We start from the raw sequence: 72,089 nt of genomic DNA on the forward strand, positions 1-72,089 counted from the left end.
AATTTTAACACACCGTCTCTTTTATCTATTTCTTTCATAATCCAATATTTATTTCCCTCTCTTTATTTTGCTTTCTGTACATGCTTTAATATTGAATTAAATATTCTAACTTACATTTCCTGGTTTAGACTCAGCGTGTCTCAGTAAGGATCTATCAATATGATTGGTTAAGGCAATAAACAGTTTCGTGCCCTGTTCACACATGTCCCAGTTCCCCTGTGGAGGGCACTGCACTGAGGTGGCTTTCTATGTTCCAGTGTAATAAACAACTAATGCATTAGAACATAAGAACATAAGAAATAGGATCAGGAGTAGACCATTCAGCCCCTCAAGCCTGCTCCGCCATTCAATAAGATCATGGGTTTCGATTTCCATATTCTCTTATGTTTCAATTTCCACATTCCCATCTAATCTGGATAATCTTTAATCCCCTTGCCTAACAAGAATCTATCTACCTCTGCCTTAAAAATATTCAATGACCCCGCCTCCACTGCCTTCTGAGGCAGAGAATTCCAAAGTCGCACAACACTCTGAGAGAAAATATTTCTCCTCATCAAAGTCCTAAAAGGGTGAACCATAATTTTAAAACAGTGCCCCCCCCTAGTTCTGGACTCACCCACAAGAGGAAACATCCTTTCAACATCCACCTTGTCAAGGCCGTTCAGGATCTTGTATACTTCAATCAAATCACCCTTCACTCTTCTAAGCTCCAGTGGAAACAAGCCCAGTCTGTCCAACCTTTCCTCATAAGACAACCCACTCATTCCAGATATCAATCTAGTAAACCTCCTCTGAACCACCTCCAATGTATTTACATCCTTCCTTAAATATGGAGACCAAAACTGCACACAGTATTCAGGTGCGGTCTCACCAATGCCCTGTATAACTGAAGCATAACATCCTTACTTTTATGTTTAATCCCTCTCGTAATAAAGGATAGCATTCCATTAGCCTTCTTAATCACGTGCTGTACCTGCAGACTAACTTTTTGTGATTCATATACTAGAACACCTAAATCCCTCTGCATCCCAGAATCTCCATTTGAGTAATATTCTGCTTTTTTGTTCTTACTGTGAAAGTGAATAACTTCACATTTTTGCACATTAAACTCCATTTGCCAGATCTTTGCCCACTCACTCAACCTATCTATATCCATCTGTAACCTCCTCATGTCCTCATCACAACATACGGAGGAGGAGAAATTTCTGCTCTCAGGGAATAATCAATCTGTGTAATTCTTTACTGCAGAGGGCTGTAAAGCTGGGTCATTAAGTATATTCAAGGCTGAGATAGACAGATTTTTAATCAGTACCTATCTTTGTGTCATCTGCAAATTTAGATACCATGTCTTCACTCCCCTCATCTAAGTCATTGATATAAATCGTAAAAAGTTGAGGCCTCAGTACAGACCCCTGTGGGATGCCACGTGTTGCATTCTGCCAATCAGAAAAAGACCCATTTATGCATACTCTCTGCTTTCTGCCAGTCAGCCAGTCTTCTATCCATGCTAATATGTTATCTACTATGCCATGCACTTTTATTTTCCATAATAATCTTATCAAATGCCTTCTGGAAATCCAAGTACAGTGTGTCTACAGGCTCCCCTTTATCCATTACACATGTTACTCCTTCAAATAAAAACTCCAATAAATTGGTTAAAGATGACTTTCCTTTCACAAAACCATGCTGACTCTTCTCTTTTACCTTGAGCTCTTTGAAGTGCCCAGCTGTAACTTCCTTAATGATTGATTCTAATAACTTCCCCATGACAGACGGCAAGCTAACAGGCCTATAGTTTCCTGTTTTCTGCCTCTCTCCCTTCTTGAATAAAGGAGTTATATTTGCTACTTTTCAAGTTGATGGAAACTTTCCAGAATCTAGCGAATTTTGGAAAATGAACACCAGCTCATCAACTACCTCATTAGCCATTTTTAAGACCCTAGGATGTAGTCCATCGGGACCCAGAGACTTGTCAGCCCACAGCTCCATCAATTTGCTCAGTACCATTTCCCTAGTGATTTAAATTTCACCATGTTCCTTTCTCCTGTTCACCTCTTGATTTGCACCTATTATTGAAATGTTTTTTGTATTCTCTCTAGTGAACACAGAAGTAAAATATTTGTTAATTTCTTCTGCCATTTCCTTATTATCTAATATTAACTCTCCACTGTCATTCTCTAGCGGACCAACGCTCACTTTACTTACTCTTCTCCTTTTTAAGTATCTGTAGAAACTCCTGCTATCCAATTTTACATTTCTAGCTAGCTTCCTCTCGCACTCTAATTTATTTCTATTGATTGATTAAACCTTTTAGTCATTCTCTGCCATTCTTTATATTCTGTCAAATCATCTGTCCTGCCACTCATCTTTGCAGAGTTGTATGCTTTTTCCTTAAGTTTGATGCTTTCCTTAACACCTCTTGTTAACCACTGATGGTGGGTCTTCCCCTTACAATTTTTTTTAATAGTAGGAATGTACTTATTCTGAATACTGTGAAATACCCCCTTAAATATCTGCCACTGCTTCTCGATTGATCTTTCCCCTGGCCTAGTTTTCCAGTTCACTTCAGCTAGCTCAGCTTTCATCCCCACATAGTTGCCCTTATTTAAGTTTAAGATATTTGACTTAGACCCACTCTTCCCCTTTCAAACTGGATGTAAAATTCAATCATATTGTGGTTGCTGCTACCTAGGGGTGCCTTTATTCTGAGGTCATTAATTAACCCTGTCACATTATATAATACCACTCTGATATATCCTGCTCTCTGATTGGTTCCAGGACGTGCTGCTCTAAGAAAGCATGCTCTTGAAAGCATTCTAAGAACTCCTCATCCAGGCTACGACTGCCAATCTAATTCTTCCAGTTTACATGTAGTTTAAAATCACCCTTGATTATTGCTGTCCCTTTATCATAAGCACACAATATCTTCTCTTGAATACTTTGTCCTACATGGTGGCTCCTCCCACTAATGACTCTCCCCACTGCCACCACCCCCCCGCCACTATTCCTCATTTCCACCCAAACCGATTCTATATCCTAATCTCCTGAACCATCTCTAACACCAATGCCCTCTTTGATTAACAGTGCTACTTCCCTACCTTTACATACCTTCCTATTCTTCTTATAAAGACCTGAATATGGAAGTTTGACCCTCCCAGTGTATTAAGTTAGTTTCTCTTTGATAGGATATAATGCAGATGTCTCGATTTCATTGTGCTTGGGAGAATCTAACCCTAACAACAAACTCTATGATTCCTTTCTTCCTCATGTACTTATCCATTTAAATGTACCTATGCTATTCACCTCAATGATTCCTTGTGGTACTGAATTCCATATTCTGTTATGCAGAAAGACGGGAGAAACTGGGGTTGTTCTCCTTGGAGCAGAGAAGGTTTAAGAGGAAATTTAATAACTGTGACATGTTATAATAGACTGAATTAGGAGAGACAATTTTTGGTGGCCAGTGGTTCCAGAGCCGGTGGACATAGTTTGAAGATAATGGGTGAAAGAACCAAAGGGGAGGTGAGAAGAATTTTTATGCCATGAGTTGTGTTAACCTAGAATGCACTGCTGGAAAGAATAATGGAAGCAGATTCAATCATCAATTTCAAAAGGGAATTGGATATAAACTTTAAAAGGAAAATTTTGTAAAACTATGGGGGTGGAAGGGGGGAAGCTGTGGGACTAATGGAATAACCCTTTTAAAGAGCCAGCACAGGCTGAATGGGTCGAGTGGCCTTGTTCTATGCTGTATGGTTCTAAGTTTCAATAATTTTACACCATCAAACGCTAGAGAGATAAAAACAGAATACGCTGAAAGTGTGCAGCAGGTATGTGAATAAGAACTAGGTTCTCAGTGCTGTATCGCAATCCTTTCAACTTTAAAGGCTGCCACCTGCTTTCAGGTGCATTCTGTATGTTTGCAGCCTGTTCTGTATTAGTGAATTTGTTTTTCCTTTTAAAGGAAGAGATATAATTTATTATGAGATCCTAAGCTGTTGTTATGTCATAATGGCACTCTGGGCAGTAAACAGTTAAAGAGCTTGTCTCGCTCTCTCTCTTTCTCTCGTCCCTTCCCCCTCCCTCCATCTCTGCAGCCACACAGCGTGAGCTGACGGCGGGGAGGAAAAGGTTTTCTTTGGCTCCAATTCCCTGTCGAACATCCCGAGATCGAGGATGTTGGAACCAGAGAGGGTGGGGTCCTTGAGAATGGACATGTTTCGCTTTACCTCTGTGAGCGAGAGTATCCAAACCATCCTTTGAGTGATTTCCTCTAGGTATAAACACTATTTTGTAGATGGAAAACATTTCACAGCAAAGAAATTAGCAAATTAAATAATATATATAAACAATTGCAGGACGTTGGAGCCGAACCGAGGTGTTTTTGGTGGGTTTAACACGATTGGAGGGCGAGAAGAGGGTTTCAGCACCCTGGACAGAGGACGGAGGAGCGAGGAGAGTTTCAGCACCCTGGACAGCGATGGCTTGGCCGTGTATTAGCCGGGCGTGTTGCATCGCTCGCTTCTGGAACCAGCTAGACAAGGCTGACATTGCCGTGCCTCTGGTTTTCACTAAATATTCCGAGGTCACCGATGGGGCTACTCCCCACCATCAATTCCGAGCCCCGGGCATCGACACACAGCCTTCCGGGGGCGACCAGGATTCTGTTGCCAAGACGACAGAGGTACCATTTCTAAATTATTTTTTTTTGAAATATATATATATAATAAAAATGCAATCTTTAATGAGTTAATGTCGTTATACTCTGTACTGCAATTGGTGTCCCTGCTTAGGTCCTTGCAGGGCTAAAGTCAGCATCTGAATTTACATGGGATTAATTCCCGACTCAGAGTGTGTGCTCCAGCTCTCTGTGTAACGCTTGGCAACACAATATATGGTCCCTGAGAATATCCTTCATCTGATAGTCTGCTCCTCCATCTCCACGGGCATATAGTCTCCAGTCAGCAGATGTGGTTCCCCTTCTAACTGCTCTCCACCCCTCCCTGCTCCCTCCCTTGTCGCGTCCTTTCAAGTACTTCCTCGCTGTTTATTCCACCCTAGCGTTCCTTACATTCTGGCTATGCGACCCCGTGTTCCCTCTTCCTGTCCATAAAAATAGCTTTTCAATATTCATTAAATGCAAACCTTGCAGTTAATAGAGGAGGGTCGTCACTCCGAAACTGAATTAAAAACTGGACCAATGTAAACAAATTATATATAAAGAGAAATGGATAGATTGATAAAAATAATTAATTCTAGAAATTTTGTCCACCTTTTTCAACTACATAGACATCAATAAATTAATTTGGTGCTAATTAATTTCAAAATAAGTTAAAAATGAAGCTTGACTAAAATCCTCCTTTAAAGCTGATTTACACGTTTAATCATCTTAATTGAATTTACGTGTGATTGTAGCACGTTACTGTCTGGTACAAATATTAGAGATTCTGTCGTCTGCTTTTTCTTCCGAAATTGTTCTCAATAATCCAATGACTTTGCAGAGTGCCCACCCTATACGAAAAAGGAGTCCGCAGGCACACAAATAGACAGAATAAGCACACACCCTGTTACTGTTCCAACATTGCTGACGCCCTCCGCCTTGACCTCTCACATCCAATATGCCAGTTAGGTTGGGAATACTTTAGTGTACGAAGCCCATTGACACCCCATTCTATTTCAGATCAAGATCTCACATCCCTTGTTTGACTAAGACCCTCTCAAACTGCGTCATACCACCTGATGTGCAGCGCCTCTATGCAGAGCCATTATAGAGTCTGGTAACACGGGAAAGCTTTCAATAGCACTGCAGTGAAGGCAGCTAGAATCTGATTCAGATACACCCTTTTTTATTGGCATTCAGACAATCCTAATGGAGTAATTTGATCTTTATTTATTGAAACAGCAAGTAGTAAAATACAGCATTAGAAAAAAAACTTGCCCTCAGCATTATCATTTGGATTGCAGTCAGGGTTGGCAATCTCCAATCTGCATCCCTTGCACCAGAAAAAAACCCTCCAAAAACCTGTAAATTATAGTTTTTTGCTGTAAATCAATAGTTGTCAGCTGTGGCTCAGTGGGTATCACTCTCACTTCTGAGTCAGAAGGTTTGAGTCTAATTCCAACAACTTCAGCACAAAAATCTAAGCTGACACTCCAGTTCAGCACAAAGGGAGGGCTGCACTGTTGGAGGTGTTGTCTTTCAGATGAAATGTTTAACTGAGGCTTTGCCTGCCCTCTCAGTTGGACATAAACGATCTGGTGACACTACTTTGAAGACGAGCAGGAAAATTCTTCTAGTAACCTGACCAATATTTACACTCAACCAACATCACTAAGACAAGTGATCTGATCACTATTACATTGCTGTTTGTGGAAGGTTACTGTGCACAAATCGTCTGCAAACTTGCCAAGGCTCCTTCGACAGTGTCTTCCAGACTCATAACCTCTACCACCTAGAGGACAAGGACATTGGATGCATGGGAAGACCAGCACCTGCCAGTTCCCATCCAAGCCACACAGCATCCAGACTTAGAACTATATTGCTATTCCTTTACTGTCACTGCGTCAAAATCCTGGAACTCCCTCCCTAGCACCACATGGACTGCAGCAGTTCAAGAAGGCAGCTCACCACTGCTTTCTGAAGGGCAATTAGGGATGGATAACAAATGTTGGCCTAGCCAGCGATGCCCACTTCCCACGAATGTATCTTTTTAAAAATTTCTATATTACAACATGACTATATTTCAAAAGTGCTTCATTGGCTGTAAAGTGATTTGGAATGTCCTGAGGTTGTGAAAGACACTAAGTCTTTTTTCTAAAAAGCTTAGAACAATATTAGAATTATAGGTAAAATCAGGCAAAGTCAGCATGGTTTCATCAAGGGGAGGTCATGCCTGACAAATCTGTTAGAGTTCTTTGAGGAGGTAACGAGTAGCTTAGACAAAGGAAAGCCAATGGATGTTATCTACTTGGACTTCCAGAAGGCCTTTGACAAGGTGCTGCACAGGAGGCTGCTCAGTAAGATAAGAGCCCATGGTGTTAGAGGCAAGGTACTAGCATGGATAGAAGATTGGCTGTCTGGCAGGAGGCAGAGAGTGGGAATAAGGGGGTCCTTCTCAGGATGGCGGCCGGTGACTAGTGGAGTTCGGCAGGGGTCAGTGTTGGGACCACAACTTTTCACTTTATACGTTAATGATCTAGATGAAGGAACTGAGGGCATCCTGGCTAAGTTTGCAGATGATACAAAGATAGGTGGAGGAACAGGTAGTATTGAGGAGGTGGGGAGGCTGTAGAAGGATTTGGACAGGTTAGGAGAATGGGCAAAGAAGTGGCAGATGGAATACAACGTGGGGAAGTGTGAGGTCATGCATTTTGGTAGGAAGAATAGAGGCATAGACTATTTTCTAAATGGGGAGAGAATTCAGAAATCTGGAGTGCAAAGGGACTTGGGAGTCCTAGTCCAGGATTCTCTTAAGGTTAACTTGCAGGTTGAGTTGGTAGTTAGGAAGGCAAATGCAATGTTGGCACTTATTTCGAGAGGACTAGAATATACAAGCAGGGATGTGCTGCTGAGGCTTTATAAGGCTCTGGTCAGACCACATTTAGAATATTCTGTGCAATTTTGGGCCCTGTATCTCAGGAAGGATGTTCTGGCCCTGGAGAGGGTCCAGAGGAGGTTCACGAGAACGATCCCAGGAATGAAAGGCTTAACATATGAGGAACATTTGAGGACTCTGGGTCTATACTCGATGGAGTTTAGAAGGATGAGGGGGGATTTGATTGAAACTTACAGAATACTGAAAGGCCTGGATAGAGTGGACGTGGGGAAGATGTTTCCATTAGTAGGAGAGACTAGGACCCGAGGGCACAGCCTCAGAGTAAAGGGAAGTCCTTTTAGAACAGAGATGAGGAGGAACTTCTTTAGCCAGAGACTAGTGAATCTATGGAATTCAGTGCCACAGAAGTCTGTGGAGGCCAGGTCTTTGAGCGTATTTAAGACAGAGATAGATAGGTTCTAGATTGGTAGGGGGATCAAAGGTTACAAGGAGAAGGTGGGAGAATGGGGTTGAGAAACTTATCAGTCATGATTGAATGGCGGAGCAAACCTGATGGGCTGAATGGCCTAATTTCTGCTCCTATGTCTTATGGTTATGGTCTTAGGTTGTTTTGGAGAGGGAGTGAGCCTAAACCTGGGAAGTTTTGGTGCATTGTAGGTTTCTTACTGTTTGTGGGAACAATTTCAGTTAATGAATATAGGGAGAATTTCTAGAAAAGAAATACAATACTGAACTGGAATTAAAAGACTTGCATTTATATAGCACCTTTCATAACTACAAAATGCCCCTGAGAGCTTTAGAGCCAAATAAACAGATCTGAAGTGTCATTGTTGTAATGTAGGAAATGCGGAAGCTCCCAGAAACAGCGATGTGATAATGACCAGATATTCTATTTTTGTGGTGTTGATTGAGAAATAAATATTGGCCAGGATACCAGGGAAATAAATATTGACCAGGATACCAGGAAGAACTCCCCTACTATTCTTTAAAATAGCACCATGGAATCTTTAACATCCATCTGAGGGGGCAGCTGGTACCTTGGTTTAATGTCTCATCCAAAAGATAGCACCTCCAACAACTCCCTTAGTACTGCACTTCAGTATCAGCTTAGAGAATTGGGCTTAAGCCCTGGAGCAAGACTTGAGCCCATAACCTTTTGACTCAGAAACATGCCAACTGAGCCATGGCCAGCACATCTGCTGGAGGGGTGGAGTCTAAATTACTTGGATGGTTTTTCAAAAGCATGCATCATACACTGGCATGGACGCTTTGAGGTAGGGAATTCTAGCCCTGCTTTAATGCTACACTGCCATCAGATTCAGCCATTTCATTATGGACATAGGGGAAGGAAGCAGCAATTTGAAAGCTGGCCATGGGACCAAACCAGCACCACCAATCCATTCTCAAACAATGCGGAGGCTTCCTGAGCTCAGATACTTCCCAGACGCACCCAGAGCACAGGTTCTGCTGACACAACCACGCTGCTGTGCTCTCTGCGGTGACACTGTTCTATTTATTCTAACTTACGTTTTGAAATGTCAGCATTCTGCTTCCTTGCTGCCCTTTAGGAAAACAACCCAGACGATTCAAGGTTTCAGGAACCTAAGTTATGAAAAAAACATGAAGATAAGACTTGTCGTGCCAAAAAAAAAAGACTTTGGGTGGAATTCCATGGCCCCATTGCAGTGAGCTGTAATGCGGCGAGCCATTCAAAAGTCCATTGACTTCGGAGGTAACATAAACTCCTGCCGGCATAAAAGTCCGGCCTTTATGGGAAACCAGCTGACGTTCTCAAGGCTTTGGAGAAAGAAACCTCCATTTGTGAAGCACCTTTCATAACCTCAGGATGTCCCAAAGTGCTTTCCCATCAGTAAAGTGTTCTTTCAGGTATAGTCACTGTGGTAATATAAGAAGTGTAGCAGCCAATTTGAAAACAGTAAGATCCCACAAGCAGCAATGAAATAATGGCCAGATCATTGGTTTTTGTGACGTTGGTTGGAGATGAAATATTGGCCAGGACATCGAGGAGAACTCCCCTTCTCCTCTTCAAAATAGTGCCATGGGGTCTTTAACATTCGCCTGAGAAGGCATACAGGACTTTTGTTCAACATCTCATCCACAGTACATCACTTCCAATAGTGCAGCACTTCCTCAGTACAGCGCTGGGAACGTCAGTGGAGGTTTTGTGCTCGAGTCTCAGTCATTGGATTCACACCTACAACCATCTGACTCAGAGACAAGAGCACTTCCCACTGATCTTCAGCTGATACGTGAAATGGGAATTGCCAAAGTTGCCACAATGGCAATGGTGTGATAGAAAGCTTCAGTTGCTGAATGTGGGGAACAAAACCATTAATTCATTCTATGCTCAGTCATTCTGTACCCAGACACTGTGCCCAGTCATTCTATTCCCAGACATTCTGCACCCAGTCATTCTATTCCCAGACATTCTGTACCCATTCATTCCGTACCCATTCATTCTGTACCCAGACATTCTGTACCTAGATATTCTGTACCCAGATATTCTGTACCTAGATATTCTGTACCCAGATATTCTGTACCCAGATATTCTGTACCCAGACATTCTGTACCCATTCATTCTGTACCCAGACATTCTGTACCCATTCATTCTGTACCCAGACATTCTGTACCTAGATATTCTGTACCCAGATATTCTGTACCCAGACATTCTGTGCCATGACACGAGCTGCATTCGCTTCCCTCATCTGTACCCAACATAGGTAAACAAACTGGTTGTGGTACAAATCCCACAGGAGCTGAGGCTGTATTTGGAAGATCTATTTTGATCAATGGACTAAGCCCATCCTCCGACTGGTTTGATGGGATTCCTGCTAGATCAGAAAACTTGATCCCATGCTTTCTGGCCAATCAAAGTGCTCAGATAGGTTTCAGGGCATTGGTTTCAGGAATTGGCTCAGAGCTGGTGAATCCTGCTCCTCATTTGCCTGGCTCCATTTTCTATTAGCTGCCCAAGCCAAATTGCCATTTGGAAGATTCTCACCAAATCTCATTTGGTCTTTTCTGTTATTCCTCCAGCTTCATCTGATCTTTTTGAGTATTTCACCTTGATGCCACAGCACTGAAATGATCTTAATCAAAGTCACAAATGACAGCCTCTGTGACTGTGACCATGGCAGAATATTAGGGTCCACCCCCACCACCCCCCCCCCCCCCAACCCCCCAGTGAGTGTGCAGGCAGAGGGGAGCATGTTAAATTTCCTGCTGGTCTTCCAGACACACTCCCACACACCCGTGCCCTCTCCACAATTTTATGGGGCATGGGTGAAGCTAGGGCAGTCTAATTATTGGCTCCTTAAGGGGCAGGTGTCTGGCAGGCTCAGGCCAGTCTGCTCGGGCTCAGGCAGGAAGGTGGGGAGTCGCCACCCTCGAAGGATGCCTTTCCACATCGGGTGCCACCCTCCCCCCAGGTCTGCCCCCCGTGGGTTGTTCCCTCCCCCCTCTGGCTTCTCCATCACCAAGACACCCCCAGTCCCTCTCTCCAGCACCACCTGGGCCTCAGCTCCCCTCCTCATTTTGAGCCTTCCCCAACCCACCTGGTCTTAGACTCCAGGGCTTAGAATCTGGGGGCTGCTTGTAGGCCCAGTCCTGACTGCTGCTGTCACTGGTGTTGTTGGGGCTACAAAGCTTCCAGCCAATCGGATTGGCCAGCAGCTCTCTGAGGCATGACTTCAACTCCAGTGAGGGGCTGGAGCCTCACCCATAGTCAGTGAACATTCCTCAGAGAGCTAAGTGACCATCTGGCTGCTGTGATTGGTGGGGATGGGTTCCCCGCCCTCTCTTCATGTGGTGAGGCAGGAAGGCCCAGCATCTGAAAAATCCTGCCCTATGCACTGTTATCCCTTTTTCTCATTCTAGACCTTTCTGTAACCTATGTCATTAGCTACCACATCACTGTCCTCCACTGCCTGCAGGGGTGAACTGCCAAATTTTGAGGTGCAGGGGCTCTAAGAAAATGTGCTCGCCATGTCATTTCTAAATATACTATTATGTTGTTTTCCTATGTATTCATCATTTGAGTCCCCAAACGTCAGTAAAACTATGCTTTTAAGTGAAAAATATACTACTGATAGGCATTTTATTTTGAACCATGCGGTATTTTGTCTATAGAATAGCTAGAATTTCATTATGCAACAGTTTAATTATTTAATTCTGACCTATTAAAAACTTGAATTATAGAAAACGTTATTACTTCTGACTGGGGGATGGTATATAGAGGGGCCACTGCTTTTCTTGATTTATATTTATAACCTAGACCTGGGTGTACAGGGCACAATTTCAAAATTTGAAGATGATGTAAGACTTGGAAGTATTGTGAACTGTGGGGATGACAGTGACAGACTTCAGGAGGATAAAGACAGGCTGGAGGAATGGGCTGACAAGTGGCAGATGAAATTTAATGTAGAGAAGTGTGAAGTGATACATATTGGTCAGAAGAACAAGGAGAGGTGAAATAAAATAAAGACAACAATTCTAGAGGAAATGCAGGTGCAAAGGGACCTGAGTGTATATGTGCATAAGTCATTGAAGGTGGCAAGGCAGGTTGAGAAAGCAGTTAATAAATTATACTGAATCCTGGGTTTTATAAATAGGGGCACAGGGTACAAAAGCAAGTAAGTTATGAACCTTCATAGAACACTGATTCAGCCTCAACGGGAAGGATGTGAAGTCTCTAGAAAGGGTGCAGAAAATATTTATGAGAATGGTTCCGAAGATGAGAGACTTCAATTGTGTGGATTGATTGGCGAAGCTGGGGCTGTTCTCCTTGGAGAAGAGAAGGTTAAGAGGAGATTTGTTAGATGTGTTCAAAATCACAAGGGGTCTGGATAGAGTAAATGGGGAGAAACTGTTCCCATCGGCAGAATGTCAAGAACCATAGAATCATAGAAAAGTTACTGTGCAGAAAGAGGCCATTCAGCCCATCGTGTCTGCGCTGGCCATAAAAAGAGAAAAAAGAAAATTGCCGCTCATTTTTAATCCCACTTTCCAGCGCCTGGTCTGTAGCCTTGCAGGTTACAGTGCTTCAGGTGCAGATCCAGGTACCTTTTAAATGAGTTGAGCGTTTCAGCCTCAACCACCAACTTAGGCAGCGAATTCCAGATGACCACCATCCTCTGGTGAAAAAAGCTTTTCCTCATGTCCCCTTTAATCCTTCTACCAATCACTTTAAATCTATGCCTCTAGTAATTGACCCTTCAGTTAGGGGGAACAAGTCTTTCCTGTCTGCCCTATCTAGGCCTCTCATAATTTTGTAAACCTCAATTAGGTCACACCTCAGCCTCCTCTGTTCCAAAGAAAACAATCCTAGCCTATCCAATCTTTCTTCATAGCTGCAATTTTCAAGCCTTGGCAACATTCTCATAAATCTCCCCTGTACTCTCTCCTGAGTAATTATGCACTTCCTGTAATGTGGTGACCAGAACTGTACACAAAATTCCATCTGCGTCTAACCAGCATTTTATACAGTTCCAGCATTACATCCCTGCTTTTATTTAATACCTCATCCAATAAAGGAAAGTATTCCATATGCTTTGTTCACCACCATCTCCACCTGTCCTGTCAGCTTCAGGGACCTGCGGTCATGCACTCCAAGGTCTCTCACTTCCTCTATCCTCTCAATATCCTCTCATTTATTGAGTATTCCCTAGTTTTGTTTGCCCTTCCCAAATGCATTATCTCACACTTTTCTAGATTGAATTCCATTTGCCACTTTTCCACCCACTCAACCAAACCATTGATATCATTCTGAAGATAACAGCTATCCTCTTCATTATCAACTGCTTGGCCAGTTTTTGTGTTGTCTGCAAATTCCCCAACCTTGCCTCCCACATTTAAGTCTAAATCATTTACATATATGACAAACAGCAAGGACCCCGACACTGAGCCCTGTGAAACGCCACCAGAAACCACTTTCCACTCGCAAAGACATCCATCGACCATTACCCTTTGTTTCCAGTCACTGAACTAATTTTGGATCCAACTCACCACCTTCCCCTGTATCCCATGAGATCTCACTTTTCTGACCAGTCTGCCATGTGGGACCTTGTCAAATGTCTGACTGAAATCCATGTAGACAACATCCACTGCACTATCCTCAATCCTCCTTGTTACTCCCTCAAGAAATTCTATTAAATTAGTAAGACATGATCTTCGCCAGATCAATCCATGCCTTCCTAATGGACAGCTTGTCCTGTCTCTCAGAATTGTTTCCAATAATCTACCCACCACTGATTGTCCTATAATTTTCTGGCCTATCCCTCATGCCCTTTTTAAATAAAGGTAAATGTTCACAAGCCTCCGATCCCCTGGTACCTAGTCTGTATTTACTGAGGTTTGGAAAATGATCCTCAGAGCATCCATTGTTTCTTCCCTGGCTTCCTTCAACAGCCTGAGATACAATCCATCTGGCCCTGGCGATTAATCCACCTTCAAGGATGTCAGTCCTTCCTCTACTTCCTCTTTCATTATGTTTATTATATCTAATGTTTCACACTCTTTCTCTTTAACTAGAATGTCTGCATCATCCATCTCAATAGTGAAGACAGATTCAAAGTACTCATTGAGAACCCTGACCACGTCATCAGCATCAACCATATACATCTCTGACAGGCCCTAACCTTTCCTTAGTTATCGTCTTGCTCTTAATATATAGGTAAAATATCTTTGGGGTTTCTTTGATTTTATTTGCCAACATTTTTTCACATCTTCTTTTTGCTTTCCTAGTTTCCTCTGCTTATTGGCTTTATTTACATGCTCCTTGCATTTACATACATACCTTTTAACACTGCCAAATTCCTGCGTTATACACTTTTAAACCCGTGCTCCTTCTGTCTTTCAGAGTCACTCACTAATTCTCCATCTCCCGTTCCCTGCTCTGAATTTGCCCTCAGATTCCCAGTCCCCTGCCAACCTAGTTTAACCCTCCCCCCCAACAGCACTAACAAATCTCCCTGTGAGGATATTCCTCCCAGTCCTGTTCGGGTGTAGACTGTCTGACTTGTACAGGTCCAAGCTCCAGCAGAACTGGTCCCAATGCCTCAGAAATCTGATGCCCTCCCTCCTACACCAGCTTTCCAGCCACATATTCAATCGCTCCATTCTCCTAATCCTATACTCACTAGCACATGGGACTGGGAGTAACCCTGAGATTACTGCTTTAGAGGTGCTGCTTTTCAATCTCCGTTCTAGCTTCCCAAAATCTGCTCTGAGGACCTCATCCCCTTTCCTACCTCAGTCATTGGTACCAACGTGGACCACGACCTTTGGCTGATCACCCTCCCCCAGAAGAATGTCCCATGACCTCCTTGACCCTGACACCAGGGAGGCAACATACCATACTAGAGTCACATCTAAGGCCACAGAAATGCCTGTTCCCCTGACTAACGAATCCGTTATTACTACTGCTCCTCCCCTCTGCTTTCTCCCCTCCTGTACAGCAGGACTGCCTGTGGTGCCACAAACCTGGCTGTGACTGTACTCCTCCGAAGAACCAACAACCTCACAAGTATTCAATATGGAAAACCGATTAGTGGGCGGGACCCCAGGGAACTCCTGCACTACCTGCCTAGTTCTCTTGGGCTGCCTGGCAGTCGCCCATTTACTTTCTGCCTCAAAGCTCCTAAGCTGTGGTGTGACCCCAAGGTGATTAAAAAGAGAACCACAGGTAACATGAGGAAATACTTCTTTATGCAACAGTTGGTTTGGATCTGGGATGACTGCCTGAGCATGTGGTGGAGACAGATTCAATTGTGGTTTTGAAAAGGAACTGGATAATTATCTGAAGAGAAGAGAATTTACAGGGCTACCGGGATAAGGTCAAGAAGTGGGACTAGCTGAGTTGCTGTTGCAGAGAACCAGAGAGACGTGCTGAATGGCCTCCTTCTGTACTGTAACCATTCTATGATTTTAGTGTAGATACATTTAAGGAACTTGAAAAACACATGAGGAAGAAAGAAGCTGAAGGTTACCCTGATAGTTTGATCAAGAGGGTGGGAGGAGGCTAGTTTGTAAAATAAATGCCAACATGGAAGGGGTGCGCCAATTGGCCTGTTTCTGTGCTGTAAATTCTAGGTGAAGCTGCCAGCAGGGAATAAAAGCTCTACACAGTGTTTCATATCCTCAGGCACTCCGAGCCAATGAATTAATGTGAATCACTCTTCACCCAACACACTCTCTCCCCCCACACTGCTGATTACCATGTACCACCTTCCCTCAGATGATGAATCAGAGCTCCACCATGTTGAACACCACTTGGAGGAAATACTGAGGGTTGAAAGGGCTCAGAATGTGTTCTGGGTGGGGGACTTCAATGTCCATCACCAAGAGTGGTTCGGTAGCAGCACTACAAATTGAGCTGGCCGAGTCCTAAATGACCTAGCTGCTAGACTGGGTCTGCGGCAGGTGGTGAGAGAACCAACAAGAGGGAAAAACATACTTGACCTCATCCTCGCCATCCTGCCTGCTGCAGATGCATCTGTCCATGACATTATTGGTAGGAATGGCCACTGCACAGTCATTGTGGAAATGAAGTCCCACCTTTACACTGGATCTAGCAACTCAAGACTGGGCATCCCTGAAGTGCTGTTGGCCATCATCAGCAGCAGAATTGTACTTGAACACAATCAGTAACCTCATGGCCCAGCACATCCCACACTCTACCATTACCATCAAGCCAGGGGATCAATCCTGGTTCAATGAAGGGTGCAGGTGGGCATGCCTGGAGCAGCATACCTAAACTATGAGGTACCAACCGGGTGAAGCTATAACACAGGATTACTTGCATACCAAACAGGATAAGCAGCAGGGCTAAGCGATCCTCCAATCAACGGATCAGATCTAAGCTCTGCAGTCCTGCCACATGCAGTCGTGAATGGTGGTGGACAATTAAACAACTCACTGAAGGAGGAGGCTCCACAAATATCCCCATCCTCAATGATGGGGGAGCCCAACACATCAGTGCAAAAGATAAGGCTGAAGCACTTGCTACAATCTTCAGCTAGAAGTTCTAAGTGGATGATCCATCTCGCCCTCCTCCAGAGGTCCCCAACATCACAGATGCCAGTTTTCAACCAATTTGATTCACTCCACATGATATCAAGAAATGGCTGAATGCACTGGATACTGCAAAGGCTATGGGCCCTGACAATATTCTGGCAATAGTACTGAAGACTTGTGCTCCAGAACTTGCCATATCCCTATCCAAGTTGTTCCAGTACAGCTACAACACTGGCGTTACCCAGCTATGTGGAAAATTGCCCAGGTATGTCCTATACACAAAAAACAGGACAAATTCAACCCGGCCAATTACCTCCCTATCAGTCTACTCTCCACCATCAGTAAAGTAATGGAAGGGAACATCAACAGTGCTATCAAGCGGCACTTGCTGAGCAATAACCTGCTCACTGATGCCCAGTTTGGGTTCCGCCAGGGCCACTCAGCTCCTGACCTCATCACAGCCTTGGTTCAAACATGGACAGAAGAGCCAAGCTCCCGCGGTGAGGTGAGAGTGACTGTCCTTGACATCAAGGCAGCATTTGACTGAGTGGGGCATCAAGGAGCCCTAGCAGAACTGGAGTCAATGGGAATCAGGGGGAAAACTCTCCACTGGTTGGAGTCATACCCAAAGGAGATGGTTGTGGTTGTTGGAGGTCAATCATCTCAGCCACAGGACATCACTGCAGGAGTTCCTCTGGGTATTGTTGTTGGCCCAACCATCTTCAGCTGCTTCATCAATGACCTTCCTACCATCATAAGGTCAGAAGTGGGGATGTTCGCTGATGATTGCACAATGTTCAGCACCATTCGCAGCTCCTCAGATACTGAAGCAGTCCATGTTCAAATCCTGGACATTATCCAGGCTTGGGCTGACAAGTGGCAGTAACATTCGGGCCACACAATTGCCAGGCAATGACCATCTCCAACAAGATAGAATCTAACCATCATGCCTTGACATTCAATGGCATAATCATCACTGAATCCCACACTATCAGCATCCTGTGGGTTACCATTACTGGGCTAGCTATACAAATACTGTGCCTACAAGAGCAGGTCAGAGGCTGGGAATCTTGCAGTGAGTAACTCACCTCCGGACTCCCCAAAGTCTGTCCATCATCTACAAGGCACAAGTCAGGAATGCGATGGAATACTCCCCACTGGATGAGTACAACTCCCACAACACTAAAGAAGCTTGACACCATCCAGGACAAAGCAGTCCACTTGATTGGCACCCCATCCACACACAGTCACTCCCTCCACCGCTGACACACAGTACCAGCAGTGTGTACCATCTGCGAGGTGCACTGCAGGAATTCACCAAGGCTCCTTAGGCAGCATCTTCCAAACCCATGACCACTAGCATCTAGAAAGGCAAAGGCAGCAGATAAAAATAAAATACCTGGAAACACTCAGCAGGTCTGACAACATTTGCAGAGAGGAACACAGTTAATGTTTCGAGTCCATATGACTCATCAACAGACCTTAGGAAAAATAGAAAAGAGGTGAAATATAAGCTGGTTTAAGGTGGGGGGGCGGTGGGAGGCAGCAGACACATGGGAACACCACCACCTGGAAGTTCCCCTCCAAGCCACTCACCATCCTGATTTGGAAATATATCGGCCGTTCCTAACAGCACTGTGGGTGTACCTACACCACATGGACTGCAGCGGTTCAAGAAGGCAGCTCACCACCACCTTCTCAAGGGCAACTTGGGCAATAAATGCTGGCCCTGCCAGCAACTCCCACATCCTGTGAATGAATTTTAAAAAACTCTCTCTTCCCCGACACTCTCTCTCCCCCACACTCTCTCCTCCAAATACTCTCTTTCTCCCACAGTCTCTCCCTCCCCACACCGTCACACTCTCTCACCCCCCACCCTCTCACACTTTCTCTCCACTAACTCCCTCAGACTCTCTCTGCCTGCTCCCCAAAGGTCTCTCTCCCACCACACTCCCTCTACCCCCACACACTCTCACCCCCCACTCTCTCACACTTTCTCTCCACTAACTCCCTCAGACTCTCTCTGCCTGCTCCCCAAAGGTCTCTCTCCCACCACACTCCCTCTACCCCCACACACTCTCACCCCCCACTCTCTCACACTTTCTCTCCACTAACTCCCTCAGACTCTCTCTGCCTGCTCCCCAAAGGTCTCTCTCCCACCACACTCTCTCTACCCCCACACACTCTCTCACACCAACCCCTCACCCTCCCCACCATCCCCTAACACACTCTCGCCTCCCTCACCCCCTCACACACACTCTCTCCCACCCCCACACGCTCTCTCTCGCTCCATTCCATCCCTCGCGTTCTCTCTCCCCTTCTCCAGCTCTCTCTCTCCCCTCCATACCCTTGCGCTCTCTCTCTCTCCCCCTCCACCCCCTCGCACTCCCTCTCTCCCCTTCTGCCCCCCTCACTCTCTCTCCCCCTCCACCCCTCGCACTCTCCCTCTCCCCCTCCATCCCCTCGCACTCTCTCTTTCTCCCCCTCTGCCCCCTCGCACTCTCTTTCTCCCCCTCCACCCCCTCGCACTCTCTCTCTCCCCCTCCACCCCCTCGCACTCTCTCTCTCCCCCTCCACCCCGGCATGCTCTCTCCCTCCCCATCTGCCCCCTCTCACTTTCTCTCCACCAACTCCCTCACACTCTCTCTGCCTGCCCCCCAAATGTCTCACTCCCCCCACACTCTCCCCTCCACCCCAACAAGCTCTCGACTCCCTCACCCCCTCACACTCTCTCTCTCTCCCCCTCCGCCCCCTCGCACTCTCTCTCTCTCCAACCTCCGCCCCCTCGCATTCTCTCTCTCTCCCCCTCCACCCCCTCTCACTCTCTCTCTCCCCCTCCGCCCCCTCACACTCTCTCTCTCTCCACCCTCTGCCCCCTCTCACTCTCTCTCTCCCCCTCCGCCACCTCATGCTCACTCTCACTCCATCCCTCACTCTGTCCTCCACCCCAACACACTTTCTCTCCCACCCCCTCATGCTCTCTCTCTCCCCCCTCTGCCCCCTTGCGCTCTCTCTCTCCCTCTTTGCCCCCTTGTGCTCTCTCTCTCCCCCTCCGCCCCCTCGCGCTCTCTCTCCCCCTCCACCCCCTCGCGCTCTCTCTCTCTCCCCCTCCGCCCTCTCACACACTCTCTCTCTTCCCCCGCCCCTTCGCACTCTCTCTCTCTCTCCCCCCTCCACCCCCTCGCACTCTCTCTCTCCCCCCTCCACCCCCTCGCGCTCTCTCTCTCCTCTCTCCACCCCCTCGCACTTTCTCTCTCCCCCCTCCACCCCTTCATGCTCAGAACTGGACACAGTACTCCAGATGAGGCCTGACTAGTGTCTTATACAACTGACTGCCTCTCCTCTGCTGTTCAGCTGAGTGGAACTGTTCTCGCTTGGTTTTGCTCCTAACTTATCTACTCATAGCCAGACCATCTCCTACAATGGTTCACCTTTGTACTCTGTGCCTTGATCTTTGGAGGCCTCCAAGGATCTATCCTTGGCCCCCTCCTCTTCATATTATACAAAGATATCAGGTCAGTTCCACAGGTATGCTAATGGCACCAGCTTTACCTCTGCACCAATTCTCTCAACTCATTCAACATCAACTGTGTCAGGCATCTGGTCCCCTGTTCTTTTCCAAAATGCTGCCATGGGACCTTTGGCTTCCACCTGAGATGGCAGATGGGGTCTCAGCAGTGCAGCACCTCCACAGCGAGTGTCAGCCTTTAAATGTGCTCAAATCTCTGGGGCGGGTCCTGAACCCATGAGCCTATGAGCCAGAGGGCTGTCACTGAGCAATGGTTGGTTTCTTAATGACGTCAGATGACATTACTTTGTCTTCTGTTTCAATGGTGGTGTTAAGTTGTTCATTATCAGCTGATGAAGTATGGTTTAAGCTTCAGTGAGATAAGATTACCATGCACCTCGTGACCCAGTTCATCTCCTTGGCCACCACCCTCACTGCATGAGGGGCCTCCTGCTGCAAGGCAGTTGGTGTTAAGCTCCGGAGATTTGCTTAAACTACCCAGAAACCTTCACATTGAAATAGGAACATGGCAACACAGGGCTTAGTAGCAGGAGTAGGCCATTGGGCCCCTTGAGCTTGCTCTGCCATTCAGTAAGATCATGGCTGATTGGATCGTGGCCTCCCATATCCCTTGACTCCCTTGTCTCTCAAGAACAGGAGGTGAATTGAATTGAGGGTAGCGATGGCAGTACAAGTTCTGGGAAAGAATAGGGTTTGATTAGCTGAGGGAACTTTCATCATTCAGGGCTTTCCCATATTGTATTTGAATTTGTGATACAGGTTGTTCAGTATCACCAAATACTTGTTCTGATGAATGACGTGTGGATTTCTACTGACGTACACATCATCTGGCTAAAAGATGCTAAAGGTTTCACATGAGATCCTGCTGGCACCAAATTAAAATTACCTGAACTACTAGAGTGTATTTTAGCATAGAGTATCTATCAATTATGTTAATTTAATCTTTGTAAATCACACATTAGACCTCAGTTGCAGTACTGGGCTGGATTTTACAGATGCAAGCCAAGCTGGGAGCCCTCCCATGCTCATGGAAACTATGGCGTGATGACATGGGCTTGCCAATCCGACATCATCCTGCCAATATCCAATAACATGGAAAGCGAGCAGGTGCTGAAGTTGGAAGCCTGCCACCCTTTTGAATAAAACATTTAGCAAACTATTGAGCTTGTTAAGAATCCAGTTGACTGCATTCTTTTGTTGCCCATGACATTTTTTGCGAGTCACAGGAGAAAAATGTTGGGTATGCAAATAGTCGTTTGGTACTACAGAGCTTTTTTTTTTATATTCGTTCACTGGTGTCGCTGGCTAGGCCAGCATTTATTGCCCATCCCTTTTTCAGCGTTAACCACATTGCTGTGGGTCTGGAGTCACATGAAGACCAGACCGGGTAAGGACAGCAGATTTCCTTCCCTAAAGGACACCAGTGAACCGGGTGGGTTTTTACAACAATTGACAATGGTTTCATGGCCATCATTAGCCTTTTAGTTCCAGATTTTTTTATTGAATTCAAATTCTACCATCTGTCATGGTGGGATTGGAACCCGGGTCCCTTGAAGCATTACCCTGGGTCTCTGGATTAACAGTCCAGTGACAATCCCACTACACCACTGCCTCCCCCTAACTTGAAAACGAAAGACATTTTTTGTCAAAGCTTTTCATCTTGCGCTCATCAGGACAATTCCCAAGAAAATGTCAATGTTAGGGGAAACAACACATTTATAAAAAGAGAGTACAGGTTGGTTGGCAAGTGAACTCATATTGGTAGAGATGTTGCTATGTAGAATGCAACAATTGATGGTGACTGACAGTTAACTGCCAAGCGTTGTTTGCAATTTAAACCAGGCAGCTTGACTCTGATTGGTCAAGACATCGTCCTGGGGGCTGAACCAGCGAATGGCTGTCCCTTATTTTGTTTAGATGAAACAGGCACAATGTGTGTACGTGTTCTTTCTGTCTGCAAAGAACAGGGCCCTGATATTAGGTATGTAGACCGTATGTCCCAAAGACTGGCAGATCGTATCAAACAGCATGTCCCAGCCACTGTTTGCAATGGGCAAGGTCCATACCAGACCCAACAAGCCCGTGCTTTCAAAATTCAAAACACAGTGTCCAATATTAGATGTGAGTCCACGAGTGGACAATATTTGCTAAATAATCCATAGTGTATTAAAAATTACACCGACACGCAAATTAAGATTGTCATTTGAGATTGCAGTGTGGCACATGCTTGTATACTGGAAGCTACATATATTAATACAGTACTTTATGCCAGGTATGAGGAGGCAGCACAAGGGTGGATGAAAAGACCTGAAAACGGGACCAAGGCTGCATGTAGCAGCAGAGTGTGCTGCTGAAGGTGGAAGCGTTTGACTGTTAGTGAACTTTATTTGTTCAGTTTTTGTAGACTAACATAACATTTAAGGAGAGAGTGAGAGGGCAGCAGGACCTTTAAAATGGTGGCCAGAACCGACCTCCAGCTCACAGCCTAACTCCTCTCCCGCCGGATGTCCTGCCCGATTCAGTGTGGAACACCCACTCTTCCCCCCACCCCAACTTCCCTCCTCCCTTACAGCGCTAACTGGCTGGCCAACCCTTGATTCGACGTGCTGAAAGAGCAGGGGCAGGGTACAAGGGGCCCACACACTTCCCAACCCCACATCCTCACCCAGCCAGAACCCCTAAAATCCAGCCCAATATTTGCATCTAGTTTTTGGGGAAACATACTTTAGGAAGGACGTCAAGGTCTGGGAGGGGGGTGGGGGGGGTGGTGGTGGGGGGGAGTGAGTAGTGGGGGGCAGAGCAGATTTGCTGGAATGATACCAGGGTTGAGGAGTTTCGCTATCTGGGAAGATTGGAAAAGATGTTCTTTAGAACTGAGAGGACAAAGGGGAGCTTTATTAACGTGGTTTAAAATTAAGAAGCGTTTTGATAGAGTAAATAAGGAGGAACTGTTTCCAGTCAGCAACGAGAGGACACTAATTTAATAGAACTGACAAAAAAGACAGTGGGGGAAATGAGGAGAATTTCTTTTACTCTAAGTTTGTCAATCTTTGTAACTTTGTAATGTGTTGGGCTGTTAAAAGCCAAGTGTGCTGGCTGAAAGGGCCAGTGGAAGGAGATTCATTAGTAACTTTCAAAAGGAGATTGGATAAATACTTCAAGTGGAAGCATTTCCAGGTTTATCGGAAAAGTGCAGGGAAGTTTGACCGAAAACTGAAAATGCTGGGAATACTCAGCAAGTCAGGTGGCACCTGCGGAGAGAGAACCAGAGGTAATGTTTTCAGTTGATGACCTTTCATCAAAACATCAGGTCATCAATCTGAAAAGTTAACTCTGTTCCTCCCTCCATAGGGGCTGCCTAACCTGCTGAGTATTTCCAGCACTTTCAGTTTCTATTTCACATTTCCAGCAGCTGGAGTATTTCGCTGTTGCATTAGGGTAGTGGAACTATTTAGATAATTCTTTCAGAGACCCAGCACAGGAACAAAAGGCTGAATGGCCTCCTTCTGTGCTGTAAGCGTCTATGAGCTGGCTTTTAATCGAGGGCAGACTACCCGCAGCCCAGCGTAAATTTTGGGAGTGAGCCCGCCTCCCTTTAGCCGTCTCTGGGAGCTTGCTGCGTGCAAATTGCTTGCCGTGTTTCCTACATTACAACAGTGACTACACTTCAAAAGTATTTCATTGTTTGTAAGTGGCTTGAGACATCCTGAGGTCATGAAAGGCACTGTATGTGAGGGTGCTGCACTGGGAAATAAACAAAAGTATGTGAAATAAAAAGGAATCTGGACAGAAAAGTTAACAAGCAGGCCAACTGGGGCAGGCAGTCATAAATGAGAGGGATAAAACACGGAATTTAAAAAATAATTCTCTAAGATTAATGGGAGATGAATGAAAGAACACAGCTCCAGACAGAATATAATTAAACCAAAACTTAAAAAGGAGGAATATGATAAAATCTGGCCTAACAATACTAAAAATAGCCTTAACAGCAGCTATTAGCTGATACCTAGCAAGGACACAAAGGGGAGAACACCAGCTGAGGTGGTGGTCCCAACTTCCCAATGTTCTAGTAAGATTCCTGGATTCGGGCCTACATACACCTCAATAGGCAGTCGACTATTCATATGTAATTTTAAGATCGTTTATTGAGTTTGTTAAAAAACCAACAGTTTAGGTATGATACATTAATTAATTAGATACCTGTCTAAAACAGCATAGGATCTGTAACTTGTAGCTTGTGAAAACAGTATTCCGCTCTCTAGCCGAAGTGTTAGGAATCTCTTCCCTCGATCTCTCGATCTTCCTCCTCCTCCTCTGGTCCATCTTCCATCTGAAGAAGGCAGCTGCCCAACGAGCACTGCCACCTCACCAATATGACACCAATCTACATGCCCTTTTTTGGGGGCTGGTAGCTTAGCCAGTGTCAATCATCTATCTAACTATTCTGACCAATGGATCCTGGACAGGTACTCAAAACAGCAGGTTGGTCATTGCCCCCCCAACCTTGTGCATCACCCCACTCAAGGTCAGTTTTTTTTAGTTTATATCACGCTGAGGGTCATATCCTGGTCTTTTCTAAACACTTGGGAGATGAGGGGGTGCACAGGACGCCATCTAACAACTCGGGAATCTGGAAAAGGCAGCCTGAGCTAAGTGACCTTGCTGCTTCTGATGGTCAAAGTGTTGAGCGAGAGAGGCAATCAAAGCTGCTTAGAAAATCCTATAAAATGCAGAATACACCCGCTTGCTAAGGACCCCAATTTCTTACATTCTCAGCCCAATTTCACTTGGAGGTGCAGAGGAAATATCCCCTTGTGGGCTCTTGGATCCCCTCACACAATGCTGGTCAGTGGAAGATTGGGAATATAAACTGATAAAGCTAAACGTCAATTCTGATTTGCTGAGCTGGATGATTCTGTTTCCTGTGCTGCACTTCACCCATAATCTCATTTCCAGTGATAAGCATCAAATGCTCCACAATGCAGACATGAAATAATTCATTTACAGCCTTCCTCAGAAACAATATCCAAGGATTGCAGGAAGGACGACAGTTAATTCTTATCAGGTGGTTTATATTCTTGCTCCCCTGCTGTTACCGAGCCATATCGGTACAGGTCACTGAGCACTGGACTCTCTATTCCCACCTAGTCCAGGACTCTCTGATAATTTCTAGCCTTAATCTCACTTCTAATATTCATTATCCAACATTGTAAGTCAGTCGAACCCCTCAATTAGATTCCAGTTTGTAATTCACTCCCTGAATTGATCACCTGATGTATAAATTACCTGAACCCTTAAATTACATTCCAGTCTGATACTCAGTCTTGTGTTTAATATTATTGTTTGGATCCTGGAAAAAAAAACACTTGTGGTTCCATAGAATCTTACAGCACAGCACCTTGGAAAGATTTGCTATTTAGGAGGACATAGGAACAGGAGTAGGCCATTCAGCCCCTTGAACATGTTCTATACTTGGATCAGATGAAGACTGATTTGTATCTTAACTCCATCCCCCCACCTTTGTCCCCTGAGCCTGGTGTATCCTTACCTAATAAAAACCTATCCATCTCAGTGTTGAGTTGACTTACTGTCTCAACAGCATTTTTGGAGAGTTACTTCCAAATTTCCACCCAGCTTTGTGTGAATAGGTGCTTCCCAGCATCTGATGGAATTTAGATTCAATTAATAAAACCTGGAATTATAAAGTTAGTAATAGTGACCATGAAACTATCATTGGTTGTTGTAAAAACCCATCTGGTTCACTAATGTCCTTTAGGGAAGGGAATCTGCTGTTCTTACCTAGTCTGATCTGCTGTTGACTGCTAACTGCCCTCTGCAATGGCTCATTCAGTTCAAGGGGCAATTAGGGGTGGGCAACAAATTCTGGCCTTCTCTGTGACACCCACATCCCATGAAAGAAAAAAATGCCCATTCAATTTAACCCTTTCAGTCTTGGTAGCACTTTGGTAAAACAAAGGAACTATAGAAATGCAAGATTGATGTTGTGTTAAGGTTGGATTACACATGAGATAATCCATGTCACAATGTCTTTTTAAATTCTGGGACACTCAGGCATCTGAAGCAGCGACCGAAGTTGTGTCAGCATCAACGGGTACCAAGCCTGGATCACGGCGGGAATCGGTCATGAGGCAGGACTATCGTCCCTGGAAGGTGCGTCCCGAGCCCAGCTGTAAGCCCAAGCAGGAATACACACCGACGGACACGCCCTTTGAGAAAGAGACACAGTACAAGAAGGATTTCAAGGCCTGGCCCATTCCCAAGAGGAGCGACCACTATCCCTGGATACCCAAGGGGGAGAGAGGGAGCCAGACGCCAGTGCCCATCAGAGAGGAGCCATCAGGCTCGGTGGCGACACCAGTGGCACTGCCAGCAGCGGGTCCCGATCTGGCAAAAGGCAAAGTGGCAGATGCTTTAAACAGGCAGATCAAAGAGGAGAGAGGGACCAGCACTTCCTACAGGTAACAAACCAGCCCATGGTAACATTCCCTTCAATAGCTTTACATTGAGTCATTGTGAAACCTTTAATAAATCACTAAATAGGCCACGGCTGGAGTATTGTATACAATTCTGTGCCACCACATTTTGGGAATGAAGTCAAGGTCTTCTGACATAGGATCATAGGAGCAAGGGGAGGCCATTCAGCCCCTTGAGCCTGTTTGCCATTCAGTTCGGCAATGGCTGATCCTAACTCCATGCACCTACCTTGAGTTGAATCATGAGGGGCACATTTCATAAAATTAGTTTATGTTCCCTTGAGCAGGTTGCGAGGTGATCTAACTGAGGTGTTCATGGCAAAGGTATCAGAAGGCTAGATATAGAGACAGTCCAGAATAAGGGCGTATAACCTTCAAATTAGAGCTAGGCTCTTCCCTTTAGAGCAGAGAAAGGTTCGGGGGAGATTTATTAGGGGTGTTCAGAAGGAGGAAGGGTTTTGTGACAGACAGGAGTGGGGATCCATTCAAACAGCGCACTAATTCTTTCCTCCCACCACCCACCCAGAAACAGAGAGGTGGTTTGATTTGTTTCCTTTTTAATAAGCAGCGGCATTTTCCCCAGCCCCTTGGTTTGTGCGTGATCCAATTCCCACTGATGACCCCACTCGAGGTAGGGTGAACTGAAAAGGTTAGCTTACAACACACATTCCAAAAAAACTGTGGGAAGGAGGGGCTGCAATGTCCCCCTCTGCACATGTACAGTAAAGAGAGGGGGTGGAGAAAAGAAGGGACCACAGAGAAAAATAAATATGGGTTCATGTGAGGCCCAGAGTCCAGAATCAAAGACCCATGAGGGATTCCTTCACGGAGGTCGGCAGTGTGAAAACTGGGGGTGTAAGGTTCGCTTTTCCAGTTGTGACCACTTCACAAGATGAAGTAGGCACGCGGAGATGAACCAGTTTGCAGACGTTGGTACAGATCTTTCAACAGAGGCAGGGAGGATGGGACCAGAGGTGGCCTACCTGACCAGAACACCTTCTGTGTGGCCTGCCAGTCGGATGTTAAAGCGGCAGACTGGTTCACGGCTCAGGAAGGCAACATGAACTTGTCCAACGAGCCAGAGCCATAGGTCGTGTGACCTTACCTCTCAACAAGGCCTTCAAAGGGAAGAATTTTTAGAAGAGAGATGAGGAGAAACTTCTTTAGCCAGAGAGTGGTGAATCTATGGAATTCATTGCCACAGAAGGCTGTGGAGGCCAGGTCATTGAGTGTATTTAAGACCGAGATAGATAGGTTCTTGATTGGTAAGGGGATCAAAGGTTATGAGGAGAAGGCAGGAGAATGGGGTTGAGAAACTTATCAGCCATGATTGAATGGTGGAGTAGACTCGATGGGCCGAATGGCCTAATTTCTGCTCCTATGTCTTATGGTCTTATGGTTCAACAAAGGACGTTTGTCCAATTAAAAGCAAAATATCATGGACGCTGGAAATCCGAAATAAAAACAGAAAATGCTGGAAAAATTCAGTAGGTCTGGCAGCATCTGTGGAGAGTTAATGTTTTGAGTCTGTATGACCTTTCTTCAGAGCTGAAGAGTTGAAGAAACGTGGTGGATTTTATGCTATTTGAGAGTGGAGCAGATGGAGCAAAATAGAAAGTCAGGGATAGGTGGGGGCTCAGGAGAGATTGACAAAGATGCCATGGACACAAGACAAAGGCAGTGTTAATGGTGGTGTTAAAGACTAAAGAAGGTGCTGATAGTGGCAGAAAGGTAGAATAACAGAATGCATTAATAGCAGAACAAGGGTCAGCGCCCTGTGAAATCACAACATAGAAACAAGTAACAGATAGTCCTGTGTGAGGGTGGGGATGTGGTTGGGGAAAAAAGATTAAAAAAAGATAAAAACTTAAAAATAAAATAAAGTTAAGATAAAATAAATAAATGAATAAATAAAAAATAAAAATAAATTAAAATAAAAAAACTTGGTTTAAAAAAGGAGTAAAGATGGAAGTTCATGGTCTGAAGTTGTTGAACTCAATGTTAAGTCCGGAATGCTGTAAAGTGCCTAATCGGAAGATGAGGTGCTGTTCCTCCAGTTTGTGTTGGGCTTCACTGGAACATTGTAGCAGGCCAAGGACGGACATGTGGGCATGAGAGAAAGATGGTGAGTTGAAATGGCAAGCGCAGGAAGGTCTGCGTTATGCTTGTGGACTGAGCAAAGGTGTATCACAAAGCAGTCACCCAGTCTGCATTTAGTCTCCCCAAATCCACCAGGGCCACTCAACTCCTGACCTCATTACAGCCTTGGTTCAAACGTAGACAAAAGAACTGAACTCCAGAGGTGAGTTGAGAGTGACTGCCCTTGACATCAAGGCAGCATTTTTCTGAGTGTGGCATCAAGGAGTCCTGGCAAAACTGGAGTCAATGGGAATCAGGGGGAAAACTCTCTGCTGGTTGGAGTCATACCTAACACAAAGGAAGATGGTTTTGATTGTTGGAGGTCAATCATCTCAGTTCCAGGACATCAGTGCAGGAGTTCCTCAGGGTAGTGTCCTCAGCCCAACCATCTTCAGCTGCTTCATCAATGACCTTCCTTCCATCATAAGGTCAAAAGTGCGGATGTTCATTCACATCTCCTCAGGCACTGAACAGTCCATGTCCAAATACAGCGAGACCTGGACAATATCCAGGCTTGGGCTGACAAGTAACATTCATGCCACACAAGTGCCAGGCAATGACCTTCACTAAAAAGAGAGAATCTAACCATTGCCCCTTGACATTCAATGGCATTACCATCACTGAATCCCCCATTATCAACATCCTGGGGTTAAAATTGACCAGAAACTGAACTGGACTAGCCATATAAATACTATGGCTACAAGAGCAGGTCAGAAGCTGGGAATCCTGTAATGAGTAACCCAACTCCCCAAAGCCTGTCCCCCATTTACAAGGCAGAAGTCAGGAGTGATGGAATACTCCCCACTTTCCTGGATGAGTGCAACTCCCACAACACTCAAGAAGCTTGACACTGTCCAGGACAAAGCAGCCCACTTGATTGGCACCACATCCACAAATATTCACTCCCTCCACCACCAACGTACAGTGGCAGCAGTGTGCATCATCAGTGTGCACTGCAGGAATTCACCAAGGCTGCTTAAGACAGCACCTTCCAAACCCACGACCACTACCACCTAGAAGGACAAGGGTAGCAGATAGATGGGAACATCACCACCTGGAAGTTCCCCTCCAAACCATTCACCATCCTGACTTGGAAATATATCACCGTTCTTTCACTGTCACTGTGTCAAAATCCTGGAACTCCCTTCCTAATAGCACTGTGGGTGAAAACACACTGCATGGGCTGCAGCGGTTCAAGAATGTGGCTCACCACCACCTTCTCAAGGGGCAATTAGGAATGGGCAATAAATGCTGGCCCAGCCAGCGAAGCCCACATCCCATGAATGAATACAAAAAGATAAATCGCAAAACAACCAGAGGAGGGAGATGAAGAGATTGTTTTTTATTTTATGATCTGGAATGTGAAAGGGCAGTGAAAGGAGATGCAGTAGTAACTTTTAACATCTCATTGAAAAGCCAACACCTTTGACAATGCAAAAACAGAATTACCTGGAAAAACTCAGCAGGTCTGGCAGCATTGGCGGAGAAGAAAAGAGTTGACGTTTTGAGTCCTCATGACCCTTCAACAGAACTAGGTGAATCCGAGGAAGGGGTGAAATATAAGCTGGTTTAAGCTGTGGGGGTGAGGGGTTGGGTTGGGTTGGGGGAGAGAAGTGGAGGGGTGTGGTGTGGTTGTACGGACAATCAAGCAGTGATAGAAGCAGATCATCAAAAGATGTCACAGACAAAAGAACAAAAGAACACAGAGGTGTTGAAGTTGGTGATATTATCTAAACGAATGTGCTAATTAAGAATGGATGGTAGGGCACTCAAGGTATAGCTCTAGTGGGGGTGGGGGGAGCATAAAAGATTTAAAAATATTTAAAAATAATGGAAATAGGTGGGAAAAGAAAAATCCATATAATTTATTGGAAAAAACAAAAGGAAGGGGGAAGAAACAGAAAGGGGGTGGGGATAGAGGAGAGTGTTCAAGACCTAAAGTTGTTGAATTCAATATTCAGTCCGGAAGGCTGTAAAGTGCCTAGTCGAAAGATGAGGTGCTGTTCCTTCAGTTTGCGTTGGGCTTCACTGGAACAATGCAGCAAGCCAAGGACAGACATGTGGGCATGAGAGCAGGGTGGAGTATTAAAATGGCAAGTGACAGGGAGGTTTGGGTCATTCTTGCGGACAGACCGCAGGTGTTCTGCAAAGCGGTCATCCAGTTTACGTTTGGTCTCTCCAATGTAGAGGAGACCGCATTGGGAGCAACGAATACAGTAGACTAAGTTGGGGGAAATGCAAGTGAAATGCTGCTTCACTTGAAAGGAGTGTTTGGGCCCTTGGACGGTGAGGAGAGAGGAAGTGAAGGGGCAGGTGTTACATCTTTTGCGTGGGCTTGGGGAGGTGCCATAGGTGGGGGTTGAGGAGTAGGGGGTGATGGAGGAGTGGACCAGGGTGTCCCGGAGGGACCGATCCCTTTGGAATGCCGATAGGGGTGCTGAAGGGAAGATGTGTTTGGTGGTGGCATCATGCTGGAGTTGGCGGAAATGGAGGAGGATGATCCTTTGAATGCGGAGGCTGGTGGGGTGATAAGTGAGGACAAGGGGGACCCTATCATGTTTCTGGGAGGGAGGAGAAGGCATGAGGGTGGATGCGCGGGAGATGGGCCAGACACGGTTGAGGGCCCTGTCAACGACCGTGGGTGGAAAATCTCGGTTAAGGAAGAAGGAGGACATGTCAGAGGAACTGTTTTTGAAGATAGCATCATCAGAACAGATGCGACGGAGGCAAAGGAACTGAGAGAATGGGATGGAGTCCTTACAGGAAGCGGGGTGTGAGGAGCTGTAGTCGAGGTAGCTGTGGGAGTCGGTAGGCTTGTAATGGAAATTGGTGGACAGTCTATCACCAGAGATTGAGACAGAGAGGTCAAGGAAGGGAAGGGAAGTGTCAGAGATGGACCACATGAAAATGATGGAGGGGTGGAGATTGGAAGCAAAATTAATAAATTTTTCCAAGTCCCGACGAGAGCATGAAGCAGCACCGAAGTAATCATCGATGTACCGGAGAAAGAGTTGTGGAAGGGGCCTGGAGTAGGATTGGAACAAGGAATGTTCCACATATCCCATAAAGAGACAGGCATAGCTGGGGCCCATGCGGGTACCCATAGCCACACCTTTTATTTGGAGGAAGTGAGAGGAGTTGAAGGAGAAATTGTTCAGTGTGAGAACAAGTTCAGCCAGACGGAGGAGAGTAGTGGTGGATTGTTCGGGCCTCTGTTCGAAGAAGAAGCTAAGGGCCCTCAGACCATCCTGGTGGGGGATGGAGGTGTAGAGGGATTGGACGCCCATGGTGAAGAGGAAATGGTTGGTGCCGGGGAACTGGAAATTGTTCATGTGACGTAAGGTGTCAGAGGAATCATGGATGTAGGTGGGAAGGGACTGGATAAGGGGAGAGAGAAGGGAGTCAAGATAACGAGAAATGAGTTCTGTGGGGCAGGAACAGGCTGACACAATCGGTCTACCGGGACAGTTCTGTTTGTGGATTTTGGGTGGGAGGTAGAAGCGGGCCGTCAGAGGTTGGGCGACTATCAGGTTGGAAGCTGTGGGAGGAAGATCCCCAGAGGAGATGAGGTCAGTGACAGTCCTGGAAACAATGGCTTGATGTTCAGTGGTGGGGTCATGTTCCAGGGAGAGGTAGGAGGAAGTGGCTGCGAGTTGACGCTCAGCCTCCGCGAGGTAGAGGTCAGTGCGCCAGACAACAACAGCACCACCCTTGTCAGCGGGTTTGATGACAATGTTAGGGTTGGACCTGAGAGAACGGAATGCAGTAAGTTCAGAGAGAGAGAGATTAGAATGGGTGGGAGGAGCAGAGAAATTGAGACGACTAATGTCACACCGACAGTTCTCAATGAAAAGATCAAGAGAAGGTAAGAATCCAGAGGGAGGGGTCCAGGTGGAGGGAGAATTTTGGAGGTGGGTAAAAGGATCCGTTGAACGGGGAGAGGACTCCTGCCCAAAGAAGTGAGCCCGGAGACGAAGACAGCGGAAGAAGAGTTCAGCATCGTGCTGAGCCCGAAATTCATTCAGGTGAGGGTGTAGGGGTATGAAACTAAGTCCTTTGCTGAGCACTGAACATTCAGCACCTTTGACAGTGCAGCAGTCTGTCAGTAATGCACTCAAGGTGTCAGCCGAGAATTTTGTGGTCCAGTCTCAGGACCCACAACCATTGGACCTGGAAGTGAGAGAGATGCCCACTGAGAAACAACTGTCATTTTCACCACCCAGACACAGATTTCTTACATGAGGGCCAGCTGGTCGACATTAGCACACAATCAGTCTCTCTCAAGCCAACACAAGCAGCACAAAATGTCATTTGCAAAGGACCATCTGTCACTGAGGCCTCGTTTATCGCTTTGTGTTTGTCAGTCAGCAATGAAAGAGGGAGCGAAGGCAGTTTTCAAACATCCATACAAATAACACCGAGAACCATAGCATCATACAGTGCAGAAGGAGGCCATTTGACCCATCATACCTGTGCCAGCTCTTTGGAAGAGCTCCCCAATTAGTTCCACTCCCTCTCTCCTTTCCTTAGCTGTGCAAATTATTCCCCCTTTTGAACCAAGGATACGTCTCCTTTTTCAGCTTTGCAGGGCTGTAAAAGATCCCATGACACTATTCTGAACAACAGCAGGGGAGTTTGACCCGGTTTCCTGGTTGATATTTATTCTGCAAGCAACACCGCTGAAACAGATGATCTGTTATTTAACACATTACTGTTTGTGGGACCCTTCTGTGTGCAAATTAGCTGCACTTCTAAAGTACTTCATTGGCCGTAAATTGCTTTGTGATGTCCTGAGGTTGTGCCCCTACACCACATGGGACAAGATCATGGAGAGGTGGCAATCCTTCAGTGAACTTGATGTCTCTGTGTGACCGGTCAGCACCACAGGGTATTGAGTGTGTCTTGTAGATATCAGTAATAAGACCCTGATTTAGTTGTGAAGTTAGCCTTTCATTCTGGTGGTTTGTTGTGGCAATGTGTTTTTAGTTTGACTGGGCCATCCAGTAGTAGCATTGCCCAGGCTGCTAAGATGATTTTTGTTTGGCCAATCTTGTCGACCTATCAGAAAGGCCCATCCTACATCATCTCACTCTATTAACATATCCTGCTATTCCTATTCCTCATATGCTTATCTACCTTCCCCTTAAGTATGTCTATATTATTCATTTCAGCTATTCCCCGTGCTAGTGAATTTCATACTCTCATCGCTCTCTGGATAAAACTATTTCTCCTAAGTTCCTATTGGATTTAGTAGTGACTATCCAGTATCCATGGTCCCTGGTTTTTATCACCACTAAGAAGGCTGAGACCATTAATAGGATCATGAACTGTCGAATCCAAAGCCCTTTCTTTTAATTTATTCTTCCATGGGATGTGTGCGTCACTGTCTAGGCCAGCATTTGTTGCCCATTCCCTAATTGCCCTTGAGAAGATGGTGGTGTGCCGAATTCTTGAACCGCTGCAGTCCATGTGGTATAGGTACACCCACAGTGGTGTTAGGGAGCGAGTTCCAGGATTTTGATCCAGTGACAGTGAAAGAACAGTGATACATTTCCAAGGCAGGATGGTGAGTGTCTTGGAGGGGAACTTCCAGGTGGTGGTGTTCTAGTGCATCTGTCCTTGTCCTTCTAGGTAGTAGAGGTTGTGGGTTTGGAAGGTGCTGTTTAAGGAGCCTGCAGTTCCTCTAAGGAGTTGCTGCAGTGCATCTTGTAGATGAAACATACCGTGTGTCAATGGTTGATGGAGTGAATGTTTAAAGTGATGGATGGTGTGACAATCCAATGTGTTGCTTCGTCCTAGGTGATGATTAACTTCTTGAGTGTTGTTGGAGCTGCACTTGTCCAGGCAAATGGAGAGTATTCCATCAAACTCCTGACTTATGTCTTGTAGATGGTGGACAGGCTTTGTGGAGTCAGGAGGTGAGTTACTTATCGCAGCCTCTGACCTACTCTTGTGGCCACAGTATGTATATGGCTAGTCCAGTTCAGTTTCTGGTCAATGGTAACCCCAGGATGTTGACAGTGGGGGATTCAGTGATGGTAATGCCATTGAATGTCAAGGGAAGATGGTTAGATTCTCTCTTGTTGGAGATGGTCATTGCCTGGCACTTGTGTGGCACGAATGTTACTTGCCACTAATCAGCCCAAGCCTGAATGTTGCCCAGTCTTGCTGCATGTGGACACTGATCTCAGCAATGAAAGAGGGAGTGGAGCGACTTTTCAAACATCCATTAAACAATACTTAGAACCATAGAAACATACAGCACAGGAGGAGGCCATTTGACCCATCATACCTTTGGAAGAGCTATCCAATTGGTTCCATTTCCTCTTGTCTTCCCCTAACTGTGTACATTTCTGCCCCTTGGAACTGAGGATCCATCTCCTCTTTTAGCTGGATGTAAAAGATGCCATGACGCTATTTGATGGCCATGCCTTCAGTTGCCTATCCTCCAAGCTCTGGAATATCTCCCTATACCTCTCTACCTTACTTTTTAAGTTCCTCCTAAATCACTTACCTTTTTGACCAGGCTTTTGGTCAACTGTCCTAATATCTCCTTGTGTGATTCGGTGTCATTCTTTGTTTTATAACACACCTGTGAAGCACTTTGGGACGTTTCATTACCTCAAAGGCACTATATAAATGTAACCTGTTGTTGTTGTTTTAGTCTGTATATCTGAGTACCATGCTAAAGGATGTTTTAACTCCACTGTACCAAGGCGTAAGCTCAAAAAGCATTTTACAAAGTGGTCATGTTTCTCTCCCTGAGGGCCAGAACACCAGGGGTTTAAGTTATGCCACAGTTTTATAAAACACTGATTAGACCCCACTGGAGTAACTGCATTCAGTACTGAACACCGCACTTTGAGAAGGATACGTTATATTTACCAGCGCGGATTCACCTGAATGTTACTGGGATTAAAAGGGATACATTGTGAGTGTAGGTTTCATAGTATTCAACTAAATAAAGAAGATTGAGGTGTTTGAGGGAAGATAGTGGCATAGTGGTAATGTCACTGGACTGGAAATCCAGGCTAATGCCCTGGAGACATGATTCCAAATCCCACCATGATAGCCTGTGGAATTTAAATTCAATATATAAAAAAAATCTGTTGTAAAAACCCATCCGGTTCACTAAATGTCCTTACTTGGTCTGGCCTACATGCGACTCCAGACTCTTAACTGCCCTCTGAAATAGCCTAGCAAGCTGCTCAGTTCCAGGATGGGCAACAAATGCTGACTGTGCCAGTGATGCCCACTGAAAAAGTGATTAAATATTAGATGGGAGTTGAGTCCAGAACAAGGGAGTGTAACTTTAAAATGTGAGCTAGGTCGTCCAGTGGTGAAGTCAGGGAGAACATTCTCTCTTCACACAAAGGGTAATGGAAATCTAGAAATCTCTCCTTCAAAAATCTTTTAAGGGTGGGGGCGTTAGACAAGTTAAAATTTCAGGATTGGCATAAGTGACAGTATTGAGGGGTTTTGTTATTCGTTCATGGGATGTGGGTGTCGCTGGCTAGGCCTGCATTTATCGCCCATCCCTAATTACCCTTGTCAGAGGGCATTTTAAGAGCCAACCACTTTGCTGTGGGTCTGGAGTCACATGTGGGCCAGACCAGGTAAGGATGGCAGATTTCCTTCCCTGAAGGACATTAGTGAACCAGATGGGTTACAAACTATGGTGAGTAGATAAAATTAAGACACAGACCAGTGACAATCTGCTTGACTGATGAGCTGAACAGACTCAAGGGCTGAATGGCCTACTCCTACTCCTACTCCCGTGCTCCCATGTTCTTCTCACTGAAAATAGAGAACAGAATTAATTTTTTTTTAAAATTCTACACTAATAACAATTCAGATAGGGAAAGTGTTGCAGAGTAACAGATGCTTAATGCGGCACTATGCCTGAATCCAATCAGGGATTTGGTGAATGCACAGGACTCCATAGAGATGCGTGCATGCAGCTGTGAAATAGGCAGAACATGCAACCTGCTCATTATCCAATCAGACCCCATGGGTTTAATTAGTGGTCTTGTTCAGTCGACCCAGCAACTTGTTATTTTGCCTCGTGTGAATAATTAGAAAGATCTTGATTCGCCGATCAGACAGCCTCCAGTGGTCTGGGTGGACAGCGAAAGGAAGGCAGGGGAAGGGGGTGGTCCTCCAAATCATATATCAAGGGTCAGCAAGTGCTGGGTTCTGGCAACAATGTGTTCAGAGCAAGTACTTAGAGGTAAAGGAAAGAGCTGCAAACATCCAGCAGGTCTGCCAGTTCCTTCCTGCTAATCCAATCAGGGTCAGCGTGCTGCCATCTGGAGATTCTCTCTTTGTATTCATTCCCAGGATGAGGCCCTCACTGACAAAGCCAGCATTTACTAGCTGTCAGAGCTGAGGGTGTGGCAAGGCACATATCAGAGGGCAGTGACGAGTCAATTACTTTGGCATGTCAGGCTTGACTCAGTCGGTAGCATGCCCACATTTGAGCCTGAACGTTGTGGGTTCATGTCCCACACTGGAGGGATTTTGAGCACAAGATCTAGAGTGGCACTCCAGCGCCAATGAGGGACTGTTGCAATATACAACATAACAACATAAGAAATAGGAACAGGAGTAGACCATTCAGCCCCTCAAGCCTGCTCCGCCATTCAATAAGATCTTGACTGATCTTCTTGTGTTTCGATTTCCACATTCCCATCTAACCCCGATAACCTTTGATTCCCTTGCCTAACTAGAATCTATCTACCTCAACATTAAAAATATTCAGTGACCCCCACCTCCACCACCTTCTGAGGCAGAGAGTTCCAAAGTCACACAACCCTCTGAGAGAAAACATTTCTCCTCATCTCTGTCCTAAAAGGGCGACCCCTAATTTTAAAACAGTGCCCCCTAGTCCTGGGCTCACCCACAAGAGGAAACATCCTTTCCACATCCACCTTGTCAAGGCCGTTCAGGATCTTGTAAACTTCAATCAAATCACCCCTCACTCTTCTAAACTCCAGTGAAAACAAGCCCAGTCTGTCCAACCTTTCCTCATAAGACAGCCCACTCATTCCAGGATTTGCCACCTTTCATGTGAGACATTGAACTGAGGTCCTGTCTGCCCCCACAGTTGGATGTGAAAGATCCCAGAGCCACTATTTTGAAAACGGGCAGGAGACTTATCCTTTAGTGTCCTGGCAAATATTTATCCCTCAACGACATGATTAAACCAAAGCGGATTACCCAATCAATGTTCCATTGCTGTTTGTGGGAGCTTGCTGTGTACAAATTGGCTGCTGAATTTTCTATATTACAATAGTGACTACACTTCAAAAAGTACCTGATTGGCTAAAGAATGCGTTGGTTCATCCTGAGGCTGAGAAAGGCACGATATAAATGCAAGTTTTTGTTTGGCGTGGGGCTGAATCTTTCACCCAAGAAAGCTTTTTTTAATTTATTCATGCTTTGTAGGTTTCGCTGGGTAGGTCAGCATTTATTGCCCATCCCTAACTGCCCTTGAGAAGGTGGTGGTGAGCTGCCTTCATGAACCGCTGAAGTCCATGTGGTGTAGGTACACCCACAGTGCTGTTAGGGAGGGAGTTCCAGGATTTTGACCCAGTGACAGTGAAGGAACGGCCGATATATTTCCAAGTCAGGATGGTGAGTGGCTTGGAGGGGACCTTGCGACCACCCGAGGAGTTGAAATTTGGTGAACACCACATATCACATTAAGGAAAGAGATCTTTGGCATTGGTTGTGGTGCTCACAAAGTTGATAACTGTCTGCAAACACTGGCTGACTGTCTTCTGATTGGCCTGAAGTCCTTTACCATGAAAGTTTATAAATACTTTCACATTTGCCCCCTTCATGTCGAAAGACTAAAAGACCTCTGCCGATTTGTCAACCTGGAATATTCTAAATTGTTAGAGCATGGCAGCACACTATTCCTCTCTCTTTGAGCAGTGCCAGACAGAATTTTGTTGATTTTCAGTGGCCTCTGACATGTTTTTATAATGATATAAAGGCACCAATCACTCACAAGGGAGTGGCTAAACACTTTCTGGGTTCATTTATTAAGACGAGGTACAGATTTACATGCACAGAAAGCTTGAAGACATCAGAGCTGCTGAGCTGTGTTTGTGTGTATGTGTGCTTTGCTGCAAACAAAAGTGAAACTAAAACTGGATCGCATGACCCACTTCCTTTCTAGTGATGTCATGCTGCAATCCCTGAAAGGCAAACTACAACAGTTTTCTCTCCCAAGACAAATGCCCAACACTGTTGAAGAAAGCCTTCAGTGACCCTTGCCCGAGATATGGCTTCCTTTTGCTATCAAGCAAAAACAGCCTCCTTTCAGAAGACAGTAGAGGCAGTTGAAGAAAACGATTTGTCTGCTTCAGATGTCACGCTGCATGTTCGTACCCTCCCAGGTAATTTGGTCAAGAGGCTCAGGGAAAGATTTTTCAAGTGAAACACAGAGATCCTCTTGCAATTTTTGGCTGAGTGTGAAAATTAAGGAAGAGGAATTTTACAATGCGTTTGGAGAATTTTTTTCTCAATATCTTTTGAATTACTTGGAGCCTTGGAAACCTGTCTTTGAGCGCTCAGACAAGCTTGCGTGGACCCTGTTGACAAGCTTGCCAGTGTGGGATAATATACAAAGCAACCCTTGCCACTCAAGAATTCCCAGGCTAAGTTTAATAGACAGGAGTCGCACTTCTGAAGGACAGACAAATGCGAAGTCCAGTAGCAATCCCCCTTCACATGCCTGATTAGAATACTCAGAGAGCAGCTGTTTCCGAAAGCTAGATCGACTCTTTTTATTCAATGAGATGGACAATAAGGCTGTTGAGCTCATTTTTTTATACGCCAGGCACCACAGCCCCCGCTGAACACACCTTTCCAGAAATGAACGCCATTTGATCATCTGAAAATTCACTTCACAAAGTTTCTGCCACAAAGGCTATTTTGTTTGTGTGAGTGAATTTTGACCTGCCTTCTATGAATAGCTACTATAAGACAAGCAGGCCTTTCGAAAAATTGCTTCAATTGAGAAATACAGTCCGGAAAAGAGCAGCAAGCTGAGAATAGGCCAGGTACTTCCAAAGAGCAGTAACCACTTATTATAAGTACATACTCACATTTTTTTTTTACTGACAAACAATATTACATGAAAGCAATATTTCTTTTTAATGGGTGGGGGTGGGTGCTCAGTGAAGGTGACCTCAATTTGTACATTTGTGCAGCACAGTTCTAATTGATTGGTGTTGAACTTGCCTAAATATGATTAAATTTACAAGTGCATTGGGAAAGATGGCCCCGCTATCAACTGGCCTCTGGACGAGCTAGCCTTCCCACCCTTGCAGGGAGGTGAGAAGGCAGCAGGATCCCCGTTCTGCATGTTCCTGGCCGATTACACGGCCTCCCATGCCTCCAAGCTCACCTCTGGTGGGGGCATTAAATTCTGCCCCTTCCTTAAAGGATGTCAGTGAACCAGTGGGTTTTTGTGACAATCCGACAGTCTCCTGGTCACTGTCACTGACACCAGTCAGTGCCATGGCCACTGCTTTTCTTGGTACGTATAAATAACCGGGATTTAAAACAGAAAATGCTGGAAAAACTCAGCAGCTCTGGCAGCATCTTGTGGAGAGAGAAACAGAGTTAATGAGTTGAGTCCAATGTGACTCTTTTTCAGAGCATACAGACTTGAAACATTAACTCTGTTTCTCTCTCCACAGACCTTGTCAGGCCTGCTGAGATTTTCCAGCGTTTTCTGTTTTTATCTCAGACTTCCAGCATCTGCAGTATTTTGCTTTTCTTAACACCTTGGACTTGGATGTGCAGGGCACAATTTCAAAATTTTTCCGATGACACAGAACTCGGAGTCAGAACTGTGAGGAGGATAGTGATAGACTTCAAGAGGTTGGCGGAATGGGTGGACTTGAAGTGGACAAACCCTGATACAGAGAAGTGTGAAGTAGGAAGAGGGGAGACAATATAAACTCACTCACTCTTCCAGAACCTCTTCATCCAACTCAGGATCGCAGGGAGTCGAAGCCTATCCCAACAGGCAATGGGCGCTAGGCAGTGTACACCCAGGACAAGGCACCAGTCCTCACAGGGCACTCACTCACGCAGAGGGCCCATGTACCACAGCCAATCCACCTAATCAGCGCATCTTTGGAGCATCCGGAGGGGACCCATACAGACACAGGGAGAACGTGCTAACTCCACACAGACAGACACCCGAAGCCAGGATTGAGACTGGGCCCGTGGAGCCGTAAGACATCAGCGCTTCCCACTGCACCACCCGTGCCACCTGCGATGTACGCTAATGGGTACAATTCCAAAGCGGGTGCAGGAACAGAGAGACCTGAGGATATATGTTCACAAACCATTGAAGACAGGTTGAGAAAATGGCACATGGAACCTTGGGTTTGACAGGTGCACAGAATGCAAAAGCAGGGAAGTTATGATGAACCTGGTGAGTTGCTGTGGTGCATCCTGTTTTTGGTACACACACTGCTGCTACTGTACGCCGGTGCTGGAGGGAGTGAACGTTTGTGGATGTGGTGCCAATCAAGCTGACTGCTTTGTACTGGACGGTGTCAAGCTTCTTGAATGTTGTTGGAGCTGCACTCACCCAGGCAAGCAGAGAGTATTCCATCACACTCCAGACTTGTGCCTTGTAGGTGGTGGACAGGCTTTGGGGAGTCAGGAGGTGAGTTACTCATCACGCAATTCCTAGCCTCTGACCTGCTCTTGTAGCCACAGTATTTATATGGCTAGTCCAGTTCAGATTCTGGTCAATGGTAACCCCAGGATGTTGATAGGGGGGGATTCAGCGATGGTAATGCCATTGAATGTCAAAGGGCGATGGTTAGATTCTCTCTTGTTGGAGATGGTCATTGCCTGGCACTTGTATGGCACAAATGTTACTTGCCACTTGTCAGCCCAAGCCTAGATATTGTCCAGGTCTTGCTGCATTTGGATATGGACTGCTTCAGTATCTGAGGAGTTGTGAATGGTGCTGAACATTGCGCAATCATCAACGAACGTCCCCACTTCTGACCTTATGATGGAAGAAAGGTCATTGAAGAAGGAGCTGAAGATGATTGGGCTGAGGACACTACCCTGAGGAACTCCTGCCGTAATCTCTGTCTATGATAGACTTATAACACAGCAATAAGCTGTCTGTATAACCACATAAAATATTAAAACGGTACCGCACAGAAGGAGGCCATTCAGCCAATCAGACCAGTGCCAATCTTTGGTAAGGCTATCCAATTAATCCCACACCCATACTCTTTCCTCCTAGCCCTTTATATGTCTCCCCTTCAAGTAATCTGGGTAAAATAAAAAGCTTCTCCTTATATGGTTCAACAGCAGATAGATTGACGAACCAGGAGGTCAGAGCTACACAAAGTGCAGAAACCCTTATGTCTGCAGCCGGTACCCACCACAAAATGGCCTTCAGGATCTGGCCTGGTTGAATGGATTCTACGGATACTCTCTTTCAATTACAAATAAAAGCCACCATTGTAGGTTAGAGACTCAAACACAGCCTCATTTAACATGGCGTCTCAAACAACAACCATCTTCTTTTGTGACAGGTTTGACTCCAATCAAGTTTGTCTTCGAGCCCTGGTTGGTCTCAGTTTTGAGAGGATAGTAGAATTATGGAACTCTCCTCACTCCCATCCCCCCTCCAAAATGCTGTTGAGGCTCGAGTATCGATGGAAAACTGCGGTTGAAAGATTTTTGGGGTAATAGGGCTGGCTAAATTTCTCTTTCAGAGAGCCGGTATGCACTTGATGGGCCAAATGGCCTCCTTCTGTGCTGCAACTCTAATTCGTCTAGGCACCATGCTCAGTGGCGTGCTGTTACGGTGTTGAGGTCAGTTATTCTCAGCTGTTTTCAGTTACTCTCAGCTATTGTGTCCCTGTCTGGACCAAGGCTGTGATTCAGGCCTAGAGTGGCCCTGGTGTATCCTGAACTCAGCCTTGATGAGCAGTTTATTGCTGAGTTAGTGCTATGTGATGAAATGGCAGATGACGATTCCGCAGGAGGCTGATGGAGAAGTAAGTGGCCAGGTTAGGTTATCCTGTTATTTTGTGGGAGGGCACATCTGGGCAGTTTTCCACACTGTCACTGTACTGGACCAGTGTGCCTTGGTTCTGGCTTACTGTGGTGCACATGCCTCCAGAACAACAGTCAGGTTACTGTCTGGACTCGAACTCAAGTTCTGTCGAAGGGTCATGAGGATTCGAAACGTCAACTCTTTTCTTCTCCGCCGATGCTGCCAGACCTGCTGAGTTTTTCCAGGTAATTCTGTTTTTGTTTTGGATTTCCAGCATCCGCAGTTTTTTTGTTTTTATATAGGTTATTGTCAGGGCCCTTAGACTTCACAGTCACCTGCTTTTGATCGTCATGTGGGGCTGTACAAACATACAAAATTGATGGGCAAATAAAGATCAGTTGGGCCACCAACCCACTCAACATTGTGACAGAAAGGTCAAAAATAAACACTCCCCACTCTCCTTACTTCACTCTGCCAACTCCCTATTCTCCTTTAAGACGCTCCTTGAAACCTACCTCTTTAACGAATCTTCCAATTACCCACAATAATATTCCCTTATGTGACTCAGTGTCAAATTTTGTTTGATAATGCTCCTGTGAAGCAGCTTGGGGACTTTTACTGCGTGAAAGGTGCTATATAAATGCAAGCTGATTGAAACATATTAGGCCCTGAGGGGTCTTGACATGGCAGATGTGGAGAAAATCTTCCCTCTTGTGGAAATATCTAGAACGAGAGGTCACTGTTTAAAAATAATGGGTCGGCCATTTAAAACAGAGAAGACGCGAAATCTTTTCACTTGAAGGGTTGTGAGTCGTTGGAACTCTCTTCCTGAAAAGGCAGAGGAAGCAGAGTCTTCAAATATTTTTAAGGCAGAGGTGGATAGATCCTTGGTAAGCAAGGGGGTGAGAGGTTATCGGGTGGTGGGTGGGATGCAGATTTCAGGTTACTATCAGAACAGCCATGATCTTATTACATGGTGAAGCAGGCTCGATGGGCTGAATGGCCTACTCCTGTTTGTTGTTCATATGTGAGCTGTTGTTGTGGAAATAGATGGTACTGATATGATCTCAATTCCACTTTGCTGTCTATCGCCCGTAACCCTTGACTCCCTTGTCAATCAAAAATCTGTCTAACTCTATCTTGATTATATTCAATGACTCAGCCTCCATTGAATTCTGGGGTAGAGAATTTCACGAACTAATGACTCTTTCAGGGAAAAAAAATTCTCATCATCTCTGTATTAAATATTAGACCTCTTATTCTTAAACTGTGACCCCTGGTTCTAGCCTCTCCCACAACAGGAAGCATCCTCCCAGTAGCTACCCTATCAAATCCCCTCAGGGTCTTATATGTTTCAATAAGATCACCTCTCATTCTTCTGAACTCCAATGGGTATAGGCCCGAAACTGCTCAACCTCACTTCATAAGATAAGCCCCTCACCCCAGGATGCGTCATGTAACTGGTTTTGTTCGAAGGATTGATTGCATGAATTCCTTTTAAGATGTCACGGTGGCAACTATTTGCATTTATATAGCGCCTTCAATGCAGTAAAACCTCCCGAGGTGCTTCACAGGAGCCTATTCAATCGCATAAGGAGACATTAAGACAGGTGACCAAAACGCTCAGTCAAAGAGGGAGGTTTTAAGGTGCATTTTGGAAGAGGAAAGAGAGTTAGAGGCGGAAAGGTTTAGGGCCTTGGCAGCTGTAGGCACAGCTGCCAATGGTGGAGTGATTAAAATCTGGGATGGACAAAAGGCCAGAATTAGAGAAGATATCTCAGAGAATATTTTTGTTACGTTACGAGGAAAGGTTGGACAAGTTCGGCCTGTATCCAATGTCGTTTAGAAGAATGAGAGGTGATCTGATTGAAACACTTAGGGGAGAATTCTCCCCCCCCCCGCCGTCAGGAGGGATGTGTGGGGTCAGGTGGGGATGGGTGTGGACCCGATCGGCGCCCCCGATCGGATCTGCGCCGCCGTTTTACGGGCCAATTAAGGCCCACCCAGTGCGATGCGCACCCGGAAGTGCTGTGCTTCGGGTGGGGGGATTCCCTGAGTCGGAAGTGTGCTCTTTCATGCACGCGCACGATAGGTCACAGAGATCTTCCCGAGGTGCCTCAGGGAGATAAGTTTTAAGTTTGAAAAATTTTATTAAAGAAAAGAAAATTTTAAGGCATGTCCCCTCATGTGACAGTGTCACATGAGCTGGGACATGGTCAATGAACTTTAATGAACATCTCTATTTAATGTATAAACCCTTCATGAAACCTCATCCCGCCCGTGGATGAGGTTCCATGAAAAATACAAAGGCCGCCTGGGCTCTTCACCTGCCTGTTAACCTTAAGGCAGCTTTCTCAATAGGGTTCATTAGTTAATTAACGGCCTTAACAGTCCTTTGACAGTTTGGCGGGTGTGTCCCCGCCGAACTGAAACTGTAACTGATGCGCGGTGACGTTGGGACACATGTCTGATGTCACCCTGCGTCATTTTAAGCCTCGGTGAGCAGACCCCCCTCCCCCACTCGCCAAACCGGAAATTCTCCCCATAAGATCCTGAAGGGACTTGACAGAGTGGATGCTGGGAGGATGTTTGCCAGAACTAGGAGGCGCAGTTTAAAAATAAGGGGTCTTCCATTTAAGATGGGAGAAAGTTGCTTTCTCTCACAGGGTCATGAGCCTGCGGAACTCTCTTCTCCAGAGAGTGGTAGAGGCGGGGCCATTGAATATTTGTAAGGCAGAGGTAGATAGATTCTTGACTAACAAGGGAATTGAAGGGTATCTGGTGGGGGGTAGGTGTGGGGCTTTATGGGGGGGGGATTGGCGGGAAACTGGCATTGAGGACACAATCTGGTCAGCCATGATCTTAGTGAATGGTGGAGCAGGCTCAAGGGGCTGAATGGCCTACCCCTGCTTCTAATTCGTAAGTACATGTTGTATGTTTGTATGGTTATGGGGCTGGAAGAGATTACAGAGGTAGGGAGGGAAAAGGCCATGGAGAGATTTGAAAAGCGGGAAGGCCATTTTAAAATTGAGATGTTGGTGGGTGAGAGTTCTGGTTATAAGTTGCAGCTTGAATGTACAGCCTGTTGGAATAAAAATGCGCACGGTAGGAATTGAAAGGCTGTTCGAGTGCTCTGCATGGTCAGCAGGAAATGTGGCAGATAATGGTTTGTGGTACCCCCTTCAGAGGCTGCTGCAGTGTAGGAAACGCTAGGCCCCTGCTGAATGTGGGCTCGCAAGTGTAGCTCACTGTGGGAGTGGGAGGTTGGTATGAATTACCTCATGATGCCCAAATCCATAGGTTCAGGTGGGAACAGCCAGGCTCCCTGAATGGAATAGAGCTCCTATGAGGCTTCACGTATGCACAAGGTGGAAAATCTACCTTAAATATTAAGCTGGATGCAGCCTGTGGACAGAATAGGCTGGGAAGGCTAATGGCCTGTTCAAGTTGCATCCTTTCTGCTTGAGCTGCAACACAATGGCATTGCGGACGAAGTCAGCCATGTTCCATGGGCAGTACCCTTGCCTCTGACTCAGAATGTTGCAGCCTTCAAGCTTCACTCCAGAGATCTGAGTGAATGATCAATGCATCCAGAGCAGTGCTAAGGGAGCACTGCATCATCAGAAAGCACTATGCTATGAACGAGACCTTAAACTGTGGCCCTGTCTGCCGTTTCAGGTGGATGTTAAATTTCCTATGGCCATTATTTCAACAAAAAAAAACACCACAGTGCCCCGGCCAATATTGATCTTTCAACTAATTTCACTAAAAAGACAGATGATCTGGTCACCATCAATTTGTTATTTGTGGGATCTTGCTGTGTGCAAATTGGCTGCTGCATTTCCTGCATTACAACAGTGAGTATGCTTCGATGCTACTTCATTGATTGTAAAGTACTTTGGGTTGACCTGAGAAGTTGAAAGGCGCTACATAAATGCATATCTTCCTCATGTGATGATATCTTAGCCAGCAGTCTTTCAAGGAGCAGTGGCAAAGACATTGAACTGTTTTGAATTTTGTGTCCGTCTTCACAGTAAAAAACATAAATTACATACCAGAAATAGAGGGTAACCAAGGAGTTAAAAAGAGTGAGGAAATTAAAGATAATTAACATCAGCAGAGAAGATGTATCGGAGAAACTTAAGGGGCTGAAATCTGACAAATCCCTGGCTCCTGAAGGCCTACACCCTAAGGTTCTAAAAGAGAGAGCTGCAGATATAATGGATGCACCGGCTACGATTTTCCAAAATTCCCCAGGTTCTGGAATGGTCTGCGCAGATTGGAAGTTAGCAAATGTAACTCTGCTATTCAAGAAAGGAAGACGAGAGAAAACAAGGAACTACAGGCCAGTTAAAGACCTCTGTCATCAGGAAAGTGCTGGAATCTCTTATTAAGGAAATCTTAACAATGCTCTTGGAATGTCACAGTATGATCAGACAAAGTCAACATGGTATACAAAAGGGTAACCGTGTTTGACAAATTTATTAAAGTTTTTCAAGTATGTAACTGGTAGGGTAGATAAAAGGGAACCAGTAGATGTAGTATACCCGGTTTTCCAAAAGGCATTCGGTAAGGTTCTGCACAAAAAGTCAACACAGAAAATAAGGCTCACGGAGTTGAGTAATATATTAGCATGAATGGAGGATTAGTTAACAGACAGGAAGCAGAGAGTAGGGATAGTTGAAGCATTTTCAGTTGGCAGGCTGTGACCAGTGTAATGCCACAAGGGTCAATGTTAGGGCCTCAGCTATTTACAATCTATATTAATGACTTGGATGAGAGTAATGTATCTAACTTTGATGACAATACAAAGCTAGGTGGGACTGTTGGCTGTGAGGATGACACAGAGAGACTGAAAAGAGATGTAAACAGGTCAAGTGAGTGGGCAAAAAGGTGGCAGATGGAGTATATAGTGGGGACATGTGAACTTGTTCACTTTGATAGTAAGAATAGAAAAGCAGAATATTTTTTAAAAGGTGAGAAACTTGTAAGTGCTGATGTTCAAAGAGACTTGAGTGTGTTCATACAAGGAATGTAGAAAGTTAGCATAAAGGTACAGCAAGCAATTAGAAAGGCAAATGACATGTTGGCCTTTATTGCAAGGGGATTAGAATATAAGAATAAGGAAGTCTTGCTAAAACAATGTTAGGCTTTGGTGAGACCTCATCTGGAATATTGTGGGTAGTTTTGGTCTCCATATGTAGGAAGGATGTCCTTGTATTGGAGGCAGTACAGAGAAGGTTCACCCCTTGAATGAGAGGCTTGTCCAATTTGGATCTTTACCTTGGATGAGATGGTGATCCTATGATGAGAGGCTGAGTAAATTGGGCTAATATTCCTGGAGTTTAGAAGAATGAGAGGCAGTCTCATTAAAACATACAAGATTCTGAAGGGACTTGATAGGGTGGGCTCTGAGAGATTGTTTCTGCTGGTCGGGGAATCTAAAACATGGGGGCACAGCCTCAGGATAATTTAGGACTGAGATAAGGAGAAATTATTTCACTCAATGTGCTGTGAATCTTTGGAATTCTCTACCCAGGGGGTTGTGGATGCTCCATGGTTGAATTCATTTAAGGCTGGGATAGATGGATTTCTGGTCTCCCACAGGGAATCAAGGGATATGGGGAACAGGCAGGAAAGTGGAGTTGAAGCCAATGATCACCCATGATTGTATTGAATGGCGGAGCAGGCTTGTCAGGTTGTATGGTCTACCGCTGCCTCCTATTTCATATGTTCTTTCCTTCTATGTCCTGAGGGAAGATTGAGTAGACCGGGCTCATATCCTTCAGAGTTTAGAAGAATGAGAGGTGATCTAACTGAAACATATAGAGCAGAATTTTTGGCTTGTCGATTGGGCGTGTGCCCAACCCGAGTGAGGGTAGAATGACAGGCGATGATGTTGGGCGAGCGTCCCAATGTCATCGCGAACACGTGCGATATTTTGGCCGGTGGGCGCACGCGAGGGAGTCGGCAGCGCGCCCGCCGACAATTAAGCGGCCCTATTAAGGCCCTTAATCAACTAATGGTTAAGAATTCTTCGCTGCTCGTCCAACCGTCCGATAGGTCGGCAGGTGAAACGGCCAAGCGGCCTTTGCGTTTTTGGCAAAATCTCATCCACGAGCGGGATGAGGTTTCGTCCAGTGATTTAAAAACAAAAGCTCTTGGCACTCCTGTTTAACATGTCCCAGCTCATGTGACAGAGTCACCCGAGGGGTCATGTTTTCCTTATTTTATCTTTATTGATAAAAACCAGCTGCCGCAGGGATCCTTTACTGCGCGCGTGCGCAAACTTTAGCGCTTGCGCCCCTCCCCCTCCCCCTCCCCCTCCCCCTCCCCGGCAGCGCTGCAGCAAAAAACTCTTAAGAGGTTTGACCGGTTAGATGCAGAGGAAATCCTCCCCCTGGTCGGAGAGTCTGCAACACAGGGCCACAGCCTCAGAATAGGAAGTCGGCCATTTGGGACTGAGAATGAGGAGGAATTTCTTCACTCAAAGGTTTGGGACTTAGCGGGATTCTCTACTTGTGAGAGCTGTGGATACTCAGGCATTGAATACACTCAAGAAAAGATCAATAGATTCCTGGGCACCAAGGTGATATGGGGATAGTGCAGGAAGGTGGAGATGAGGTTGAGGATGAGTTGAATGGCAGTGCAGGCTCGTGGGCTAAATGGCCTTCTCCAGCTCTTATTTCTCAATGCCCTTTACTCAATTCTGACTCAGCAGATGAATCTTTGTCTGTTCCCACAGGAACGAGTTCAGGCCCTGGACAGCAGATGTCAAACCAACGAAGGTTGTCAAAGCAAAGCAGCTGTACCACCCTCCAGAGGCTAAAGTTGCTCATGAGACCAGTTACAACACCACCTTTAAGGGGCAGTTTAGCAAACGGGCAGAAATTATCAGACCAGGGACAGCAGACAACAAGGTGTCCGAGCGCAGGAAGATGCGCAGCCTCTATAGCGAAGCCTACAAGGAACCCGCCAAGGTAAGACGGAGATCCCATCGCCATCCTTCACTCTTCCAATAGTATTGCCAGCATGAGGTGAGACCGTGGCGTAGTGGTGATGTTACTGGGCTAGTAATGCAGAGGCCCATGCTAATGCTCTGGGCACATGGGTTCCAATCCCACCCTAATTTAAATTCAATTAATAAAAAGCTAGTCTCTGTAATGGTGATCATAGAACTATCAATGAGTGTTGTTAAAAAGCCATCTGGTTCACTAACGCCCTTTAGGGAAGGAAATCTGCCATCTTTACCTGCTCTGGCTTACATGGGACTCCAGACCCACAGCAATGGGGTTGACTCTTAAATGCCCTCTGGAATGGTCCTAGCAAATTAAGGGCAATTGAGAATGGGCAAAAAATGCTGGCCTTGCCAACAATGCCCACATCCCATGAAAGAATAAAGGGGGCAAAAAAGTAAGTGGAGGTGGATGGGATTCCAGAACCCAGGCAACTAACTCTTGAAATTAGAACCTGGTGTGAAATTAGGGAACACTTTTTCACAAAAGGATAGTAGAAATCTGGAATGGGCTCCCACAAAAGAGAGTGGATGCAGGGGAACAACTGGAGCTTGTAAAAATGAAATCAATGTATTTGTGTAAGGTAATGGTATTAAGGGATATGGATCAAAGGGAGTTGAGATGTAGGCCAGTTTTGTTCTAATAAAATAATTAAATAGTTAGGCTCAAGGGGACTGAATGGCCTCCTCCTGTTCCTATGTAAATCTTTCTGCCTCGCTCTCTTTTAAGATCGAACTTGAGTATTGCTGAAAAAAGAGACATATTATCAAAAGCTTTTCATCCAGCACGCAACAGGACAGATGCAAGAATGCCAAGTTTCAAAGGGAGCAACAGTTTATACTACATGAGAAAAGAGCGCTGATTGGTCGACACGTCAGGTCTGATTGCAAGCCTGACTGATTGTCTTAAATTGGTTGTTACTGTAACTCTTACCATACTCAGTATTCCACTTACACTTGCTAGAAACTACATATATTCACCCACAGGGACTTGCCCTTTGTAGACAAAAGGAACATGAATAGGCATTGTGCTTTTTTTGATTTAAACGCAAGGGGGACCATAGCTCCCTGGTGCATTCTCCATGGCAACGCCTCATCCAATCAGAGCTGCCTTGCCAACCAATCAGCACCCTTTTCTCATGCAGTATAAATTGTTGCTCTCTTTGAAATTTGGCATTCTTGCATCTATCCTGATGAGTGCAAGATGAAAAGCTTTGACAGGGTGTCTCTTTTTTCAGCAATGCTCTTCTAAGATCCTGAAATCTGCTTCTATGACTAAGTTTTTTAATCAGCCCGTCCATTCCTTCTCCCACATTCCCTCTGTTCAGCTGTTCTCATTGGGCTTCTTCAGAGCATTTTGGAACATTTCCTCTATTTTGACAAGGTGCCATTTAAAAGCAAGCTATTATATTGCAGCACACACACACACACACACACACACATACACAAAACACACACATATATATACACACACAAAACACATATATACACACACACACAAAACATATACACACACACATAACTCACACTGAAAAACACACCACAAACACTCACACACTCACAAACACTCACGCACATATTCACAAACACACACACATACGCACTCAAAAACACACACACTCACAAACACACTCACAAACATACACAATCTCTCACACACTCCTTCTCCTTCACATGCACTCCCTTACACACACACATTCCCTCACACACATTCATTCACACACACACACACAGTCACATACTCACACAAACACCTATGTACACACAAAACAAAAACAGAATTACCTGGAAAAACTCAGCAGGTCTGGCAGCATCGGCGGAGAAGAAAAGAGTTGACGTTTCGAGTAATTCCAGGTAATTCTGTTTTTGTTTTGGATTCCCAGCATCCGCAGTTTTTTTGTTTTTATGTACACACAAATACACATGCTCACAAACACACACACCCACTCAAAAACACACATACTCTCACAAACACAATCACGAACACACTCAAAAACACACACACGCACTCACATGTATATACACACATATGCACACACATGTATACACACAGTGTCACACACACAGACACACAATCTCACACTCACCCACACATGCACACACATATACACTCACAAACACACACGCACTCACACATATGAACACACACACACTCACATATACACACACAATGTCGCATGCACATATACACTCACAAACACACACACACTCACGCTCACGCACACACATGCGTGCATGCTCACATACACACAGTGTCTCACACACACATATACAGTCACAAACACACACACACACACACACACACACACACACACACACATGCATACACACATGAGTGGGTTACTCGCTCCCACCCCTTTCCCCCTCCACTCAGAGGTAAAGTCAGCTGGCAGCTGACACACCAGAATTTAGTCTGCCCTGCAGCAATAACACACTGCAGGTGGGCAAAACAAGGTGAGAGCAGAACTGCCACCCCTCCGTGGGAGTAAGTCTCGCCCTGGAGAGCAGCCGGCCAATCAGATTGTCCGGCAGCTCTGGCAGGCGCAGCAGCGCTGGAGCTTTGGGCGTTGCCAAGATGAAGCACAAAGGAGAGTGATGGCTGCCTCAGAAAGGTAAACCCAGGGCTTTTAGGGTGGAAAACAATCCAAGAGGCCAGGGGGTGGGGAGGGGAGAGGGGAGAGGGGGAAAAGGGAGGGGGAGAGGGCGGAGAGGGGAGAGAGGAGGGAGGGGGGAGAGGGGAGGGGAGAGGGGGGAGGGGGAGGGGGAAGAGGGGAGGGGGAGAGAGGGGGAGGGGTAAAGGGGAGGGGGAGAGGGAAGAGGGGGGAGAGGGGAAAGGGGGAGGGGGAGGGGACAGGGAGATGGAGGGGGAGAGGGGAGTGAGTGGGGAGGGGGGGAGGGAGAGGGGAAGGAGAGGGAGAGGGGAGGGGAGAGGGGAGGGAGAGGGGAGAGAGGGGAGGGGCAAGGGGGAAGGGGAAGGGGAGGGGTGGAAGAGGGGAGGGGGAGGGGAGAAGGGGGAGGGGCAAGGGGGAAGGGGAAGGGGAGGGGTGGAAGAGGGGAGGGGGAGGGGTGGAAGAGGGGAGGGGGAGGGGAGGGGGAAGAGGGAAGGGGGCAAGAGGGGAGGGGGAAGATGGGGGGAGGGGGAAGAGGGGAAGGGGGGAGAGGGAAGGGTGGAAGCGGGATGGGGGAAGAGGGGAGGGGGAAGGGGAAGAGGGGAGGGGGGGATGAGGGAAGGGGGAGGGGAAAGAGGGGAGGGGACAAGAGGGGGAAAGGGGGAAGGGGGAATAGGGGAGGGGGAAGTGGGGAAGAGGGGAGGGGGTAGGGGGAGGGGGAAGAGTGGAGGGGGAGGGGGAAGGAGGGAAGAAGGAATGGGAGAGGAGCCAAGAGGGGGAAAGGGGGAAGGGGGGAGGGTGGGGGGGAAGAGGGGAGAGGGGAAGAGGGGAGGGGGAAGAGGGGAAGGCAGAAGAGGGGAGGGGGAGGGGGAAAGGGGAAGAGGGGAGGGGGAGGGAGCAGGGGGAGTGGGAAAGAGGGGAGGGGGAAGGGGGGAAGTGGTAATGGAGGAGTGGGAAGGGGGAGGGGGAAGAGGGGAGGGGGAAGTTGGGAAGGGAGAGGGGAAAGGGTGGAAGAGGGAAGGGGGAGGGTCAAAAGGGGAGGTGGAGGGGGAAGGGGGGAAGAGGGGAGGGGGAAGGGAGGAGGGGGAGAGGGAATGGGGAGGGGAGGGGGGAGGGTCAAGGGGGGAGGGAAGGGGGAAGAGGGGAGAGGGAAGGGGGAGGGGCAGAGGGAAGGAGGACGGGGGAGGGGGGAGGGGAGAGGGAAGGGGGAGGGGCAGAGGGAAGGAGGAGGGGGAGGGGGGAGGGGAGAGGGAAGGGGGTGGGGGAGGGAGGAGGGGGAGGGGGGAGAAGGGAAGAGGGGAGGGGAGGGGGGGTGGGGAGAGGGAAGGGGGTGGGGAGTGGGGGAGGGGAAGAGGGGAGTGGGAGGGGAGAGAGGGAGGGGAGAGGAGGAGGGGAAGGGAGGGGAGGGGTGGAGTGGGGTGCGAAGGTAGGGTGGTGCTGGGTTTTTGAGGGTAGGTAGTGAGGAAGGAATGCGGGTGGCAACTTGGGGGAGGGACACAAGGCACCCCTGATTGAGGATCCTGCCCCCCCACCCCACCACACCCCACACCACCGTCCCCCCAATCCCACCCCCCCCACCCACCCGCCCCCATATTTCACACCATCTTTCATCTAGGCCACAAAAGATGGGGAGGTGGGAGTTTTGGGCAGAACCAAAAAATACAGCACAGTGACTTCAAAAGGCAACGATACGGTATTTTTTACTCTAAATGTTTTAAATATAAAAGGTTAACTAATTCAAAGGAAATATTTGCAGCGCTTTGGGGGGGGGAAGTGAGGGAGAAGTGGGACAAGCTGGACAGCTCTTTCAAAGAGCTGGCACGGGCAGGATGGGCAGAACGGCCTCCTGTCGTGCTGTGGGATTGCAACTTCGGTTGTGTGCGGCGCGTGTGAGTAAATCGACCTTCTTCTCTCCCCTCCAACCCCCACCCACCCCACCCCCCACCCCCCCACCCTCCCCATGCAACTCCTCCCCTCCAGCCTGACAAGCCAAGCGTCCAGAGCACGAAACCAAAAAAACCATCAAGCCATAAAGCGCCCAAGAAGGTCAAAGAGAAACAGATCACATCTGGAAGGGCCGTGAAGAAAAAGATGGCGGACAACAACGCCCTCGCCCCCAAGCCAGAGGAAGCAGCCAAGAGCCAGGAGATGAACAACAAACTAGCCGAGGCAAAAGAGTAAAGCCGCCACACTTCTGACGCTGGGGCCACCGGAAACCAATCAGATTCTTCCTCATCAGAATAAGGACACCACTAAGTCACCCTGAGGCCATACCTTACTTAGTCAGTTCAGCAGCCCTTCCGTGCTAGAGGGGCTGATTCATCACAACTCCCCTTTCACCTGCTTATTGTGCACAAGATGCAGGTCCCCTCATTTAACCCTGGTCATCAAACACAGGCTTATGCAGCTCTGAATCCTGTATCGACGCATCTGCAACCCCCTCCCCTCCCACCCCCCATTATCAGTGGCACTGATGGATTGATGACCACCATCCCTGTCACAGTATAAAATTAAAGCGGCAGCACATAATCGGTTCATGGGTCAATTTTACGAGCCAATAGCAAGTTTCCACGGTAAAAGCAAAATACCGCGGATGCTGGAAATCTGAAATAAAAACAGAAAACACTGGGAAAAACAAACTCAGCAGGTCCAGCAGCCTCTGTGGAGAGAGGAACAGTTAACGTTTCGAGGCCGTGTGACCCTTGAGGAGCCACACAGACTCGAAAAGTCAACGCTGTTTCTCCCTCCGCAGAGGCTGCCGGACCTGCTGAGTTTGTTTTTCCAGCATTTTCTGTTTTTATTTCAGATTTATGAATTGTGGCTTCAGTGTATTTATCACCTGTTATGGCTCCAGCGACACCTGAACCCGTGTTCTTGTGGTCATCTGAAATGATCATTTAGATTCAACACTTAAAGCTAAACGCTTCAATTAGACTCCGCCCCTTAAATCACTCCCGGGTACCTGTTATTCTTTATATAAACCAATCAAACTCCTTGATTCGATTCCAGCCTGTAACTCAGTCCCAGTTTTCATTATTCTCTATGCTCTTCATTCTGCATTCTAAAGATTAGCCACCTCACAACCCGAGACCATGAGCTACGATTTGCCAGAGGCATTAGAATGGAAAACGACACTCATTCAAATCCCCTCTGATACCCTTTATCCGCACCCCACCCACCCCCCCCCCCCCCACCCCCCGCACACTCACTCTAGCCTAAGAAATGCAAGAGTTCACTTGTTTGCCTGGTCACAGATTATAAAGGACAGGAACCAAGGTCAGACTTTCATCAGGTTTTTTTTTTAAATATGTCTGTGTTCATGGCTCAACTTTCGGTTTTTACGGCAAAACTGTGGATGAACATTCCCTGCCAACTCCAGAAATCAGACAGAGGCAGTACAGGCGGAGCTAACCGCAAGGAACAGAATTAATTTCTATTACAAAAATTGCCCCTTGGTTGACCCAATTTAGTGTTCAAAGGCCCATTGAAAAATAGTAAGCAGGGACTGCTGTGGCTGACAAGGGAGAGGTAACTTTGATTAGGATATGTCCTGGATGTAGGCGCCAAAGACCTTTCTGAGCATTGACTAGAGACAGTGCGTATTCCCCAGTTTATATCTTCCTCTTAGGTTGTTTTAGATGTTCACACACACACACACACACACACACACATTCACACACGTTCGCTCACTCACTCATGCACACACTCACACTCACTCGCTCACTCACTCATACACACACCCGCTTGCTCACTCACTCATTCACACACTCACACTCGCTCGCTCACTCACTCATACACATACTTGCTTGCTCACTCACTCATACACACACTCACACTCGCTCGCTCACTCATACACACATTTGCTCGCTCACTCACTCTTACACACACTCACACTCGCTCGCTCACTCATACACACGCTTGCTCACTCACTCATACACGCACTTGCTTGCTCACTCACTCATACACACACTCACTCACTCGCACGCACACACGCATGCACATATTCTCTCACACACACACTCTCTCACGCACACACACACACAGATACACATGCTCATTTATGCTTAAGCTTGCAAGGATGAGCACACACACACATGACACACGCAAATAAATGCACACATTAGAACATTTGTACACCAGTGCGAACATGTAAGCTCATGTACACACGCAAACTTTTATCTCACATGTCTCTACTTCAGTAACAACCCCTGTAACCACAGCAATGAAGGAATATGTCATACATTCTTCCTGATGGGAAGTTTCTTTTTGATACCATATGGCCCAGACCCTGTTACGGACACACCGATAGTTTTCCCTTGATTGTGCCAGGGAACACCACACTTGGTGCTATTTCATTCATGTTGTGGCAGTGGGAATTAATATAAGTGTAAAACTCCCAATTGTGATGTGCTTGTGACCTTTGCTTGCAGTTATTTACCAATAAAAGCAAATTGTGAACACTTTGAATGCATTCTCTCTCGCTCTTTCTGTGTCTCACTCTGTGTGCCTCTCTACTTCTGTTGTTTCTCTGTGTCTCTTTGTCTGTCTCCCAGTCTGTCTCCTCTCACTGCCCATGTCTCTCTCGCTTTCTCTATCTCTGACTTACTTTCTCTGCCTGTCACTCTCTTTCTCTGTCTTTTTCAGTGTCTGTGTGTTTCTCTAACATAAAGGCAAAATACTGCAGTTGCTGGAAATCTGAAACACTCCAAAGAAGAATCAGATTCAATTTGAAACATTAACTCTGTTTCTCTTTCCAAAGATGCTGCCAGACTTGCTGAGTTTTTCCAACACTTTCTGTTTTTATTTGCATGTTTCTCTACCAGTGTCACTGGCTCGCTTTTCCCCCATCTCTTTCTCTGCCTTTATCTTTCTCTTGCCCTCTGCTTCTTTTTCTCTCTTTCTCTGTTTCTCTCTATCTGTCTTTCATTTATTCTGTCCCTCTACCTTCCCAGCAAGTTCCAAATAGTACCCAGCTTGGGAATAACTGTACAGACCTAATAATCCTCGATTTCTTTATGCATTTCTAAATGTTTATTTACATTTATTTGCTTATTTATAATATTGATTTTTAATTTTACTTTTATTTATTTATTTTTATTTATTTGTTCATCTTTTAAAATCCTTTTTCTCTAACACCACCCCCAACTACCGCACACCCCACCCCACCCCCCACCCCGCCCCGATTCCACATCCACAGGACCATCTGTCACTTGTTTTGTTTTGATTTCACAGAGTGCTGACACTTGTTTTGCTATTAACACATTCTGCTATCTTACCTTGATGCCACTATCAGCACCTCCTTCAGTCTTTAACACTGTCATTAATATTCCCTTTGACTTGTGTCCATGACATCTTTGTCAATCTCTCCTGAGCTCTCACCTATCCCTGTCATTCTATCTTGCACCACCTGCTCCACCCTCTCTTATAAACTGCAAACAATCCAGCACGTTTCTACTTCTCTTTAGCTCTGAAGAAGAGTCATACAGACTCGAAACGTTAACTCCGATTCTCTCTGCACAGATGTTGTCAGACCTGCTGAATTTTTCCAGCATGTTTTGGTTTTATTGCAGATTTCCAGCATCCACAGTATTTTGCTTTCAATCCTTGATTTGTTTTGTATTGAGATAGTTGACCTCAGCTGGGTTACAGGGAGGGTGGTAGGTGAGGTTATTCCCTCCCAGGTTTGAGAGGGAGTGAAGCAGTCAGAGTTCATGCTCCTGATCACTTTCCAGAGATCCATTACTGCCAAAGTAAGGTGAGGACTGGGTCAAACTCAACTGTGACCATGCTTAACAAACCTGATAAAGACTCAAACACAAAGATTGATAATTCCAGGCAATTAACAGATAGCTGTCTTCACTTTATCTTCTATTCCAGACCCTTAAAATTATTATAGATATAACTTTTTTTGAAGCATATCTTTTGTTAGATAATATAGATTCAAAACAGATTACAATCCTTCAAGATCTCTGTTCTCCTGTGACTATGCCTTCTTGCAAATTGTCAATTCCCATCGCTCCAGCACTGGCACCCATGCCTTCAAGTGTCTAGGCCCCAAGATCTGAAATTCTCTCCCCAAATCTTTCAGCCTCTCCACCCCTCTCTCCTCCTTTAAAACCTTCCTTAAGATCTATCTCTTCGTTCCTTCACTGTCGCTGGGTCAAAATCCTGGAACTCCCTCCCTAACAGCACTGTGGGTGTACCTACACCACATGGATTGCAGCGGCTCAAGAGGGCAGCTCACCACCACCTTCTCAAGGGGCAACCAGGGATAGGCAATAAATGCTGGACCCGCCAGTGAAGCCCACATCCCATAAATGAATTTTTTAAAAAAGCTTTAGGTCATCGGCATTTCTATCTCCTTATGTGCCTTGGTGTCAAATTTGTTTGATAATCGCTCCTGTGAAGCACTTTGGGATATTTTACTATGTTAGAGGTGCCATATAAATGTAATTTTTGTTGTAAAGATGCCTCTGCGCCACAAAGCTGTGGGTTCAAATCCAATCTTAGAGACTTGAGCACATAATCCAGGCTGACACTTACAGTGCTGCACTCTCCAAAGTGTCATTTTTCAGATGAGGTTTTAACCGAGGCCAATCAGAGAACTCACAGCTCGGGAGCCTCAGCAGCGCCCCCCCCCACCCGGTAGAAGTGGCCATTGCTGGAGCTGCAGGGAGAAGGAGAGGGTGCCTCCGGGTAAATAGGAACTTTTATTTCTATATCAGGTCCAGGCAGACAGGCCCCAGTGAGCAGAGGGTAACCCCTCCAGCAGGGCAGTTGAGGGTGGCCTTTGTTGCCCTCCGTGAGTCAGGGAGGAGCCAGGAATGAAGGTCGCCTCAGCCTCCGCAACCCACCCCCCACAACCCCCCACCCCCCGCCCCCACACCCCACCTCCCCCCCCACCAGAAGCTGCAGAGAGGCCACCTTGATATAATCTGGTGATCTCTCCATGCGTCAGGGTGAATTCACAGTGCCGTTAACTGTTGGTGGTGGTGTTAATAGGCCAGTTTATTGGGTTAGTTAAAAGCAAAATACTGTGGGTGCTGGAAATCTGAAATAAAAAAAAACAGGAATTGCCTGAAAAACCCACCAGCTCCGGCAGCATCTGTGGAGAGAGAAGCAGAATTAACGTTTCAAGTCCAATATGACCCTTCTTCAGAACTGCCTAGGCCCTGGAACTGCCTTCAGGTGCTATATAAATGCGAGTCTTTCTTTCTTATCTTGTATTATAATGGATGAGAGCTGTTCCACCCTAACAACATGGCCAGTCAGTATTGTAAGCAGGAACGTAATCAGATTAGTATGCATTAATCTAGTGCCTTCCCCCTAAAATCCATTCTGTTATTCACATTTAAAGCCTCTGCTGGAAGGAACACACATCTCCCTGGAGGGAGTCAGTCAAACAGAATTGGTCTTCTCCCAGTTACCAGAACAATCACTTGGCATCATATCGTAGAATCATGCAGCACAGAAGGAGGCCACTCAGCCCATTGTGCTGGGGAACTCTCCCAGGAATACCCCTTTAAACCATGGGGAAGTGGATGAGAGAAAACTTGGTTGCCAAATGGTTTGAGCAGAGGGAGTGTGGGGCTAAAGCAAAGGGAAATCTCAGGGACGGTGGGGGATTTGAGTAAACCTCCTATTTAAAACACAGGCTGGATTTTCAAAGAGGGATCAGGAGCCTAATGCCCAGAAAATGTCCAGCTCCAGATCCCCGCACCATCACTTACACACTGCTATTTTGAAATGTAAGTGCCCTATTTGGGCCTTGGGCAAGCTCGGAGCTCAATTAGTGGTGCCAAGCATCTTCAGGAGGCGAGAGCTGCCTGCGGAGCGTGGGTAGCAAAGGCAGACTGCAGCCATGATGGAGCCTGCTGCTGCCCTGCTGAAGAGAGGAGGCAGCTCCTTGGATTGCCAGCAGCATAAATACTCACAAAAACGCTATATAGCCAAAGGAGATGTCCTCCATGAACTCAATTATTAAATTCCTGCCCCTGCTGGCAATTGAAAATCCAGACCCTGATTTCCTAGCCTAAAATAGGGAGATTACAAATGGTTTGTACAGTGGAATGATCTTCATTGCAAACAGGATTTTATTGGTTGTAATGGGAATTTGACTCACTGAGACTCAATGCATCAGCCCCCAGCAATACCCTGGCTGAGTTCAGCAACTCAGAACCATCGGAACAAACCTGAGATTCCCTCATTAATAAATTGTGGTGTGATGCTCCTTTCTCTGTTCTAACAGCAACTTGCTTTGGAGTGAAGTGCCTTTGATGTGGTGAAACATCCTGAGGGGCTGCACAAGAGCGGAATCAAGCAAAAATTGACACTGGGCCACGTAATGTTTTAGAATAGGTGACCCGCAGGTTGGTCAAGGAGGTAGGTTTTAAGGAGCATCTTGAAGGAGGAAAGAGAGGTAGAGAGGCCTTGAGGTTTAAGGAGGGACATCCAGAACTTGAGGAATAGCCACCAATGGTGAGCCAAAGGAAGTTGGGGGGTGTTCAAGAGGCCCGAATTGGAGCCTTGGAGGCTTGTAGGGCCAGAGGAGATTACAGAGGTAGGGAGGGGTGAGACCATGGCAGGATTGGAGTGCAACAAAGAAAAGTAAAGTGGAAGGTAGAGGTGGAGTGGCAAAGAGGCTTAGGGAAGGGATTCCAGTGTTTAGGGAATAGACAGCTTGTATCATACAAGCAGTAAATACAAGTTAAAGAGGCTCTCTTTCATGAAAGATGGAGGATCAGTTATTGCTGTGCAAATTAAGCCATATGGATCCACAAGGCAGTTCACCAGCCCTTTTGGATTATTCGGGGGGCCAGCAGGTACCTCTGCTTGAAACTCCTTATATAGAAGGGATTAATGATCGGGTGGAATTGTCACAGAGATGAAAAGCAATCAGTTGGATCTGTATTAAACTGATCAATACTGTGATGTTATTCCAGGAAGTGAGAGGCAGCAATTAGCAGCTGAATCAATCGTTTATGATGGGTCCCAGTGAAGCATAAATGTCACTTTGCTCACTACAAATACAATGTTAACCCGATGGCTGGGAGCAGGTGTACATCAGTTCTACGGAAAATTACTTATCATCGTGCCATTTCTACACCTATCCGTTACTGGAGAGACAGGAAAGACAGGTTTCGCATTTAAGTGGCACCGTTCACAACCCCAGGACATCCAAAAGTGTTTTACAGCCAATGAAGTACTTTTGAGGTGCAGCCGCTGTTGTAACTTGGCAAACGGGGCAGTCAGTTTGCACACAGAAAGCTCCCACAAAACAGCGACGTGAGCAGATGTTCTGTTTTCCAGTAATGTTGTTTTAAGGGTAAATATTGGGCAGGACACCGGGGAGAACTCCCCTGCGCTTCTTTGAATAGTGGCATGGGCTGGAATTTTATGACCTCCCCCTGGGGGTGGAATGGAGGGCGGGGGGAGGGTTGTATAATTGGATGCCATGCCCAGTGGTGCCGCTTCCGGTGCTTAGTCACCTCCGCCTGTCCCGGCTGCAATTTTACTAGCAGTGGGAGAAGCTTCAGATGGGCTGCTCGCCTGTGGGCCGCATGAAGTCCTTAAATAGCCAATTAAAGTGGGATGTGAAAGCCAGGGTGGACAGGACATAGAGGGAGGAGAAACAGGAGGGCAGAACACCTTGGGGGCCCTCTGATGGGCACAAGGGGCCCAAAATGGAGGCAGGCCCCTCTCGCCCAGCCCACCAGTCCGTTAGGTTTCACCTGGCGGGCTGGACACTAAGCTCTGGCCTCCCGACCAGCTCAGAGGTGGAACTTCCTCCCCAGATGGGGGTGGAGGGCCCACCTCAAGACAATTAAAGGCACAGCGGCCATTCAACGGCTGTGGGAGCAAGCTGTCCGAATGCAGACTTTTTACATCCTAAGCCTGGACCCCCATCTCCAGTGTAAAATTCAGCTCTTGGGATCAGGAGGTTTCGCTAGGATATCGGAGGCTAGAATGACAGCGAAAGTTATTGTTAATAGAGAGAGATGAAGATAGAAAGTTGAGTGTGGGAGAAAGAGAGAAAGGGCAACAGGGAAGGAAGGCAGTCAGGAAGAAGGGGGAGAAAGGGGATAAAGAGGTGGAGAAGGAAGAAGAGGAAGTGCAAGGGAGATGTGAGAGAGGGAGGAAAAGAGAGGATGAGAGCACGAGGAAGAGGAAAAAAGTGAGCGAGGGAGGAAGAGGAAGGGAGTGAGAGAGGGATGGGCAGAACTAAGTAGAGAGAGAGTTAAGGCAGAGCCAAACATATCAATACAGGGAATGGCGGAGTTATATATATATAGAGAGAGAGAGAGCGATAGACATTGAGAAAGAGGGAGAAGTAAAATCATCGCTGCAATGGGAATCATCAACAGAAGATCATTTCTAAATGAGTCCCTCAGTTCACTGATCAGGAAAAGCCCTGTTCCTGTGATAGGGGCAGTGTTGAAGTCTCCACCCACGAACACACACCCAATCTCATTGGTTGTGTGTTCTGTTGCAGGGCAACTTACAGGAGCTGCAATACCTGCAGGATGAGATAGATTCCGGTCAAAGGAACAATTTGTACATTCTCTGAGAAAGTGATGAGATTGGAAAGAGTAGGGGCACATTTTAAAACTTAGTGACAGCCCAAAAATATTCCCCAAAGCAAGGCTCGGACTATATAACATTCACAGTGTCTTATAGACAACACAAAATACTTCACATCCATTTACTTACTTTGAAGTATACTGATTTGCAATTTGCATGTTGCGCATGGTGAGATCCCACAAACAGTAATGAGATGATTGGCCGGCAAGAGAACTTTGATCGAGGGTGAGAAGTTGACCAGGACCCCAACAGGTCTGATGGGTCTTGTCTCTTCCTCCCCGTGAATAGTGTTTGGGACCTTTCATATCCACCTTGCCCACTACAGGAAGCTGAGTGGGGTCTCAGGGTTATATGCCATTTGAAGAACAGTATTGTCAGCAACTCTTATGAAAATGAGATGACTTGACTCCCTCAGACGCTGACTTTACAGGTTTCTAGTGCGTGAAGTGGAATACTTCCATTTCTTGCTATCTTTTTTCTTACTTATTCATGGGCATCACTGGCTAGGCCAGCATTTATTGACCATCGAGCGGGGCAAGGGGGGAACTACGCACACGCGCGCAAGTGAGCGCTTGAAAATCTCCCTTAGGCACAGAGCTGCCTCAGGGAGATGAAGAGTTTTAAAAATTACAAATAAAGATTTTAAGAATGTTGCAAAAATGTCCCCTCGTATGACTCTGTCACATGGGTAGGGACATTTCTCACATAAGTAGGGACATTTATAAATGAATTTTTTTTACAAGTTTTATTTCATTTTTATTTGATGTTGGTTCCAAAAAAAAAATGCAAAGGCCACTTGGCCTTTTTGCCTGCCCACCGGCCGTAAGGTAGCGAAAAAGTTGCCCTTGAGAAGGTGGTGGTGAGCTGTCTTCTTGAACCGCTGCAGTCCATGTGGTGTAGGTACACCCACAGTGCTGTTAGGGAGGGAGTTCCAGGATTTTGATCCAGTGACAGTGAAGGAACAGCGATATATTTCCAAGTCAGGATGCTAAGTCCCTTGGAGGGGAACTTCCAGGTGTTGGTGTTCCCATGTGTCTACTGCCCTTGTCCTTCTAGGTGGTAAGGTCACAGGCTTAGAAGATGCTGTCGAAGGAGCCTTGGTGAGTTACTGCAGTGCATCTTGTAAATGGTTGTTAGCAAATAGGGATAGCTTATGTAAGTTATATGTGTATGTGAGTGTGTTAAGAATAAGGTACCTTTTTAAGTTTAAGTTTAATTTATATTTTTTTCTATTTGTGGGTTAAAAGGTGAAAACTGGGGTCTAGTTTTATTTTTGAGTGGAGACAGCAGTTCTAAAGCTGTTTGTATACCTGCATTTCTAATGAGATTTTACAACTCCTGAGAATAAACTAAAGCAAACACAAGAATAGAAAAAACTGCCGTTGCCTAGCAACAGGGGTTCAGAGAGGGAGATACACACACACCCACACATCTAAACACACATGCACAAACACACACAGAAAAACTAAAGAGAAAGCAGCTTGAGTTCAGTTGAAAACAGCTGCCAGGGAGAGTCTGAAGCAGAGGCACAGGTAGCAAGTCCCAACCTGAAGTTGAATCCAGGGTTCCAGAGAGACTGGATACTGGGAAAGGGAACTGCAGAGAGGGCAGGTTTCTCAAAAGAATGAAAGGCCCCAAGGCTAAGGAGCGAGACAGAAACAGCAGAAAGTCCCAAGAAGACCTTCTAGCCAAAGGGAGGATAGGAACCTGGAAAAGGTCCTGTTAAGTGAAGTTAAGAGTGAGGAGCAGAGGAAAGCTCCAAGCTTCAAGCTTAAAGAGACGTGAACTGCAGGAAGCAGATTCAAAATGATATTGGCTTGTGAGAAGTCAGAAGGTCCAAATAGATGACTGAAAGTCTGTAAATCTTTACTATGGGTATATGAAGCAGTGGTGTACTGTTGGCACGGCTGAGTATTTGAGACAGAGTGTGTGGAAGAATGCTTGAATACAGATGGTGACCAGGGGAGAGGAACATCAGAAGGAGAATTCAAAACCCCGGACATGGACCCTTACAGAAAGCACCAGAGAGAAGGCATTGGTTTGGGAGAAGATTCCAAAGTGAATTCTTGCAGTGTGGCGATTGGAAACCCTCATGTGAAAGGTAAGAGTTCAGTGAGACTGGTTGGCTCACAGTGTAATAAGCATCTGGGCTGAGTTAAGGAGAGATCCATGGCATCCTCCGGCAGAATTTTGCCCTTGTCGGGCGGGCTTGGTGGGTGCGGGTGGAGGAGTTTGGCAAGCCGATTGCCACCTGCGATCGGGGCTGGACCGCGATTTCATGCTGGTGGGCCAATTAAGGCCTGCCTAGCATGAAACGCGAGCAGAACGCTGAGCACTGCCTGTGTGGGCATGGAGGGTGGCGAGCGGGGCAAGGGGGGAACTACGCACACGCGCGCAAGTGAGCGCTTGAAAATCTCCCTTAGGCACAGAGCTGCCTCAGGGAGATGAAGAGTTTTAAAAATTACAAATAAAGATTTTAAGAATGTTGCAAAAATGTCCCCTCGTATGACTCTGTCACATGGGTAGGGACATTTCTCACATAAGTAGGGACATTTATAAATGAATTTTTTTTACAAGTTTTATTTCATTTTTATTTGATGTTGGTTCCAAAAAAAAATTGCAAAGGCCACTTGGTAGCGAAAAATTTAGGTTAGTTATCTGTTTAATGATCTTAATGGGCCTTGTAATTGTCAGCGGGCGCGCTGTCAATTCCCCTGCGCACTGAAATATCGCGGGACTGCACGTTGACGTCAGGACGCTCACCCGACCTCAACACACATCATTTTACGCTCGAGTGGGTCTGCCCCTTATTTTTAGGAATGCCTGGTGCTGCTTCTGGCATGCCCTCCTGCGCTCTCCATTGAATCTGTGGGTGAATAGCTTGCACCTGTTCCTATGTTCCAATGTTGCTGTAATGACATATAACGTACAGCACAGAAACAGGCCATTTGGTCTAGCTGGTCCATACCAGTGTTTGTGCTCCACATGAACATCCTCCCATCCTTCTTCAGCTCACCAAGTCAACATGGAGCTCGATTCCTTTTTCCCTCCTGCGTTTACCCAGCTTCCCTTAAATACCTCTACATTATTCACCTCAACCACTCCCTGTAATAGCGAGTTCCACATTCTTACCACTCCCAGGGTAAAGGAGTTTCCCCTTCACTCGCTATTTGAACTTATTAGTGACTATCTTATATTTATGGCCCCAAGAATTGGACTCCTCCACTCTCTAGTATAAAGGGTTAACACATGGGATATGCTCAGCTATGACATAGATGATGATGTACCAAAGACATCAGTCAGTCATGCATTAGATTCTAGAGAGAGAGAGAGAGGATTTGGAATCATGCCTAGGAGCAACTTGCTCCTAGTTTGCAACCTGTTTACATGTACCGATAAACAAGTGTTACGCAGGTACCAGAATATGTCTACAGTCTGGCTAAGAGCCATGTCCCACACCTACACTGCAAGGTAGAAGGGCCCAACTCAGAACACACACAAGTGGAAACATCTTTGCTATGTCGACCTGATATTAAAACCCTTTCATAGATCTCTTATCAGGTCACCCTTCGTTTTTTTGCGAGATGGGAGCCTCATCCTGCTCAATCCTTCCTGGTCCTGAAACTCTCAGTCCAAGTTGCAATTGTCCTGATTTTCTCCACTGTGTGTATTTCCAAGCAACTCAACAGTAAACACTCCTGAAAACAGCAGAAACCCAAAACAGAACAGCAAAACCCACTCGACACCCCCTGATGTTTTATTCATGTGGCTGTCTCCATCGATCTCTTCCCATTAGCCAACACATTTGCCTTTTAGTTCAGTCAGGCTTGGCTTCAGGCTAGGCCCTGAGGGAGCCTGTGAGAGCAAGGTGGGGGTCATCAAGCTGTGCTAGCACATCCCAGGCATGCTGCAAACAAAAGGACAGGAAAAAATTTACATTTATATGGTCTGTCATGTCCCTCAGTGCATTGCATACAAAGAGTTACATTAAAGTGAAATGGTTGTTGTAATGAGGGCACAATATTAACAACAAAGCTTAACCTCAGCAACTGGAGTGCGTTGAGAGGCCAGTTCATCAAAATTTGGTTGTGGTGATGGGGAGACAAATGCTGGCGAGGGCACCAAGGAGAACTCTCCATGTCTGGGGCAGAGAGAGCTGGGTCTTCACACAGTCAGTCGCATCAATCGCAGAACTTCCACTCTGAATTTTCTAAATTGCAGAGTATTTTGAACAAGATGGAGCAGAGGTTGGTCGAAGAACTGAATGAGCAAAAGGATGACATTTTATTCAGAATGGAGGTAAATGTACAAGAAATCCAAGACGCTTCACAGGAAGGTTTTCTTGTATATAAATGACCTGAACTTGAGTATAGAAAGCACGGTTTCCAATGTTTGCAAATGATAGACTAGCAATGATGTAAATAGTGAGGAGGATAATAACAGATGGCAGGAGACATAGACTGGTGGAGTAGGCTGACACGTAGCAGCTGCAAGTTAACGTGAAGTGACAGACTTCAGGAGGTACATCATGAAAACAGTATAATTTGAGTGGAAGCATTTTGGATGGAACACAGTGGAAGGCGGCAGGACAGGCGGAGAGAGCAGTTAATAAAGCATATAGTATCCTGGGCTTCATTAATAGGGTACAAGAGCAAGGAGGTTATGCAGAATTTATATAAGGCACTCGTTAGACCCCAGCTGGAGTATTGTGTACAGTTCTGGGCACCACATTATAGGAAGGATGTGAACACATTGGAGGGAGTGCAGAAGAGGTTTACAAGAATGATTCCAGGGATGAGAAATTTCAGTTACGAAGGTAGATTGGAGATGTTTGGGACTTTTCTCCTTGGAGAGATGGCTGAGAGGAGATTTGACAGAGATGTTCAAAATCATGAGGGGGCTGGACAGGGTAGATAGGGAAAAGCTGTTCCCACTCGTAAAAGGATCAAGAACATGAGGGCACAGATTTAAAGCGAAGGAAGCAAATGTGACGTGAAAAAAAGCTTTATCACACAAGTGGTTCGGGTCTGGAATGCAATGCCTGGTAGTGGGATGGAGGCAGGTTCAATCGATGCATTTATGAGAGCATTCGATAATTATTTGAATAGAAACAATGTACAAGGATATGGGCAAAAAGCAGGGCAGTGGCACTAGGTCATAATGCTCATTTGGAGAGCCAGTGCAGACATGATGGGCCAAATGGCCTCCTTCTGTGCCATTAAAATTCTGTGATTCTGTACCTGCCCTGGGGATGTTTGATGGGGACAGTTTAGAGGGAGCTTTACTCTATAGTTGAAGTGTAGAGTGAAGGGGAGAGACGGAGAGGTTTAGGGAGGGAATTCCAGAGCAGATAAGCATGGGTAAGATACAAAGTAAAGATCCCTCCACTCTGTCCCCATTGAACATTCCCAGGGTAGGGACAGCGTGGGTCAGATAAAGAGTAGACTTGACACTTAGAAAATATCAACGGGATTAGACAAAGTCAACATGGATATATGAAAGGGAAATCATGTTTGACAAACCTACTGGAGTTTTTGAGGGCATAACTAGCAGAATAAATAAGGGAGAACAAGTGGATTTTTAAAAATTAATTCACAGGATGTGGGCTTCGCTGGCTGGGCCAGAATTTATTGCCCATCCCTAATTGCCCTTGAGAAGGTGGTGGTGAGCTGTCTTCTTGAACCGCTGCAGTCCATGTGGTGTAGGTACACCCACAGTGCTGTTAGGAAGAGATTTCCAGGATTTTGACCCAGTGACAGTGAAGGAACAGTGATATATTTCCAAGTCAGAATGGTGAGTGACTTGGAGGGGAACTTTCAGGTGGTGGTGTTCCTATGTGTCTGCTGCCCTTGTCCTTCTAGATGGTAGTGGTCGTGGGTTTGGAAGGTGCTGTCTAAGGAGCCTTGGTGAATCCCTGCAGTGCATCTTGTAGATGAAACACTGCTGCTACTGTCCATAGGTGGTGGAGGGAGTGACTGTGGATGTGGTTCAAATCAAGTGGGCTGCTTTGACCTGGACGGTGTCAAGCTTCTTGAGTGTTGTGGGAGCTGCACTCATCCAGGCAAGTGGAGAGTATTCTATCACACTCCTGACTTGTGCCTTGTAGATGGTGGACGTGCTTTGGGGAGTCAGGAGGTGAGTTACTCGCCGCAGGATTCCTAGCCTCTGACCTGCTCTTGTAGCCACAATATTTATGTGGCTAGTCCAGTTCAGTTTCTGGTCAATAGTAACCCTCAGGAAGTTTATAGTTGTGTATTTGGATTTTCAGAAATCTTTTGATATAGTCCCACATAAGAGGTTAGTGTGTAAAATTAAAGCACATGGGGCTGGGGTAATATATTGACATGGATTGAGAAATGGTTAGCAGACAGGACACAGAGAGTAGGAGTAAATGGGTCTTTTTCGGAGTGGCAGGCAGTGACTAGTGGGGTACCGCAGGGATCAGTGCTTGGGCCCCAGATATTCACAATATCAAATGCTTTGGATAAGGGAACCAAATGTAATATTTCCAAGTTTGCTGATGACACAAAACTTGGTGGGATTGTGAGCGGTGAGGGGGATGTTAAGAGGCTTCAAGGTGATTTAGACAGGTTGAGTGAGTGGGCAAATACATGGCAGATGCAGTATAACGTGGATAAGTGTGAAGCTATCCACTTTGGTAAGAAAAATAGAATGGTAGAGTATTATTTAAATGGTGATAGATTGGAAAATGTAGATGTACAAAGGGACCTGGGTGTGCTTGTACACCAATCACTGAAAGCAAGCATGCAGGGTCAGCAAGCAGTTAAAAAGGCAAATGGTATGTTGGCCTTCATTGCGAGAGGACTTGAGTACAGGAGCAAGGATGTCTTACTGCAGCTGTGCAGGGCCCTGGTGAGACCACACCTGGAGTAGTGTGTGCACTTTTGATTCCTTACTTAAGAACGGATATACTTGCCAAAGAGGGAGAGCACTGAAGGTTCACCAGACTGACTCCTGGGGATGGCAGGATTGTCATATGAGGAGAGATTGGGTCGACTAGGCCTGTATTCACTGGAGTTTAGAAGAATGAGAGGGGATCTCATTGAAACGTATAAAATTCTGACAGGGCTGGACAGACTGGATGCAGGGAAGATGTTTCCTCTGGCTGGGTGTGGGGGGGTCTAGAACAAGGGGTCACAGTCTCAGCATACGGGGTGGGCCATTTAGGACTGAGATGAAGAGAAACGTCTTCACTCAGAGGGTGGTGAACCTGTGGAATTCTCTACCACAGGAGGCTGTGGAGGCCAAGTCACTGAATAGATTTAAAAGGAAATAGATTTCTGGACTCTCAAGGTGTCAGGGGGTATGGGGAGAGAGCGGGAGTATGGCATTGAGATAGAGGATCAGCCATGATCAAACTGAATGTTGGAGCAGGCTCGAAGGGCCAAATGACCCACTCCTGCTCCTATTTTCCATGTTTCTATGTTTCTAAATCTCCCTCAATACTGTCCCCATGAAACACTCTCAGGACAGATCCAGCCTGGGGTTAGATACAGCTGCCAGTGTTTTGGATGGAGAGGGGAGTGTATTTATCATAAGGCACAAGGTATCACAGTTTGGGGAACAAGCTTGGTTGGGCCAGAGGGTCTGTCCCTCCCCACCATAGTTCGCACGTCGATAGGAGAGGAGTTGATTTTTTAAAAAGCCTCGCCATAAAATCTGCATTTTACCGCTACTGCCTAAGGATCCTGGCCTACATTTTATGAGTGAGACCAGCACTCCCTTTTACTTGGTTGCATTGTTTCAAAAGTCAAACTCGTAACATTCAATGTGCCCAGAGGAAGGCAAAAAGGGGACATAGCTGCAGGAATTCCCCAAACATCAACAAAAACAGAATGAGCTGTTAGGCCTGTGGGCATCCAGATCAATCCTACATCAGACTCTTCAGTCATGGGGAGGACCAAGAGACGATGAGGAAGCCGCTACAGCTTGGACATACTCGAATAACAAGGAGCCTACCACCAGATTTGTTTCAAATTGACTGCAGAGTAGAATTTGAAGAGCAAGCGCCTGAACAGAGTGCTGAGGGGGGAGAGTGAAATTCATTAGACTTAGTCGTCACAGTGAGCAACAGTGAACTGGCAGGAAATGTCCTTTGTATGGACCGCTCTGTGTGATGAATGTGTGTCATTCAGGGTAAGGCTGTTGCAAATGCCCCCTGTAGATGTTTGCTGAGGAGGAGGAGTGGGGGGGGGGCGGCGAGGGGGACAATGGACAGAGAGTTGGCTTAAGGAGATTCTCAAACCAGAAGCTAGGCCTCGTTCATATTGACTCTGTTATTGTGGTGTGTGACTAAACAAGGAAGGAGAGGAAAATGAAACCAACTGTTTGACAGTTTTAGAAGGGTACTCCTCAGAGACAAAGGTCGACCTTTTAACAGAGCTACTGTCTCGCAGCCTTAGGCACACAATGAGATGGTCAGCAGCAATGACCTTTAAACACTAGACTCTACTTGAAAACCATGCTCTGCTGGTTTCACTGGTAATCAGATACAAGAATCAACACCAGCAGCTTCTTTGTGAGCAGTTGTAGGTTTTCACTGAGAGCCAGCCTCACTGCAGGCTGTGATCCACAAAAATCCTGCAGCCATTACAATAAAGTGATTTATTCAGTCACTGTAAACAAATAAACTTGATTGCAGTGTAACAGCTGTTGTGTGTACAGATGAGAACAGCATCGCCTGTGTACAATATAGAGAATAGCATCCCCTGTGTATAATGCAGAGAATAGCAGCCCCTGTGTACAATATAGAGAATAGCAGCCCCTGTGTACAAGAGAGAATAGCATCCCCTGTGTATAATATAGAGAATAGCAGCCCCTGTGTACAATATAGAGAATAGCAGCCCCTGTGTACAATATAGAGAATAGCATCCCCTGTGTATAATATAGAGAATAGCAGCCCCTGTGTATAATATAGAGAATAGCATCCCCTGTGTATAATATAGAGAATAGCAGCCCCTGTGTATAATATAAAGAATAGCAGCTCCTGTGTATATTATAGAGAATAGCATCCCCTGTGTATAATATAGAAAATAGCATTCCCTGTATATAATATT

At 46.1% G+C, this 72,089-nt stretch overlaps 1 protein-coding gene across 1 annotated transcript; it reads left to right on the plus strand.

Moving 5' to 3' along the window:
* Positions 1–4,390: 4,390 nt before the first annotated feature.
* map6a (microtubule-associated protein 6a) lies at positions 4,391–54,612 on the plus strand. Its single transcript, XM_041199964.1, has 4 exons — positions 4,391–4,684; positions 26,191–26,597; positions 49,553–49,787; positions 54,412–54,612. Exons 1-4 carry the CDS (start codon positions 4,481–4,483, stop codon positions 54,610–54,612), a joined length of 1,047 nt encoding a protein of 348 aa, XP_041055898.1. The 5' UTR covers positions 4,391–4,480.
* The last annotated feature ends 17,477 nt before the right edge of the window (positions 54,613–72,089 follow it).

This window comes from Carcharodon carcharias, chromosome 11 (genome assembly GCF_017639515.1).
Source record: "Carcharodon carcharias isolate sCarCar2 chromosome 11, sCarCar2.pri, whole genome shotgun sequence".
Lineage (NCBI taxonomy): Eukaryota > Metazoa > Chordata > Chondrichthyes > Lamniformes > Lamnidae > Carcharodon > Carcharodon carcharias.

Coding starts and splice junctions, on each gene's coding strand:
- map6a (XM_041199964.1), top strand. CDS start 4,481: ATGGCTTGGCCGTGTATTAGCCGGGCGTGTTGCATCGCTCGCTTCTGG. Junction 4,685..26,190: donor CTGTTGCCAAGACGACAGAG/GTACCATTTCTA, acceptor TGGGACACTCAG/GCATCTGAAGCAGCGACCGA. Junction 26,598..49,552: donor GGGACCAGCACTTCCTACAG/GTAACAAACCAG, acceptor CTGTTCCCACAG/GAACGAGTTCAGGCCCTGGA.